A 72089-nucleotide genomic window follows, 5' to 3' on the forward strand; every position below is an offset into this window, starting at 1 on the left:
ATAAAATTACACGATTCCTACAATTGTGCCCGATTGTGTATAGAAACATTGCCATCTTCTCCTCTACTTCTAAATACTTGCTATCCTCTAAAAGTTATCATCCTCATGATTTTGTTCTTTTCCAAGACTTATTCGGGAATCAGATCCATTAGTTGTAGAAGTTCCAGCTGAACAAGGAGGTTCCATTCTTCCAGGCGTATCCCTATTAACTCCGGTAGAGAACTTCCCATCAAATAAATTCTGCAACTTCTCTGCATCTTCCAGTCCCTTATTCTTGAATTGACTGGCGTTTTTGATTGTCTGCATCAATTAGAAAGTAAAATCACTATTGGTTCATTATTGGTGATCAAACAAGCTTGGCATGAACCTTATTGAGCTTCAAAGAATGATATTATCAAGGCACATTGTGCCTGAACCTTATTGAGATTAAATAAAATTTTCTGAATACAGAAGATATCTAGAGGGACTTACAAAACTGAAACAGTCTCTTACCTTGTCTAATTCAGACCATTGTTCTTCGCTCCAATCAAAAGTGTTCGTCTCCGCGTTGTACCCATGCCCAGTTCTTGCTAAGAGACGAGACCAAGTGACATATTGGGTGCGCAAGTAATCCCAGTGGTTTCTCAATTTCTTTTGGGTGATAGTGCAGTCATACTTCTCAGAAAAGAATTTGCACAAATTTCCCCACGAAGTTTGCTTCAAAGAAGTTCCAGAAAACCCATGCTCAGTAGCTTGTGCCAAACATTGGTCAATAAATAACCCTCTAAATTCTGGAACGCTCCTAAAAGTTATCTTATTTGCTTTTTCATCTTCTTTTTTCTCCATAGAGAACTAGCATAAATTAAAACAATACAAGACGTGGGTAATTTGAAATAGAAGAGAGTGTGCTAGCTACTGAGAAAGTAAACGGGAGAAAGGCCGAGCAGAAAATACCTGCTTTAGGATCCAGTGATGGCAACAAATGTCTGCGTACTGAGCTAATATAAGGTTGTATGTGAACTATCCCTGCAATGCAGCCAAACAACATTTATTTCATAAATGTATAAAGACTTTGATTCTTAGCTCTCAATCTATCACTAGATTGTAATAAAAGTGAAACAACATATATTCCTAAAACTTTTAATAAGACATATAACCATTATGCATATTCAGTATTTACCAAACAAGGAATTTATATAAGCGATTATTGGGTTTGTTGTTAGCCATGAATGAAGACTCAAACATTTTACAATGCGAACAAACCATAGTTAACTATTTTGTAAGCGTTCTTTCGAACAAAAAAAAAACTATTCTGTAAGCGCAGTCATGAATGAAGACTCAAATATGTATAACCCTAATTCTTACAGTGGAGCATGTTCGGACTTTAAGTTCAAAGCACAGCATGCACTAAATCAACAAAATGGAAAGTAAATCAACTTACAAATGCATTGCGTACATGGCTCTTGGCGTCAAAGTTTGGGTTCATATCATTCTTATGCATGCAAGACCAATACCATACATTCTGGGCAACAATTTTTGTATGGATGCCTTGCGATATTTCTATTGAGGAACTTATGCTATGTCAAAGAGTTACTTGTAACTATAAGAAAAAAAAGGAAAATCGAAATGAAGAACATAAATGACGGAAAACATGCTTTGCAAAGATAGAGAGAAAAGCAGCAGAGATTAAAAAAAGTCCTCATCGAGATTGAAGAGAACGAACAAAAGTGAAGAAGAAAGAGAGACATAAATTTCCATTCAGGCAACAACAGTTAAAAAGACTACAGGAAGAGGTCTATTGCAGTTCTAATAAAGATAGGAGGATCACTCCAGAAACGGTCTTCTCTGGAAGAAACACTCCTTTTTTCCATTAGATCAACCACAGAGTTTCCATCTCTATAAATATTTGATGCAATTCACTGCACACAGCCTCCAGGGAACGAGGTTATGTGCGAATTAGTCATGTATGATAAGAAGTGAGTCACATTTACCCCAAAATTCAGCCATATCTGAAGTAGTGATGTTAAGGATACCAGTTTACCCTTTAAATGATTGGAGCGTTTCTCGCTTTACTAGGAACACCAAGATATGGTAGACCTAGAAGTTCCCTGAATTCATTTTTGATAGAGCTTTCCAGGTTCAGCAGTGAGCTTAACCAAGGAAGTACGTACAAGCCAGTCGTAAAGAAATGAAGGTATGTTCAAAACGAATTTTATTCCGCAAATCCCAAATGGTCCAGCAACAATTGACAACTGAATCAGCAGTAACTGTTGAACTTGCAAACAGTCTCTTACCTTGACGGAAAACTGCCAAATGTCGTCTGCAGAATATGATTTTGAGCTGTTCCTAGAATGTTCTAAAGGGTTGAGCTTAGTACTCAATCCTGGTATGCTTCCTGCAAAAAACTCAGGTTGTGAAGGAGATGCCAGAGTGATTGAGTAGCTACTGAGCATCAAAATAACTGAAGACATGGGGGTCTGTCTTCGATATTATCTTGCACCAAACAATCCAATATGTATAACCCTAATTCTTGAAATAACCCGTTGTTTCAAGGGTTTGTGCATAATGGTTATATGTCTTAGCTCTGTTCTACACATAACTGGGTGAAACAACATAAAAACCATCAACAAACATAAAAATGAAACCCCAACTATAAATCTACCAAAATATACAAAAAAAAATACTTGTTTAACTGATTTTAACAAAATACAGAAAACCCTAACTATCAATCTACCAAAATACACACACAAAAAAAACTAATCGATTTAATCAAAAATACACACAACTGTAACTATCAATCTGCCAAAACACACAAAAAAAAGACATCATTAATCGATTTAAACAAAATACACAAAACCCTAACTTTCAATCTACCAAACCCTAACAATAATAGCATCATCAATCGATTTAAACAAAGAAAAACCAAACCCTAATCATCATCCACAACTTGTAATCAGATCTGTCTGAAGAAAGAGAGAGAGGACGAGTGGATGTGAGATATTCTTCAGATCTGTCTGAAGTATAAAACCCATGTTCCAAAACACATAAAACCCATACGAAAATAAAAATGGATGAAGAATTATACCTGAATATGAAAAAGAATTATACCGGAAACGAAGGTGATTTAAAGATGAAAGAGATGAAACGAGGGTGATTTGAAAGATGAATTTGGATGAAGCAGATTTGAAAGAGATGAAACGAGGGTGATGATGGATAGAAATCAGTGGATTTGATGAAAAAGATGCAGGAGAAATCAACTAGGGTTTGGTTCTGCATCACCCATCTCTTCTCTCGACAAAGAAAATGAGAAGAAAATGATAAAATGAAATTTTTTTGTTATAAGATGTCGAGGGCATTTTTGCCAATTCCAGCGAGTCAGAGGTACTAGTGAGTGACTCAGGGACATGGAAGTGCCTGACTCTATAAGGCCGAGTCAGGGGTTAGCCTTGACTCAGATGTCGAGTCAGAGGTTGTAAAAAGTGCAAAACAAACAATCTGACAGCTGACTCGGCGCGAGTCAGGGTTGACTCAGACCCAGATGCCGAGTCAGCTGCAAACAAACAAGGTCTAAGTAGATCGAGTAAGAAATAATTGCAGAGTCTGTAATCACCTGCATTGTAGAAAGAAATGTGGTTATAGTAGGTACTAGTTGAGCTACAAAAATGAAACTCTGGTCTAGAAGATTATGCTTCAAAGTTTTAAGTGAATTATTCTGTCAGTGAAATTATAAATTAGAATATAAAAAGATCAGAGATTATTTACAGTAAGTAAAGACCATCTTGAAGGAGGAGACTGATAGAAACAAAATCCTGCTTATATCCGTCATCTCCTTCTAAATTCACATTTTTCCTGACAGATAGGGTTCTAGAGAATTTTTACGAAAAAAGAAAAAAAAATGGTTCTAGAGAATATGTAAGCTGATCATAACCTTCATAACAAACATACCGCAGCAGAATTACTGAGAACAGGAAGAATTCTTTTAGCCGGCCCCTCTTTCCGGGTTCGAGATCTTATGGCAAGCAATGGTAATAACACGGGGAAATTAGGGGAGACCCAAAAAAAATAATATTCTCATTCTCAGGCCCATAATTAATTTTGTATACCGTGACACCCATAATTATTTCTCTGACACCCAAAATTATCCAAAATTATTAAGAATTAATACATAACTCGTTATGCATACTATTTTTTCAGGCATAACTCGTTATGCAGCCTAATTTTTCAGGGGTATAATTGGCAACGCAACTTGGATATAACATATCTAAAAATCCGCGCCTTGGAATTTTACAAATTTTATATTGTTGGAAATCTTTTTAAGAGAGCTACACAACGAGTACAAACAACAATATCAAATTTTTGATTTTCACTAAAAAATCGGAGGTGATCATCATTTTAGGCTAAATTTTCGAAAACTTGATACATAACCATTATGCAGTCACCAAAAAAGATGCATAACACCTTCTGCAGACGCATAACGAATTATGCAACCATTTTCTCCACTGCATAATTTGCATAACAAAGTTATGCATCTATAACAAGTTATGTAGTCATTGTATTAGTGCGTAACTACATAAAAAATTGATGCATAATGCATTATGCATCTATTTTCTCGATGCATAAAAGATTGTGCAACAATTTTCTCGATGCATAATGCATTATGCAGACATACTTTCGGATGCATAACAGGTTATGCATCCATTTTCGCGACTGCATAACATGTTATGCAGATATTATTATAGGTGCATGACAAGTTATGCGGTCTTTGTTTTTGTTATGCAGATATTATTATAGGTGTATAACAAGTTATGCTCTGTTTATTTTTATTGGTTTCAATAGTCACAAAAAAGTTACTACATAACGTGTTATGCAACCATTTTCTAAATTGCATAACAAGTTATGCAACAAATTTTGTATATGCATAACAGGTTATGCAACCATTTTCAAATCTGCATAACGAGTAATGCATCAATCAAGTCTTAGCTTCCTTGCCTTCATAGATCGAACCCTTTCGTGCAGACACTAAACCGATGGCAGCGACAACAGCTCGAACACAACACCCATCCTCCATTCGATCAAACATCCAACAGACCATTCATCTCCTTTGCGAACAGCTCAATTGGACCACTTGACATTTCTCTTCTTCAGTGATGTGCATTTCTTTCCTGCCCGGTAGTAATGATGAGTGCCAAATATTGTATATATTTATCCCTTTTTGTTGGCATTTAACTCATCTTTTGTGCATTAATTCTACATTTTATCCCATATTCTGTATTTTCATTGTTTTCAAGAATAAATATTTTTCTTAATTAATTTTGCATTTTTAGGTACTAAATAAAGCCTGGTTATCTCACGGAGCGAAAAGAGCAAAGGAACGGCAAAGACTCCCGCTAGGAGGAAGCGAAGAATGATGTTTGCAAGAGCCGGATCAACGAGAAGTGGGCTTGAAGAGGAAAAATTGTTCTTAAGGAAGATATGGTCTTGGCATACCCAAGGCCCAAAACCCTCACCTAAATCCATTTCCTATATCCATACCCGTTTCCCTTTCTAGCCGTCAGATTGGATCATCTCAGAATCCTACGGTCGCAGCATCGCCGTACATCAAAGTCTGAAACTCATGTCTAACACTACATCACCTAACTCCATCTGGAGCCGTCAGATTCGTTGTATCACTTAATCCAACGGTCACTCAGAGCCTTCTTCTATCTTGCCGTTAGATTCAATCTGAAGTTGATGATCCAACGCCTTCCACTCGTTGTTCATCAAACTCCGCTGCACCTGACCAACACCTAAACATCAAATATCTTCACCTTCAGCCAAACACTTCCTTTCCCCAAAACTATCGTTCTCCCCGACCATTGCAGAGCCCTGCAATTTCTCCTTCTCGAGCTCCTGTACCTCTTCACCATCTCGAGCCTCTCCAACCACACAACCATTCCCCCATAAACATCACTCTAGACTCTATCTCTCTCACCTCTATCTCATTCATCACCTATGAGATACATCTAAGAGAACTAGGGTTTGAGTACAAATGGCAGACGGCTTTCAGAGACGCAAGAAATTGATGGGTTCGTAGCATAGTCAAGTTGAGAGCATGGGTTGGCGTCAATTTGCAGAGGGGACAACAAATTCATAGGGTATGGTGAGTTTTTCCCAAATTCCTATAAACCCTAATTTTGTTAAATTTGGGGGTTTGGTGTAAAAACCCTAATTGGGTGTTCTGATTATAAATAGGAAGTGAGGGTGTAATGTTTTGGGTATGCTGGAATAGCCAGTGTCCAGAACTTTGATGTTCTGTATATGTTCTACTCTTGGTATTCACTGTGTAATGTTCATGTGTTTAATTCCTTTCCCTGTTTTATTGTCCTGTTGATGTTGTTGTTAATGTGATGTTTTGGGAGAACTGGATTAGCCAGTCTCTCCAATTTATGTGTTGTTCCTGTTAATCATGTGTTGTTCCATCTGTTCTCTCATGTTCTCATTAGCTGAGGCTCAGATGAAGCTTTAGTGGACTGTTAGGTAGTGGAATGTTAGGTTAGAAGCCTTAGTACACTGAATTGATTGAGCAATGGGAGAAATCAGTGCTCACTAGTGCTTGTGATTGATTGTACTGTCAAAAGACAGTCAATACTAGGAGCACATCAGTTGAGCAAGCTGATTATCTTGCTATTCCCTTTTTGTATGCTTAGGATCTTAAGTTGGCCTTAACTGTCACTTAGTTCCATTAGGGATTCAACCTAGAACTACACTATCTGGCTAGGTCACAAGGTGGATTCATAACCTAGTTGTGTTGTTTCTCTGTTTTGTATATGTAGTTTTGCTCCCATGCCATTGCCCTTGGCTTAGGCCTTGGTTCTTTCTCTTTGCTTCATTTCCATTGCCATCCTCACTGCCATTTTCACCATTTCCTTTGCTTTTCTTCACTATCACTCTCCACTGCCACTGTCACCTGTTTTGTGTTTTGTATTTGTATCTGTTTTCTTGTGTTTATTGTTTTATCATCCATTGTCTCATTATTTCACTACCATCTTCATTGCTTTGTAAATATCACAGCTTCACTGCCACTATTTGCTCTTTCTTCTCATTTGTTTCTCCTGTTCTTGTTACTGCATTCATTACCTTGTTTTACAAAAGCCCATTGTAATCTGTTTAAAGCTCAAAAACCTAGTTCACTGCCAGACTCAAAAACCCAAGCCCAGTTCACAATTGAACTGTTGAGCCCAAGTTCACAGTTCATTCCAAAATCATTCAAAGGCCCAAGGCCTAAAGCACTTCATCATTACAAACAAACCCATTACGCCCAAGTTACTCAAAGGGTATTCATAACCCATTGGTACCACAACCCTTTGATACCTAAAGCCCAATAGCAATTTTAGAGCCCAAAATAGCTAGAAACTCCAAAACACTCCCAGTCTCTGTGGATCGACCCGTACTTGCACGAGCTACAACTGACGACCGTGCACTTGCGGTATTACTGTAGGCCCGTTTTTATTGCGCTTAATTTTCACACACCTCCGGGCCCACCAAGTTTTTGGCGCCGCTGCCGGGGACTCGGGTTTGTTTCTCTAGTAGTTTTATTAGCTATTTTGCATTTCACTTCATCGCACTTGCATCTGCATCTGCTTCACTTCTTTTGGTGTTGGGCCTGCTGTTCTGAACCTGTTTTCCTCTGCTGGGACGCCACCAAGGAAAAGAACCAAAGCCCAACTGGGGTTTTGCAACAATATCAGAGCAGCTGGGCTGTGCTTAAAAGGTAACCCATTTAAGAGAACCCGAATTGTGGGCTTCCAATTCTTAATTGTGGGCTTGTAATATTAAAGCCAATTTTTGGGCTTTTTATTTTTTTCTGTTGGGTTTGTAATTAATTTTTGTGGGCTTGTTTGTTTAATTTGTGGGCTTGTATTTAATTTTTGTGAGCTTGTTTAATTTGGACTTGTATTTTGTATTCTGGGTTTTTAAACCCAGCTGAGCTTGTAACCGATCACGCTAGGTTAACTCGTTAGTGGGCCGAGTACCCAAATTCTAGGCCGAGATTTTGGACTCAGTTTCACCAAACGTTTTCAAACCAGCTGAGCCAAAGCAAACACAAAATCAACAGTGGGCTTGCTCCCATTCAAAAAACCAAATTTTATTTTCTTTTAAAATAAATAAATAAATAAATATTTTCTCTCCCATTCAAAAGCCAAAATTTTTACTTGCTTCCAAATTTTAAAACCAAATTTTATTTTGCCACATTAACAACCAAATTTTTTTTTCTTTTATCCCACCAAAACCAAATTTTTCCCAAAAATCCAAACCCATTAAAAACCAAATTTCTTTTCAAACCCGACAAAACCAAATGTTACCTATAAAAACCAAAATTTTCCCAAAAATCCAAACCCTTTAAAAACCAAATTCTGAGCTTTGTACATTCTTTACTTAGCTTTTGAGCCAATCATGAATAGATCTTTTTCTACAGTTGGGGAGTACAACAAATCCCTTAGAGAACTTTCATATGGACAAACTTCACGTTATGAACCTTCCACGGACCATGATGTCAATAGTCATAGGAATTATTATGGACATTTTCAAAGTCCCGAGCCGCAATACATGAACCCTAATGACTATTCATACATGCATCATTCATCGCAACGTGAAAATGAACATTCTGCTAGAGCCTCACTCACACAATCATCACTTATGGATCAATTAGAAGCTCGAATCACAGCTTTAGAAATGCAATCACATGAGGAATCTGTCACATCGAATTTTCTTAGGCAACCTGAAATCTATGCATGTCCCGCATGTGGTAGTTTAGACCACCCTGTTGAGAATTGTCATATTTTGCATAATTTTAGGCAATCTAGAGAAAGTCCAAGGTATGAAATGCCCATAAATTGTGAGAATGGTAGTCATTGGGACCATAATCAATCCTTTGAGGGTTGCGATCAATATTTTGTAAACCCTAATGACCATGCACACATGTACCATTCACCACAATTTGAACATGAAGAATTTGGTACTCCCATGAATTTAGACTCCACCACGAAGCTTTAAGACTCAGTAAGCAAGACTATGATAGATCTACATCACGAATTCATGCATATTTAGATCAGATTTTGCTTCACCTACAAAAGGAGGAAATTCATGAGGAAATGTATGTTGTCCCTAATGAAGTGTCTAGTCCCATTCATGTAAATAATGTTGAATATGAACCTAATTTAGAGGAACATGAATCGACTAATGACACCACCACTGTTAATGAGGACCAATATGCATGCTACCATGATGATGATTATGATGATTATGATGATATGTTAGAAGAACATGAAAATATTGTGGAACCTGTTGGTTCAAAAACATATGGCTTCTCGCCCTCGACCTTCATGAATGTTGTTCTTTCTAATACTCATTGTAATTCATATGATTTTGATATTGACATGGGATTCGTACAATTATTCTGTGAAGATGAGCATGACATAGGAATAGTTGAATCTTCTGTAGACACTAATATGCATGAAAATATATTTGATGTGTCTGATTCTCTACCTAGGTCACATTGTGATATTTCTCCTGATTTGCCGATGCATGAGAATGAATCTGTTGATGATGTTGATGACTCTGATTGTGATCTTGCCAATTTGTTTGATGATTGTGAGCATGTTGTGACACTTGTAGAAGACTTAGGAGATGTTGATGTGATTAATAATGATGTGCATCTTCCTACATGAGTCACAATCTGATGGCCTTCCATCCAACCTAGATTTGGTTTGTACCGATATTGTCAAACCAATTTTTCTGAGAATGCCCAACCTAGGTTTGGAACTGTGTGCTTCCATCAAGTCCTCTTGGACTATTTTGCTTCTAAGTATAATACATTGAGGAACCACAGTTGGAATTAGCATGTTTGCCCGTCCCTAGCACAGTTCATTTCGAGCTAGACCTTGTGCATGATGAACCCCCAAAACTGCGAGATTTTGTTTCCAAAATTTTATCTGTTGAAAAATCCAGGTTTGGGGGTAGCTCATTTTGTTTCACAGTTTCACTTGTTTTCCTATTATATTGTGTGAAGCTGTTGAAACCTCTACACTTTGTCTTTTGGGTTGATCCTCAACTCTTTAGATTGTTAGTGTATGGTGAATTTTTGTATATAATCCAGTAGATAAAATTTCTTAAAAACCTTTTGTTCCTTTTGTATATATTTTGCTAATCCAATATGATCTCGGCTGACATATGTTGGATTCTTGCCCTGAATAACGGAGTTCTAATATTACTTTCGCCGAAATCGGGTATTCTCTTTCCTTTTTCTCTACTCAACATGATCCTCTTCATATGTTGTATTATAATTTTGTTCATATTTTGAAACATTGAGGACAATGTTTAGTTTAGGTTTGGGGGTGAAAAGTAGATACTTTGATAATATGCCATAATTGAAAACAAGAACTCCTTCTTTTTGAAAAAAATGAAAAAAAACGAAAAATCAAAATAAAAAATAAAAAATTGAAAAAAACATAAAAATGGAGCTCATTTACCTTGAAATGTTGACTCTTGTGCAAATATGTAATTATAAGGATTCTTAGTCTAGATATTTAGGCACCCCTGATTCTAGCACAATTCACATAGTGATAAGAAACTTGCACGCGCACGATCTACCAATACATGTATAGCCTCATCCTTGAGGTGTTCTATCGGAAGTTTTAGTTGCCAATCACTTTAGAATACTGAACGAAACTTGACTAGCTTGTTATTTGGTTGGTTGGGATAGAAGGTGGAGGTTACATTAAGAAAGACAACCATCGAATTTAACTGGGTGCATCAAAAAGGGCTACCTCTTGCAAAGTGTCATGTAATCTTTTGTTTCCTTTTGTATATGTATCAAAAGTGTTTCCTTATTCAAAAAAAAAAAAAAAAAAAAAAAAAAAAAAAAAAAAAAAAAAAAAAAAAAAAAAAAAAAAAAAAAAAAAAAAAAAAAAAAAAAAAAAAAAAAAAAAAAAAAAAAAAAAAAAAAAAAAAAAAAAAAAATCAAGTATTTATCAATTCCATCATCTCTTGTTCCAAAAATAAAAAGAGAGTAGTCAATGTAAATAAGAGTCATGTAAATAGTCATTTTGTTGTTTCATTGTAATAAGCAAGGAGGGTGTATGCCATTGATGTACAACGCGAGTAATTGTGAAATTCCTCCAACTCATTCACAATTCTCGTAAAGTCCGGACAGCTAGCTAGATTTCGACCTTGGTTCTTAGCCTGAGAAACTATCTCTTGGTGATTAGTAGTCATAACATCCGATCTTTCTTTACACATGTGTAGATACACTTTACACTCTTATCACATGTCTTTTTTTTGTTATCAGTGCTAGGATTGTGCCTTGATAGCTAGATTGACATCTCCATTTTGCTGTGAGCTTAACTGACTTGCACATGTCACATTTGATGGAATCTGAGCTTATATATTGACCTAGAACTTTGTAGGTACGTTCTAAGCAAACCTTCACGAGACTTAACTCGTCCACTAGGGACACTTAGTGGTTTAAAAGGCTTAGTGCATACGCTAAATGCATTCGAGAGACCAGCGACAGTGGTATAGGTAGGATTTCCTTAGTTTTGTTTTACTTGAGGACAAGTAAAATTAAGGTTTGGGGGTATTTGATGAGTGCCAAATATTGTATATATTTATCCCTTTTTGTTGGCATTTAACTCATCTTTTGTGCATTAATTCTACATTTTATCCCATATTCTGTATTATCATTGTTTTCAAGAATAAATATTTTTCTTAATTAATTTTGCATTTTTAGGTACTAAATAAAGCCTGGTTATCTCACGGAGCGAAAAGAGCAAAGGAACGGCAAAGACTCCCGCTAGGAGGAAGCGAAGAATGATGTTTGCAAGAGCCGGATCAACGAGAAGTGGGCTTGAAGAGGAAAAATTGTTCTTAAAGAAGATATGGGCTTGGCATACCCAAGGCCCAAAACCCTCACCCAAATCCATTTCCTATATCCATACCCGTTTCCCTTTCTAGCCGTCAGATTGGATCATCTCAGAATCCTACGGTCGCAGCATCGCCGTACATCAAAGTCTGAAACTCCTGTCTAACACTACAGCACCTAACTCCATCTGGAGCCGTCAGATTCGTTGTATCAGTTTATTCCAACGGTCGCTCAGAGCCTTCTTCTATCTTGCCGTTAGATTCAATCTGAAGTTGATGATCCAACGCCTTCCACTCGTTGTTCATCAAACTCCGCTGCACCTGACCAACACCTAAACATCAAATATCTTCACCTTCAGCCAAACACTTCCTTTCCCCAAAACTATCGTTCTCCCCGACCATTGCAGAGCCCTGCAATTTCTCCTTCTCGAGCTCCTGTACCTCTTCACCATCTCGAGCCTCTCCAACCACACAACCATTCCCCCATAAACATCACTCTAGACTCTATCTCTCTCACCTCTATCTCATTCATCACCTATGAGATACATCTAAGAGAACTAGGGTTTGAGTACAAATGGCAGACGGCTTTCAGAGACGCAAGAAATTGATGGGTTCGTAGCATAGTCAAGTTGAGAGCATGGGTTGGCGTCAATTTGCATAGGGGACAACAAATTCATAGGATATGGTGAGTTTTTCCCAAATTCCTATAAACCCTAATTTTGTTAAATTTGGGGGTTTGGTGTAAAAACCCTAATTGGGTGTTCTGATTATAAATAGGAAGTGAGGGTGTAATGTTTTGGGTATGCTGGAATAGCCAGTGTCCAGAACTTTGATGTTCTGTATATGTTCTACTCTTGGTATTCACTGTGTAATGTTCATGTGTTTAATTCCTTTCCCTGTTTTATTGTCCTGTTGATGTTGTTGTTAATGTGATTTTTTGGGAGAACTGGATTAGCCAGTCTCTCCAATTTTTGTGTTGTTCCTGTTAATCATGTGTTGTTCCATCTGTTCTCTCATGTTCTCATTAGCTGAGGCTCAGATGAAGCTTTAGTGGACTGTTAGGTAGTGGAATGTTAGGTTAGAAGCCTTAGTGCACTGAATTGATTGAGCAATGGGAGAAATCAGTGCTCACTAGTGCTTGTGATTGATTGTACTGTCAAAAGACAGTCAATACTAGGAGCACATCAGTTGAGCAAGCTGATTATCTTGCTATTCCCTTTTTATATGCTTAGGATCTTAAGTTGGCCTTAACTGTCACTTAGTTCCATTAGAGATTCAACCTAGAACTACACTATCTGGCTAGGTCACAAGGTGGATTCATAACCTAGTTGTGTTGTTTCTCTGTTTTGTATATGTAGTTTTGCTCCCCTGCCATTGCCCTTGGCTTAGGCCTTGGTTCTTTCTCTTTGCTTCATTTCCATTGCCATCCTCACTGCCATTTTCACCATTTCCTTTGCTTTTCTTCACTATCACTCTCCACTGCCACTGTCACCTGTTTTGTGTTTTGTATTTGTATCTGTTTTCTTGTGTTTATTGTTTTATCATCCATTGTCTCATTATTTCACTACCATCTTCATTGCTTTGTAAATATCACAGCTTCACTGCCACTATTTGCTCTTTCTTCTCATTTGTTTCTCCTGTTCTTGTTACTGCATTCATTACCTTGTTTTACAAAAGCCCATTGTAATCTGTTTAAAGCTCAAAAACCTAGTTCACTGCCAGACTCAAAAACCCAAGCCCAGTTCACAATTGAACTGTTGAGCCCAAGTTCACAGTTCATTCCAAAATCATTCAAAGGCCCAAGGCCTAAAGCACTTCATCATTACAAACAAACCCATTACGCCCAAGTTACTCAAAGGGTATTCATAACCCATTGGTACCACAACCCTTTGATACCTAAAGCCCAATAGCAATTTTAGAGCCCAAAATAGCTAGAAACTCCAAAACACTCCCAGTCTCTGTGGATCGACCCGTACTTGCACGAGCTACAACTGACGACCGTGCACTTGCGGTAATACTGTAGGCCCGTTTTTATTGCGCTTAATTTTCACACACCTCCGGGCCCACCAAGTTTTTGGCGCCGTTTCTCCCTGCCAGTAACAACTTACCCTCTCCTTGTTGTTTCTCATCTTCTCCACAGTAAACTCACGGCTAAAACTCCACAGATCCATTATATTCCACCATCTGCTTCTCTCATTAAGCATACGTGGAACCATCTAGTACTTGAGAAGGTTGTGTGCAGCCCGTGGCGTAGGTTGTGTTCTTCGAGTGTACTTGAGAAGGAAACCTTCGGCTGAGACACCTGATACTCGTAAAATCCATGGAAGAAGATTAATAGATACACAATCTGAATTGAAATTGTCATCCGAAAATAGTAAATGCATAAAGATTTACTAGAAGCCTAGAAAATCTCCAATTAATTATAATGTCTTAATCTTGCTTGAAATTGTCCGGTTCACTACCAGATTCTCTTTCTGTTCATCACAGCAGTTTCTTGCTTGAAACCCCCATCAACCACTATATTCTTCAATAGCAACAACCCATGGCAGTAACAGCTCCATTAACCTTCTCAGACCCTATAATCAACCAAACCCATTTGTTATTTCATCACATAACTTCAATTTCTCCTTCTTTGTTCTCTGTTGCAGCTCAACTTCATGTCTTCATTGTAAACTCTAACACAACCACCGTAAATCCATTTTTCCATCTACGAATTCAAACCCCCCTTCCTATAATTCAATTTTTATACCTTCAGTAAACCCTAGCCTTCTATATAATGACCTAATTAAACCCATCAGAACACACTCCTCAATCGTCAACAACATCAGAGATTCAACTTTCAAATCCCACATCGATTTTCAACAGTAAAACCACTTCAAATAATATTTTTACTGGGAAGAAGAAGGTCCAGAAACAGCATCAACAGATCTAGAAGCAGATATCAATGAAGCAGATAATAATCTTTTTCCTCTTCTTCTCAATACATCGGCAGCCATGGAAAAAAAAGAAATCTCGAGAAAACATGATTTTTATATATTTTGGGTTTGAGAATAATTTTCTTTCAGAATTTGGGTGCGCGCCTGTAGTTTTGGGAGCGTGGGTTTCACAGTAGAAACATCAGGGAAAATGGGTCTCCCTGTAGTTTTCACTAATAACATTAGCCATGCATAAACTAAAAGAAAAAAGGGCAGGCTTTTCAGGCCCACAGTCATTCTGTTGAATCAATTGCTGGATCACATAATTGAGGACTAATCATTTTCTTAGGAATACCGTGAATAGGTTGGATTCCACCATAAGACTTGCTCTAAACATCATATGGCCTCACAAAAATATGTCTAACAAAGCCTAAATAAATACTTATAAGTAATAAATCCATATGAAACTTTTCTAACACAAAACAAAAACAAAGAATCCATATGAAGAATATTGATGAATACAGAAGAGAAGAAAAAGACGAAGAAGAAGGATTGACGAACAAATGGACAAGAGAAAAAGAATAGTTGTTGAATGAGTTAAAATAGTTTAGGGTTTTTTCTTTTGGTATTTTTTAAGGTTAAAAACAGTCGAACAGAATCTAGGGCCTATTTACTGGGCTTCAAAGCCTTTTTTTATTTTTGGACGCATCAGTGCGTTTTTGGGCTGACGCGCAAAAATGCGCACCTCAAGGCACGAGGTGAAGCACTTTTTGTTCTTTTTAAAACATTAACGTAGGGAAAATTAGGGGAGACCCAAAAAAAATAATATTCTCATTCTCAGGCCCACAATTAATTTTGTATACCGTGACACCCATAATTATATGAAATTATTATATGAATCAATACATAACTGGTTATGCATACTATCTTTTCAGGCATAACTCGTTATGCATACTATCTTTTTCAGGGGTATAATTGGCAGCGCAACTTGGACATAACATATCTAAAAATCCGCGCTTTAGAATTTTACAAATTTTATATCGTTGGAAATCTTTTTAAAAGAGCTACGCAACGAGTACAAACAAGAATATCAAATTTTTGTTTTTAACGAAAAAATCGGAGGTGATCCTCATTTTAGGGAATTTTTTTGAAAACTTGATACTTAACCATTATGCAGTCACCAAAAACGATGCATAACACATTCTGCAGACGCATAACGAATTATGCAACCATTTTTTCGACTGCATAACAAGTTATGTATCTGCATAACAAAGTTATGCATCTATAACAAGTTATGTAACCATTGTTTTGGTTGATTTTAGCCGTACATATAAAAAATTGATGCATAATGCAGTATGCATCCATAATTACGGATGCATATCAGGTTATGCATCTATTTTCTCGATGCATAATGCATTATGTAGCCATATTTTCGGACGCATAACAGGTTATGCAGGTTTTCTGGACTGCATAACAAGTTATGCAACAAATTTTGTAGATGCATATTAGGTTATGCATCCATTTTCACGAATGCATAACATGTTATGCAGACAGTTTCTCGACTGAATGACATGTTATGCAGTTATAACCACATCATCATCTTCTTTCATGTTTCATAACTCCCACGCAAACCATTATCTTTCAGCTATTCGGGGGCTCTTGGTCAAAATCATGTATTTACACCATCATCTTCTTTCATGTATTTACACCATCATCTGCAATTAAACCTTCTTCATAACTCATCCAGTATTGCTTACTCCAACTCAATTCACGGCTGAGAGTTTCATAAAAATGTGAAATTCATTTCAAAATCTTCATTGAAAACAAATTTTGATCATAAATCTATGATGACCAAACCGTGTTCTACAAACCCATTTAGGGATTTTTGCTGCTACCATTAATAACAGTAGTGAATTTAAATTGTAATGAAGAGAATCGGTAGTAAGAGTGTTCGTCGTTAATTCGAAGAAGAAGACGATTTGGTGCTGCTGTTGAGATCAATCGAATTTAGGCATGAATTTGTTCTCGAAATCAGTCGAATCTCTCCCTTTTTCTGAGATCTAGGTATAGTGGAGAAGAAGAAGAAAAAAAAAAGACGAAGAAGAAGAAGAAAAAAAAAAGACAAACAGAATTTTATATATTTTGGATTTGAGAATAATTTTCTTCCAGAATTTGGGTGCGCGCCTGTAGTTTTGGGAGCGTGGGTTTCACAGTAGAAACATCAGGGAGAATGGGTCTCCCTGTAGTTTTCACAAACAGAAAACATTAACCATCCCACACAATCTTAAAAGAAAGGAGAACCAACCATCAGAACTCTTTTCCTTTTCATCTGTTTAAGTTTTCCTCATAGAGAACTCCTTCGACGAGTCTGAAGTTGTAGCTCAGCACAAATCATCAGTGCTAAACAATCAATGCACCCATGTTGTGCTTTAGAGACTAGAACATGGAAGAAAAGAGTTTTACAGTATCAGATTTTCATAATCCAGGACAGTTACTGCTATAATAACTTGGGATAATTTAGGATAAATTGAGTACTACCTTCATCGCCATCCAAAGACGGCCAGTTATTGCTATAAAGACGGCCAAGTCAGAACCACTTCCAATATTTTCCTAATCTCAAGCATAACAGGATGCAGAGACGGAGTACTGCCCCTTAACTATAAAAGAAGCAACCTAATTAGTAAATTATTCTCGAGCATAATTATGTATATCAAAAGAGAACAGTGCCTTTACCATAAGGGAAGTACAAATTGAAACAGAGATTCTTTTATCTTGAAACAGAGATTCTTTTATCTTGACTATATCCCGAGAACAGGTGGCAGTATCCAACTGGGATCACATCATTGGATAGAGAACCTAAGAAATTACAGGGAAAGATTTGTCAGGACAAAATATAATACATGCAGTTTTGCAAGCAATTGTTTGTTACATTGATGCAGTCATTATATGAATACCAATGCAGTAGGATTTCAATAACTGCTAAAAATGGAAATCAACATACTATTGCAATCTTTTCATTGCTTGCCAAGCCACGGGGATATACCTTAGGATGAAGGCGACCGCATAATTCGGCTGCAAGCTTTCTGACATCTTCAAGTCATATTTATTAAATGCTCTAGTGAAAAGAAAAAGGAAAAAAACAAACAGAAAATAACAAAATGAATATGTTACTAGAGAACAGTCTGAGGCCATTTCCAATGCAAATCACTAACAATTCATACACATACATACCTGTTAACAAGAATAACAGTAATACTTGAGCGGTTCTCAAAGCTGGAGTCTGTTGTACCTGAAGTTGTTCTCGCAGAAGTTAAAGTTGGTATAGATGTTTCTGTAACCATATACTGAATGAGGTTTTGGGTGTTGACAGTGGTGTCGATGACGAATGGCATGCGCAAAAAGTTAACAGTTCTACAGTGGTGGAGTGACCAGAAATCAAACACACCATTTATTTGCAACCAGTGGAACTTTTGCAATTACTTTTTCTGTTATTTCTTAAATCATGTTGAACCCTCAGCAAGGTTCAAACTGCTGCATTTGATTTTAGTGATAAACAAAACTCGTTGTCGAATAGATCAACCATGTATGGCTTAAACAAAAGAGAAATTAAAAAACAGACCATCCACAATGCCTTTTTTTTTGAGAAGATGACCGTACATAATGGAGAAGTTAAGATCATCAAATACTCTTGATGGAAGAAGCCTGATTATGAGTAGTGGACAGAGACGATCAAACACAGGAACCCCTCAATATACAAGAATCACCACCCTTATCTATTCCACTTGCTCCTGTAGCCACCAACTTTATACACATCCTGCATGCATGATAGGTTCGCTAGTTCAAGATCAATGGTAAAACATTACAAACATTAGAAATAAATTACAGAAGCACTTTGCCGGATAGTTTATATGTATTTCATCTGGTTCCCAGGTTTGGATAAACTCTTGTGTCCAAGTGGTCTCAACTAGGAAAAGGTCACAAAATGACTTCGGGCTGCCCACAACTCAAGACCTTCACCAAAGACATTGTTGAGAAGAATACTGATCCTCTAAGCCAAGTTACTTATTTGTGCTTGTTGGTAAGACCAATATATGTAATAGGAGAACCATTTGGAACAATTCCTTTTGACTAATTCAATACCAACTGAAATCTATAGTCTACGCTGAAGTAAATGAAAAGGTGAGAGATAACACTCATACAGCATCGTAGTGTCCACAAGAATAAAAAAAAAAATCATACATATCTAGCGAAGCATCATTTACTTGCCCGTGACAAGAGATGCTGTGATAATTGTAAACCCTGTCCTGACATTGCAATCTCCTATCACAGATACAGATATGGGCCCTAGCTGACCTCTATAGAGGGAATCATAGGAACAATCAAAATAAGAAATTATGTCATTCCGAAGAAGTCTTCTACAAAGGGAAAGCTTCTTACGAATGAAAGTGAAGGTTAGCGGAGAGAAAAGATCCTGATCGATCAGTGATTATCCATGGGATGGCGGACTAACCTAAATAGGCTTGGGAATATAAATTGAAGGACATCCGCGGAGTGTTTCTGGCATCATAGGTTTTTTTTTCCCCCTTTGCCATATCCTTAATAGCGGGTTGGTTACACCTGCAACCAAAATGGAAGCCAAGCGTTTCGTGGTTCAAAATTACCGAATCTCGGGAGTCGTACCCATTCAATGAAAGTGCTTGCCTCTAGGAGCACCATGCCGAATCTCTCTACCATTTTCTTCTCTTCCACTTTGGCCAATATGAGTTCACCAGGTACTAGCAGCTTTATCGGGGGATTTCCCATCTTAGTAAGAACGAGGTGAGAAGGTCGATTTCGGAACAGGAGAATGAGGAATAACTCTTCTATTGATCGGCAATCGCCAGCTAGCCTAAGGCTGAGAATACTCAATTTCGTCTCATTTTTTGTTCGACTTCCCCCTGACCTACCGGATAGATCTTCCCGCCCCTACTCCTCGATTCCGGGGTGGGTCAATCGGAATACCTTAGCCGGTTGGAAAGCAAAGTGCTCCTTCCTCGGTCGCTGGATTCGCGCGTTAAAGCCCATTCATTCCTTACGGATGGAGTAGACCGATGGCTCGCTTTTGTAGTGGGTTCGTTCGGATTGTTACAACCTATAGCAGATGGTTCGAAATTGATTCTAAAGGAACCTATTTCACCAAGTAGTGCTAATTTCTCCCTTTTTAGAATGGCTCCAGACCAGATTCTACCTACTTTTCCTAAGCGTAGATCCAGCTGAAGATAATATGGGGTCAGACAAATACTCTAGGTGGATATTAGACACTACTTTGCAAAATCTTGAGAATATTTGAAGAAACCACTTCAATCTCAGCTCTAAAAGGCAAGTATAAAATCGAGAGACAAAGAGTACAAAAATGGTGTATAGCATAAGCTGATATAAGTATATCTTTCATCCCCGTTAATTTTCATGCAAATTCAAGAATGTGCACAATTATAAAATTCATGGTTTTTAGATTCATAGAGTTAGGAAGTTTTTGACCTGGATGCCTCATATATACTGATTCAACATTTCCATGTAGCTGTTAGACAGTCTGCAGTCCTCCAACCTTGGAAGCACGCAATAGTTGTTTCCACAAGAAGAAAGTAAAGCCATTCCAGTTTTAACTGTATCTCCACCTGTTTTCAGATGTAGTCGAAAACAAATTGTGATGAATATGTGAATAGAATTATGAACACAATCTAACAGATCTGTTAATGGTCAAAATAGAGGACTGAGGGTTAGACGTGCCTGCTCCGGAACAAGAGTGTAAAACTTGCTCCAATCCTTTTGCATGTAAAGGCCGGCTTTTTCTGCTCCGCTGCAGGTAAGTTTGCAACATAAAAAGTCAATAAGTTCATAAAGTGTAGATCAAACATCAACTATCAGCCGACAGACAATCAGATGATATGAAACACCCAGCTCATAGAAACTTGACGCAGCTTAGAACTTTAGTTCGACTCCAAATGGCGATGTTACTCTGCACTAGTTTCCTAAGGTTCAACAAAGTGCCAACAATAACATTTTGGGTGTTGAATACCGTTGACCACTATCAGGGCGAACACAAATTGTAGACATATAATGCTAAAGTTACACGATTTACATATGGTTACACAAGAAGATATCATTGATAGACTACAACAGCAATTATTCATCTCTTACAGAAAATTCGATTTGTCTTTGACATGCCCTATAAGTCTTTGCTGCAGTCTTATATATTATTCTTCTAGCCATAAGGTATCCTGAGTGTTCCTTCAAGAAAGCACTACATAAGATGACACCTTGTACTGGATACCATCGTGCATTTTGCATTCAAAAGTCTTTTCACACTTCACTAATATTTCTTAAGCTTTATACAGATAATTGAACGTATCAGACCAATCATCCAGCAAAGAACCATGGTAATATTCAACACTTTTGCATGCCAATTTAAGAGAACAAGAGAGGTTAAAGAATTGATAGACGGATATGTGCAGATAACATACAGCCAAGAGTTTCAGCACAAGAGTAACGAGTTCATCCAAATGAATCTAAAGTACCAATTCCATCTCCACGTTTTCAGTGCCTTGTTGAAGCCTATAAATTGAATTCACTGGCTTCTTATTACTAGCAGTAGCTGTTGATATAGCAAGTACTTTTTCTTTATCTGCAGACAAGAATGCAATCAGCAACAGCTACTGAAAGACGAGTAGGCAATTCAAATCCGTCCTGCAATTTGCTACAAGAACAGTTGCTCAGAGATGAGCCTACAAAATAAAACAAAGGTAAAAATAACTTAATCATGGAAATATTAGCTTGTGAAGCTAATCAACATGCCCACCGCCAGGTACGAAACAAGGACATGACTTACTACTGCTTCGTACTTTGAGTTTACCACAAGTCAAAAGAATGCCCTATAAGAGGAATTAATTTAGTCTGTACGTTGTGTATGGAAGATCAAAATACAGCTTAGAAAGTCTTTTGGGCAACTACAAGAATTTACAACTTTTGTAACTGTAGTCAGCACAATTTACAACTTATTGGAGGTGTAGAATTCATACCTTCCACTGCAAACAACAGATGAACCATGTGAAATTGAAGAGGAAAAAATCTTCAATAATTTCTGTCGCTTCACCCCCTGCGGTTCAGAAAATATCAGTCAAAAGATATCCTTTAATTTAAGGACCAAATGAGAAAACTCCAATAGTTAACACATTATACCAAAGCTTTTCCCTAAGGTAATGACATATAAGTTGCTCTTAAGTCCAAGTTATACATAAAGTTGGAACAAAATGGTAATAAAGTTTAGCGGGTTTACTGAAACATATAATAACAACCTCAACAATAAGCAATTCCACAATTAAGAACAGCATCCTTAGATTACCGATGCTCAAAGGAACTGAGAAATGAAGTAATTTCATTACCAATATCTGAAGATTGCTTCTTAGTTATCCCATGTTCTACAGGTGCACGTATCAATGTGCACCATCCAAGAGCGATACAGCGATCATTTTTTCTCTTGATAATGGTAACCAGATCAACTGCAAGAGCTTCAAAAACAAGTTCATCTTGGAATAACCAATTAAGAAGTATCAAAAACCTGGTTTGATCGTCTTGAATCCTTCCACATCGATAGCTGCAAATAAAAAGGTAAAAATACATTTAATTAACAAAAATAAAAGCTAAAACTTACGAACAAAATCAAATTCTAGAAAATGTTTCTTGAGAAATCTCACATTTTCAATCATCGGAACACGAATTTGATCCAATGACTCTTGTTTCCCTACTGCATCCCTAACATAATTTTTAAGAACGCATAGTGGTTCTTCAAAACTCCCTAAATCATTTCGAAAGCAAAAAAAACCTAATTCATACACATAATTTTAAAAAGTATTACCAGATGTTCTCAGAGAAGCAAAGGCAAGATAAGAAATGAAGTCTTCAAGTATTTTTTTTGCCGATAGTCGAAGAAATCACGGTTTAATTAGTCGAATCTGATATCCATAAGTGTGGTTCCTCATTCCAGTAACCAAATTTAAGCTTCTCTTCGTTTTTAGGGTTTCAGATTCTTCATTGTTAATCTATTTTGAGCTAATTTGTAGATTTGCTCTCGCGGGAAAAACCAGAATCCACCGAGAAAGCTTGTGTTTTAAAACAAAAAAATTGAACGAGAGAAAGTGGGTTTGGGGTTCAAGAAAAAGGCGAACTCGAACCATTTAAGAGAAACGATTCGAACCATTCTAAAGAAAAAGGCGCCCGTAACCAAAGAAGTCGGGGCATGATAAATGAATTAGCATATTTTGATTTGATTGGAACAGAAGTACTTTTCATCATTTATAAAACATGAAACAAAAAAAAATCCAAATAGGTGGCTTGTAAGACTTGTCTAAGATTGTTATCTGTCTATAGCTATCTTGTAGCACAGTAATAGTTTCCTTTCGTTTTCGATGAAGATTTTCCAGACAATAATGGTTATCAAGTCAAAGAAAAAACATATTTTTCAGACAATATGATATTTAGATAAGATCATTGAATAATGATAAATTGATAATTGACTGCTAGTTGGAAATCTTGGGTCATTGTTGCTTGACGTACAATGAAGCCACATCGATGAAGTTTGAAGATTCAAAATACTTTAAGCTATATAAGCTTTATGAAGCATGTTTTTGATTACTGCTCTTATCCTAAGTGAAAAACATGAATAAGTTAATTGGAACTGTTCTTACGCTTCTTCTGCTTAGATATGGTGCGATTAATGAAGCCGCCGCATCCACAACCAAGGTACATAACTTTGTAAAATTCATGGATTTTCCTATAGGTAATGAAATTCTGTGTTTTGAAGAATCTTTTTTTTTTTTTTTTTTTTTTTTGCAGCACTATATAGTGTATATGGGAGATCATTCGTATCCGGATTTGAGTTCCGTTGTCACATCAAACGATGGTTTGCTTGCATCAGTTACTGGAAGGTAAATACTCCTTTATCAGCTCGTACACCATGGTCTTCCCATGGAAAGTTCTTTAATCTAATTTTTGTTGTCAAATTCCGCTTCTAGTATTCGTCAAGCTGAGGAAGCAGCAATTCACCATTATCGCAAGAGTTTTCGAGGGTTCTCGGCGATTCTCACACCAGAACAAGCACAACAGCTTCGCGGTAAGCTCTATTCGTACTCCATATTATGTACCTAAAACACAGTCAGTTTTTGAAAGTAGGATTAGCAAACTCCATACTACTCATTCCTGGGAATTTCTCGGAGTCGATGCTATTCCACAGTATAACCAATTCCCGGAAATTGAATCCAAATCTGACGTGATCGTTGGCGTCCTAGATTCTGGTAATTGAATTGTATGTACTTCAATTAGTATACGATAATTTTACAACTAGTCCTTGTAGTTTTTCGAGTCAAGAATGAGAATTCAGAGTTTTATACCTGGATTTGTAGGTATTTGGCCGGAGTCAGAGAGCTTTAACGATAAAGGATTAGGGCCTGTTCCCAAGAGATTCAAGGGATAATGTGTTGCCGGTGATCAGTTTACAGTCAAGAACTGCAATAGGTAATTGTTAAGTTTGGTAATTCCCCCTTGTGTTTCATTCATTCATCACGTTTCAATTTATACAAGACTCAACTTGGGTTACAAGACACAAACCCTAAACCTGCCGACTTGAGACCGATTACTTGGGTCTCAAGTTTGCTACGTACGGAAACAGACCCTTTACATGGACTGTCCAAGTCGGTCCAGAAATCCAGACCGAATACGTAGGTCTCAAGACACAGTCTTGAGTCCAACACTACGTATCCCGTAATACCCCCCTCAAGACGGAGCATGTAGGTCACAAATGCCCATCTTGGACAAAAGACCTTGAAATTGAGCTTTCCCTAAGGATTTGGTGAAGATATCTGCCTATTGCACCGCCGTAGGAGTGTAAGAAGGGGATATAATCTTCTGTACTATAGCATCTCGAACAACATGACAGTCCACCTCTATGTGTTTGGTTCGTTCATGAAAGACTGGATTCTGAGCAATGTATAATGCTGATTGACTAGCACACAGGAGCTGCATTCCATGTGGATGACGAACCCCCAAATCACCAAGTAATTGTTTCAACCACTTCAACTCACATGTTGCTGCTGCCATGGATCGGTATTCTGCTTCAGCTGAACTCCGAGAAACAGTTGGTTGCTTCTTTGTTTTCCAAGACACCGGTGAATGCCCAAGACGAACAAACCATCCTGTCAATGAACGTCTAGTCAAAGGGCAACTTGCCCAATCTGAGTCACACCACCCTTGCAAACTTAGGGTACTATCAGATAGCAACAGAATGCCTTGCCCAGGATTCTTTTTCAAGTATCTAACCACTCGAAGTGCAGCCTCCCAATGTTCGATTCTCGGTTGTTGCATAAACTGAGACAGTGTATGTAAGATCAGGTCTAGTCACTGCCAAATAAATCAGTCTACCAATTAGTCTTCTATATTTTTCAACATCAACGAACAAATCTCCCTGCGCCAAAGCCAGACGATGATTAGTCTCCATTGGAAACTCAGCAGGTCTAGCTCCTAATAAACCTGTTTCCATGATAATATCCAATGCATATTTCCTCTGGCATATATAAATACCCTGTTTGCTGCGAGCTATCTCCAAGCCGAGAAAATATTTCAATTTTCCCAAATCTTTCATCTTGAAACATTGTCCCAAGTATGATTTAAATGTATGAATCTCCACTAGATTATTCCCTCGCGATAATCAAATCATCTACATACCAAGACATTAAGCTGTATGTCTCCCTTGGTCATAGTAAAAAGAGAGTAGTCGAGTATGCTTGCTTAAAACCATATTCTTCAGGCTGTTGATAGTTTGGCAAACCAACAACGAGGAGCCTGTCTTAAACCATATAATGATTTCTTCATTTTACACACCATATTTGTCTGACCTTTGGCAAATCCAGGTGGTATCTTCATATACACCTCTTCCTCCAAGTCTCCATGAAGAAATGCATTATGTACATCCATCTGATGTACTTCCCAACGTTTAACTGCTGCGACAGCTAAAAAAGTACGTATCGTTGTCATTTTTGCAACTGGTGCAAATGTCTCTTTAATCCAATCCTTCAACCTGATGATTCCCAAAGATCACCAAGCGTGCTTTTAATCGCACCAACTTCCCATTTTCATCATACTTCTCCGTGTAAATCCACTTACTCCTAGGCTCTCTTGCCCGGCGGTAATTCTTGCAATTCCCAGGTACCTTGTTCTTCCAAAGCTCGGATTTCTGCTTCCATGGCTTTCCTCCACCCTGGATGCTTCAGCTTCTTTAAAGTTGCGTGGTGCAGACCCAGCTGATATAGCTGCAAGATATTTCTTATGCACAGCAGAAAATTTATCACAACTAACATAATATGTCAAAGGATAAGGCGTACCTGAGGATGATGATTGTGTAGAATGAGGATGAGGTAGACTGTTTTCTCGAATGGTGTGCGTCACAAATCCTTTAGTCTGCTAGAAGGGATCTTCTGCGCTTCCCTTTACCCATGTCACCCTCAACTACAACATCATTGCGAGAAGCAACATTTTCTTCATGCTGTTCATTCTCGGACTCAGCTGAAACACCAACACCTTCAGTCTCAGTAGAAGGACCAGCATCCTCGGTCTCAGCTGAACCATCAGCGCTGCCTGTCTCAGTTGAAACTCCAGCGCTGTCCGTCTCAGTGGAATCTCCACCTTGAGGAGCTAATACACTCCTTCTCTGCTTCATTTCACTCCACACTCATCCGGACTGTACTGAAGCCGCTCAGCCAATACACCTTGCGTATCAGTCACAGATGAAGCATTAAATTTCCGACTGCATCATCTCAGTCGCATCTTACGACACACCTCAGTCTAAACGGAAATTGATGTTCAAAAAACTTGACATCTCTTGACACCCTAAATTGTTTCGTGTCTAAATCATATACTTCCATGCCTTTTTACCAAACGGATACCCAAGGAATACACACCTTCTTCCTCTACTCGCAAACTTATCCCCTTTACTACTTTGATCATGCACATAGCACAGCATCCAAATACCTTCAACTGATGATATGGAGGCTGTTTTCCAAACAAAAGCTCATACGGAGTTTTATGATCTAAAATAGGTGTAGGCGTACGATTGATTAAATACGCAGCTGTCAATGCGCATTCCCCCCAAAACCTTATTGGCAAATTGGCTTGAAATCTCAAAGCCCTTGCCACATTCATTATATGTTGATGTTTTCTCTCAACTTTCCATTCTGTTGTGGTGTACCTACACAGGATGTCTCAAACACTATCCCATTAGTTCGAAGTATCCACGCAATGCATTGAACTCAGTTCCATTATCACTTCTAACAATTTTGATTTCTTTATTAAACTGACGCTTCACAGAGCAATGAAGTTAAGAAATGTCTGTTCAACTTCAGTTTTGTTCGAAGCAAATAAATCCACACACCTCTTGAAAAATCATCTACTATTGTCAAAAAATAATGTGCTCCACATGATGACTGAGTCTTATACGGACCCCATAAATCTATATGAACCAACTCAAAAATACAACTGGATTTACTGAAACTACTAGCAAAACTACTCCTATGATGTTTTGCTCGTGGACAGATATCACAAGCATCATTATTCTTCTTTATTAACCTACTATTCCTTGTAACTTCTGCAACACTTTCTCTGAAGGATGTCCCATACGCGATGCCATAGCTCATACGTATCTCCATTAACAGCCATAACTTCAACTTGAGGCACACCACAGAAAATATACAGTCCACCTTGTCTCTCAGCCACTCCAATCATCCTCCTCGTCAACCGGTCCTGTATAAGACATAAACTGTTAGTACATTGGATAATACATCTTTTCTCATCAATAAGTTGTGTAACCGAGATTAAGTTACAAGTTATCTGAGGCACATAAAGCACATTCTCTAGTCTCAATCCCCCAGGTAGAATAACAGTTCCTATCTTCTTAAACAATGCAGACTTCCCATATGGAAGTCCAATATTGCATGCCTTTATATCTTTTATCTCTATCATGTCATCCTTTTTATATGTGACATGGTTTGTTGCCCCCGTGTCTACAATCCACACAGTTTTATTCTTCTTACCTTGGAGCTGAGGCGTGGATTTCTTTGAGTTTAAAAACTCAAGCACCTGTTGAAGTTGTTGCTGTGACTCCAGTCAGACCTGACGCTTCTGATGAAGATGCTCCACCTGACTGCCTTGCATCTGATATGTTAAGGTTGTGTGCTCGAACCTGGTTGCTTGCACCTTGTCCTCGACCTCCTCTACCACCGGTAAAGTTAGTGCCACCACGCCCTCTGCCATTGGTTCTGCCTCCACGACCAGATCCTCTTCCACCTCTAGGTCTGTCTCCCCACCATTCTGGGTATCCAATACGTTGAAAACACCCATCCTCTGAGTGTCCATCTCTGTTACAGTACTTGCAATGCTTGTTAGGATCATATGTATTATTAAACTGACGTTGATCAGATTGCACTCTGAATGCCATCACATTGTCATGCACCTCCGTAGACATAGCTATTTCTCCTATACGCAGACGCTCCGAGTTGACCATTGTCTGGTATGCTACATATGTTGATGGAAACGGGTCTCTAGCCAACAGCTGTTCACGCACGGAACTATACACAGAGTCTAACCCAATCAAAAAATAGTGCAGAAAATCTTCTTCTCTCAACGTACTTACTTGTGATGCTATATTACAAGTGCAATTACCACACTTGCACTGAGGTACCTTCATGTATGTCACCATCTCATCCCATATCTTGTTGAGTCTCCCAAAGTACTCAGCTACACCTTCCGCTTTCTTTTGTTTGCACTCGCTTAACGAAGTTTTCAACTAACAGATCCTAGTTCCGCTCACAACACAGTATCTTCTCTTCAACTGTGTCCACAGTAAGTTTGCATCATCATAGTCTCCCAAGCTCGATCTAATTGATGAATCTAACGTGTTGCTAATCCATGAAACAAGCATCGACTGGCCAGCAATCCATTCTTCCAACTGGTCACTATCTTCAGGTTTCGTGATTGTTCCATCAACAAAACCAAACTTCCTTTTAGCTATCAATGATCTTCTTATGGCTCTAGCCCATTCATCATAGTTAGTCCCCTTTAGAACAATTGGCGTGATGATGATACCTGGACCATCACTTGATCCTAGATGGTAGACTGGATTCTTTTTCTGCATATCATACTCTATATTTTTCCCTTTGGATGACTCTGTTTCACCCTCCATTTTTTTTTTAATTTTTTTTTTAGGGTTCTTAACCGGCTCTTGATGCCGTGTTAAGTTTGGTAATTCCCACTTGTGTTTCATTCATTCATCACGTTTCAATTTATACAAGACTCAACTTGGGTTACAAGACACAAACCCTAAACCTGCCGACTTGAGACCGATTACTTGGGTCTCAAGTTTGCTACGTACGGAAACAGACCCTTTACATGGACTGTCCAAGTCGGTCCAGAAATCCAGACCGAATACGTAGGTCTCAAGACACAGTCTTGAGTCCAACACTATGTATCCCGTAATAGTAATTCATAGTTTTCAATCAAAAACTTCGAAATGAATCGAAAAATTCTACATTTTAACTCGTTGTTTGGAACCGAATTTTTGTAGGAAAATAATTGGCGCTCGGTTCTACTCAAAAGGATTTGAAGCAGAGTATGGACGACTTGAGTCCTTTAACAGAACCATTTTCCGGTCCGCTCGTGACAGTGATGGCCATGGAACTCACACCGCATCCACGGTAGCAGGGTCAGTGGTTAATAATGTGAGCTTATCTGGTATGGCTAGTGGAACTGCCAGGGGCGGCATGCCGAATGCAAGACTTGCTATATACAAACCATGTTGGTTTGTAGTTTGCAGTGATGCTGATCTCCTTCTGGCTTTTGATGATGCTATTCACGATGGAGTCGATATAATCTCCGTCTCTTTGGGCGCTGCGCCAACAAGTTTCTTTACTGACGTTTACTAAATTGGTTCTTTCCATGCATTTAAGAAAGGCATTCTTGTTTCTGCTGCTGGTGGAAATGGAGGACTTCCTGGCACCGCAATTCATCCAGCTCCTTGGATCCTAGCAGTTGCTGCTAGCACTATTGATCGAGAGTTCTATTCCAATGTCCATCTTGGCAATTCGAAGATTTTGAAGGCAAGTATTTGGATAGTATGCTATGCCACATAGTACATCTATTTAGCATGCTGAACTAACCTCAAAGAACGTAACATTTCAGGGTTATGCAATAAACCCACTGGAGATGGATAACTATTACGGGATTATATCTGCGACTGATGCTGCTGCTTCCGGTGTTCCATTGAGGAACGCAAGGTATGCTTCTTTGCATGGGCATGGTATTTGTGAGTCATGATATGTTTAATTTTGCCTTCTAACATTTTCTGTTTACTTTAAAGCTTTTGCTACAAGAACACGCTTGACCATGACTTGATTAAGGGAAAGATAGTGGTGTGTTTGGGCGTGGCAGTCACAAGCGATATCAGAAGTGACAAAGCCATTGTTGTAAGAGATGGCGGCGGTGTTGGGATGATTCTTATTGACCCAACAATTGGGAATGATTTCGGCTTTCAGTACGTCATTCCAACTACTCTTCTTGATCCAAAAGAAGCTGAGCTTCTTCAGGAATATATGACCACAGAGAAGTAAGTTCTTTAAGCGCGCTTTTCAAGCCATTTCTATAATTTAAAGGGTTCAAGATATTATATTCAACAACACTAATGTTGAGAGCAAATATTATGTTATCAGGGAACCAACCGCAAGAATTTACAAGCCATTTCTATAATTTATAAGGGTTCAAGATATTATGTTATCAGGGAACCAACCGCAAGAATTTACCCGACAAGAACGACGACTCTCAACACCCTTCGTGCACCCAAAATGGCCGTGTTTTCTTCTATCGGACCGAATATTATCACTCCTGACATTATCAAAGTAAGTTTTGTCCTTGACAATAAGAAGGAATCAAAATTTTGCCTAAGCACCGTACATAATGAAGTTAAAATGGAACAATTTTACATGTTGGCATCTGACAATGATGGGTTTCATTGCAGCCTGATATAACAGCACCTGGGGTGAACATATTGGCAGCATGGTCTCCGGTTGGTATTGAGTTCACTGGCGATCGGTCCGTTGACTTCAACGTTCTTTCAGGCACTTCCATGTCTTGCCCACATGCTTCTGCAGTTGCCGCTCTCATAAAGAGTCACCACCCTTCTTGGAGTCCATCAGCCATAAAATCAGCAATAACGACAACAGGTTAATGTGAAAAGATGTCATTCAGGGTTCATCTAATGCCTTGCAAGACTAGTAATGGAAGTTTTGTGTTTGGTTCCATGACTTGGAGCAATGGAATACACAAAGTTAGGAGTCCCATTGGAGTAAATGTGACTTCAATCTAGTTAGTAGCTAGAGTTTTAAATTCCAAATACTACATGTCTATTTAGTATTTATATTAAATAACAAATCTTGATATTTAACAAGACAAGGTACGAATCTCATAGGGTGTTTGTTTTCTGTTTACTCCGGCCTAAGACATCTGATTCGTGTGTGACTCACTTGACTCGCACCCGATTAGATACTTATTTTTTTTAATACGGAAGATTAATTTTTTTTTTGAAGTAAACAGATTAAAAATTATATTAATCTCACTGAAAGTAAGACGTTGCTGTTGATGGTGATTTTTAGTTTAGGATTAAAATCGTAAAACCGTACAACTGACATGACATCACTATGACCATTATCATATTTATTGAATCGATCAGCATGCCTACGTAAGAATTATCAGGGTACCTTTTTTTTTTATGTGTCATGTTCCACGGCAGAACCCTTAACATTGACCGACATCATCTATGCCAAACCCTAATTCTCATGCTCCCGCGCCAAGGCATGCCAACCATGCCAGCCGCACCACTGTGCTAATGGCAAACCATGCCAGCCACATCTCCGCGCCAAGGCATGCCAACCATGCCATCCGCACCACTGTGCCAATGGCAAACCATGCCAGCCACATCTCCGCGCCAAGTCATGACAACCATGCCAGCCGCACCACTGTCCCAATGGCAAACCATGCCAGCCACATCTCTGCGCGAAGGCATGCCAACCATGCCAGCCGCATCTCTGCGCCAAGGCATGCCAATCATGCCAGCCGCACCACTGTGCCAATGGCAAACTATGCCAGCCACATCTCCGCGCCAAGGCATGCCAACCATGTCGGCCGCACCACTATGCCAATGGAAAATCATGCCAGCCACATCTATCGCGCCAAGGCACGCCAACCATGCTAGGCGCACCATGCACCAATGGCATTCCAAACCCTTGGCCCCACCATGTCAAGCCAACCACACCTTGCCTTGTCCCCAACCATGCTAGCCGCACCATGCGCCAATGGCATGACAAACCCTTAGCCCCACCATGCCAAGCCAACCGCGCCTTGCCTTGGCCCCAACCATGCTAGCCGCACCATGCGCCAATGGCATGCCAAACCCTTGGCCCCACCATGCCAAGCCAACCACACCTTGCCTTGGCCCCACCATGCCAAGCCGTCCGTACCAAACCCTTGGCCCCACTATGCCAAGCCATCCGCGCCATCGGCCTTGGCCCCACCATGCCGGCCTTCCCTATGCCGCTACCAAAACGAAGGCGTGCGACGATCAACGACCACCCTTCCATCCTAGATGCAAATCCTAGCCGTCCAAGGTGCCCAAACAACGCATGGTAACCTTTGACCCAAAATACTAGTTTTGGCCACGCCAAACCGCGCCAAGCGCCACATGTGCCAATGGCATGCCAACCACCTTGCTGCGCCATACCATGCCGGCCTTCCCCATGCGGCTACCAAAACGAAGGCGTGCGACGATCAACGACCACCCTTCCATCCTGGATGCAAATCCTAGCCGTCAAAGGTCGCCAAACAACGCATGGTAACCTTTGGCCCAAAATCCTAGTTTTGGCCACGCCAAGGCATGCCATGCCACATGTGCCAATGGCATGCCAACCACCTTGCCGCGACATACCATGCCGACCTTCCCCATGCGGCTAACAAAACGAAGGCGTGCGACGATCAACGACCACCCTTCCATCCAAAATGCAAATCCTAGCCGTCCAAGGTCGCCAAACAACGCTTGGTAACCTTTGGCCCAAAATCCTAGTTTTGTCCACGCCAAACCGCGCCAAGGCATGACATGCCAACCACCTTGTCGCGCCATACCATGCTGGCCTTCCCTATGCGGGTACCAAAACGAAGGCCTGCAACAATCAACGACCGCTTTTTCATCTAAGATGCAAATCCTAGCCGTCCAAGGTTGCCAAACAACACATGGTAACCTTTGTCCCAAAAACCTAGTTTTGGCCACGCCAAACCGCGCCAAGGCATGCCATGCCACATGTGGCAATGGCATGCCAACCACCTTGTCGCGCCATACCATGCCGGCCTTCCCCATGCGGCTACCAAAACGAAGGCGTGCGATGATCAACGAACACCCTTCCATCTTGGATGCAAATCCTAGCCGTCCAAGGTCGCCAAACAATGCATGGTAACCTTTGGCCCAAAACCCTAGTTTTGGTCACGCCAAGGCATGGCATGCCAACCACCTTGCCGCGCCATACCATGCCGACCTTCCCTATGCGGCTACCAAAACGAAGTCCTGCAACAATCAACGACCACTTTTTCATCTAAGATGCAAATCTTAGCCGTCCAAGGTTACCAGCTAACACATGGAAACCTTTGGCCCTAGTTTGGTCGCGCCTAAACAAAGCCAAAACCCTAACTTTTGGACGCGCCTAAACTGGGCCATATTAAAGCCATACTGATCATACTTTCATGTCATTGGCTACCAAACGAAAGTTTGCAATAATCAACGGATACCTTCCTCTTAAGATGCAAAATCTCGATCGTTGAAGGTCACCACCGAGCCGGAAAGTCTCCCAATCTCAACTTGCCAGACAACAACAACGTGCTACATGTTTTCAGCGAAAACACTCGAGACATCAACACATGTCACAAACTGGGGGATGCTCATTGGGTATTGGTTTGGCGGTTTACAACGTGCGACGTACACTACGCTCGTTATAAGAAAGTGTCATAAGGATGAGGCGGTTAGTAAATACAGGGAGTAATGGTGAAACGCTTTATTTTATGGAACATCAATTCCAAGCGTTACCGGTTACCATCTCCTCCCATTTACTCACCCGTTTTTCATTTCTTAATGAGACCAGAGTACGTTTCACTTCGACTTGTAAAAATAGGCATTACCTATTTCCACTGAACAACAAGTTCAGGTCAGGAGCATACAACACTCAGAAAAATTTTGCTAGCTTTCCCATCTGTTAGCTTCCCACTTTCTGATACAAGTCACAAAACAACTACTCTTCCAGAATCAACTATTTTGGTCTCAACACTCTCTTCGCTTCCCTCCCCAAAACCAACCCTTCTCCTTCTCTTTGTGACCGAAGCAAGTCTGGAACGACCATTTCTTGGTTTAGGCCGGATTTGTACAGATTGATCTCTCGAATATAAAGTACTCCCTTGCAGTACATTGTTTAGGATTTAGACTCGTTTCTCACCCACACGCCCGAAATTACCGAAATCAGCAGAAACCGTTTTCACTCTCAAACAGTTGCATAATACAATTTGGTGGATCATTATGATACCACCATCTGTTAAAAAAGTTACAGATTGGGTATTGAACTAAGTCATGCGCAATAGAGTTGGCATCTCTAGGAATAGCTACAAATTTAACTTCACTAAACTCCTTGATGCGATCACGAATCGATAGAATCTTTGAGCGAATACTCCAAGGGATCTCGTTCGTATTTCCTGTCACAGCTTTCGGAATATCAGATGCATCTCTTTCCACAATAACTCGAGGTAGTAGAAGTCTTTTAGCCAGTTGCATCCCAAAGCCATACGCCTTCGCTTCTGCCACAGCTGCAGAAAAGTATCAAAGCATATTGCACCAGACCCCAGACGATTACCAGACGAATCCACCGCAACAGCTACCACGTCACCTTTTCCATTATTGTATGCTGCAACTACATTAACCTTCACAAACTTTGGAGGTGGAAGTTCCCAAACTGCCATATCATTTTGATTTACTGGTACCTACGAGCAGAAATTCAGAGCATGATGAAGATCAAAATGCTTAAAATCGTCCAGGGCTTTGTGAATACAAGAAACAACTTCAGACTGAGTATTGTTAAAGACCAAGTCGTTTCTTATCTTCCAAATATTCCAAAGTAAATAAGAACCTAAGTTCAACATGATTCCTTGATCTGGATAATCCAACCAATAGTTGATAATATCCATCAATGTGTCTCCCTGTATTTCAATCAATATCGGACTAGAATGAAACACTTCCACAACAAACCGACAATTGAAAAGAAGATGAAGAATTGACTCCTCAGCTGCACCGCATAAAGGACATATATTTTGAACATGGGTATTATATTTTCTTAGATTTCCAAAGACTGATATACCACCGTGAAGAACTTTCCAGATAAAATTCTGAATCTTTAGAAGAACTTTAATCTGCCTCCAAAACATCTTCCAAGAAAATTCCCTCATTGACGAAGTTGTTGGATATTGATCTGAGAGAAGTTTGTAACAAGACTTTGTAGTGAATTGCTCAGAAGGAGTTTTCAACCAAATTAACTTGTCTTGAATCTCCTCTTCTTGCGGAATATATATTTGATACATAATTTCAGCTTGGTCTTGCAGAAACAACTTCAATAATAACTCCATATTCCACGATTTCTGCCCCTGAGCGAAAAGTTCTGAGACCCACGTTACTTCAACTGACGAATTATTCAGTCTATGAGGTCTGAAACCTGGCAGATTTGGAATCCAAGGATCCTTCCAAACCCGAATCGTATTTCCTGACCCAATGAACCAACAACAGTTATTCAGGAAAATATTTAGGACGTGTATTATATCTTTCCAAGTATTAGAATCACCCTTCTTTATCTGATAGTCCCAAAAGACTCATTCTGCAGATATTTTACATTATACAACTGAACCCATATTGCTTGCTGATTCGTCAGGAATCTCCAGACCAGTTTAGCGACAAGAGAGAGATTAACCAATTCCATGTTTCTAATACCTAAACCTCCATCTTCTTTGGCTTTCATCGCTTTCTCCCATCGGAGAAAATGTTGTTTCTTTGTCCTCACTTCATGACCCCACCAGAAAGCTCTCTGAGTTTTAGTCATTTGGTTCATCACGCCTTTAGGGAGAATGCAGGTACTCATAGAATATACTGGAATTGTGGAAAGAACACTTTTTTATAGTAAATTTCTACCTACTTGGTTAACAAAGAATCCTCTCCATCCAGCAAGTTTTGAATCAAACTTGGAATTTAATGGCTCGAAAGTATCAATGCTTCTATCTGATTTTAAAGGATATGTCCCCAAGTACTTTTCTTCTTTGTGCATTTCTTTAACTCCTAACATCTGGATGGTTCTCCTCTATGAGTAGAAGTGCAGTCTTTATTGAAGTGAATTGAAGACTTTATAAAATTTATCACCTGTCCTGAGAAGGATGAATAAGTGTCCAGAATTACTTTCAAATGTTGTACATTTACCTCTGAATTCTTCCCGAAAAGGAACAAATCATCGGCGAACATTAAATGACTAATAATAGGAGCATGACAATTAACCCGATAACCACTGAAAAGACTTTCATCCTCAAACTTTTTCATCAACAGTGATAACCCTTGAGAACATATGATGAACAAAGACCGTGAAAGAGGACAACCTTGGCGTAATCCCCTTCCACTACAAAAATTCTCATATGGAGCACCATTTAGAAGAATCGAAAAAGTTGGAGTAATTACACAGTGCATTATCAAGTTATGAGAATGATCATAAATACCCATTTTGTGTAGCATAAAACTTAGAAAAGACCAAGAGGCCCTATCATATGCCTTGGACATATCCAATTTAAGAGCAAAAAAAACCTTGTTTAGATTTAGATTTATTCATAGAATGGAAAATATCTTTAGCAATCACCACGTTATCTGTAATCTGCCTATTTTTCACAAAAGCATTATGTGACCAAGATATGAATAAACCCAGAAATGGACTGATTCTATTAGCCAAAATTTTGGCTACAAACTTATACAACACATTACACAAAGAGATTGGTCGGTAATCTACTGCTGTAGATGGATTTTTAGTCTTTGGTACAAGACTGATATGGGTTTGATTTAGCCTACTTGGAATGATGGCAGACGCAAATATTTGTTGAATATACCGAGATGTATCTGCTCCTACAATTGTCCAACACTTTTTATAGAACACCACCGGAAATCCGTCTGGTCCAGGAGATCCAAACGAATTCATATTCTTTACAACATTCCAGATGACCTCATTAGAAGGAATCTCCGATATGGAAGTGTTTTCCAATGCATTCACATTAAACTCGGGATCACTGATATCTGATGGAGCTCTTAAGTAAACATCCTCCTGAAATAATTGTTTGAAGAAAGAAACTAGTTCATCAGCAACTTCATCTGGATTTGTTAACCAGGCATTAGATGAGTTTTTTAGCTGAGTTATGTTGTTCTTTTTTCTTCGCTGCTGCACTGACAGATGGAACTGTTTTGTATTTTTTTCTCCCGATTTTAACCATGTTTGCTTCATACGCTGCTCCCAATAAGTAGCATTCATAAGGATGTATTCATTTAGTTGATCTGCAATCCGTTTCTCCTTTTGAATAGTAGCTGGAGTTGGGACCAAACTCTGGAGTTGAAGTAAGGTTTTCTTCAAGTTGTTGATTTTATTGTTGATGCAACCTATTTTATTTCTGCTCCAACTCTTTAAAAAAGATCCTAAAGCACCCAGATTATGAAGCAAATCTTCAGAAAGATTAATATTCCAGGATTCTAAAACAACCTTTAGAAAGTCTGGGTGCGAGCACCAATAGGCCTCAAATCTATAAGAAGGTGGCTTCCGTTGGACATTCCTGCAGGTGTTGAGAAGAATCGGTGCATGATCGCTTGAGATCCTAAGCAAATGGAGAACTCCCGCCTTCTGGAATATTAAACACCAATCCGGAGTGGCCACCACTCTATCTAATCTATGCCTAATCAAACCTTGAAACTGTCTTCCATTACTCCAAGTATATGCCGGTCCTGAGTACCCTAAATCCATAAGGTGGTTGGAGTTGATGAATCCGTTAAATTGAGAGATGGTGTCGTTCAAGGATTGATCTCCCCCATGTTTTTCTCTTAAGGAAGATAAAGCATTAAAGTCCCCAATAAAACATTTGGGACCTTGAACAAGATGAGCATATATTGACAAGCTCTGCCAGAATTCAGCTCTATCTCTTCTATTTGGTGGACCATAAACGCAAAAGAGATTCCATTGAGGGTAAGAACCTGATGATTGAATTTAAAGGTGGATTAGATTTTTTGAGAAGGAAATTACTTCTGCTGAAATATCATGTTGCCATAAGAGTAGTAAACCACCACTACGGCCAACAACAAGGACTGTACAATGATTTGTATAGCCTAGTCTACGAACAACAGACATTGAGGATGATTCTGATAGTTTTGTTTCAGACAAGAAAACTATATTAGGTTTTGAACTCCTTAGGAAAGATTTTAGTGTTTGAATTTTTGGGTCATTCCCTAACCCCCCCAAAATTCCAAGAAAACACTAACATGGGCCGTGCGGCCTCTTAGGGCTAGCCGCCACCTCCCGTTGGTCATCAGAATCCTCCTCGACTCTTGAAGCCATCTCTGATTGTGCATCTCCAATATCGGAACATAATCCATCCAACATTCGTTTAGAGCCTCTTGAATATTTGGAGGTAGTTGGTTCCTGAACAATGGCAGAGCTAGAGCCTCTAGCCAACGATTTCCATTCACCCCCTCCTGGAAGTCTTGGTTGATCTTCTAGGATTCCATAGAATCCGTCCACAGTTATTATCCTGTGGTTTACTGTTTGCCCTGGATAGAAGTTGATGAAGATTCTCATTAATAGCTTTGTCTGTGACTTCTTCTAGAGATGCCCTTTGTCGTTTCGTGACAAATTGAAATGATTCAGAAACCTGAAGAGATTGAACTCTGTTGAATTGAAGTTGAGTAGCAGAATCTTGAGAATCAAAAGCTATTGACTTTCCTTTCATGAACACAGAATTTAGTTGTTGCAGAGACGGAGTTAAACACTGTATAGAACAATGTACTCCACCACGTTTGGTAGTTGCTGGAGAACTACTTTTCGAGAATTTAATGGGCTGAGTAAACCCAAACTCTTGTGGTTGAAAAACCGTAGAATTAGTTTTTCACATGTTAAACTTATCCAGAGATAACTGACTCTGCAAGTTAACTGACTGCAGATTGTACGAATTTGTTGATGACGTGGTCGTTTCTACACCATGGGGATCTGATGTGGATTGGTGACTCATCATTGTCCCCGTAAACTCCGTGCAGGTTGAATTTCTTGGATCCATGGAGTTGGAATTATCTTCTTCTATATTGTTGGATTCCTCAAAGTCCTCCATATCAGAGATGTAACCTTTTACATTCGCATTGATTGTACGTTTGTATTTCGGAGTGATTAGATCAGTGACTTTTTGATGTAACTCCGTGGGAAATTGGCTATGAATCATGTCTCTGTATTGTCGGACTTTAAGACAATTCTTCATTAAGTGACCAATAATTCCACAGAATAGACAAAACCTTGGCAGACGTTCGTAACGGATTTCTGTCGTGATTTCCTGAGTGGCAGAATTAGGGAATGATATTGAATCTCTTAAAGGTTTTTTAATGTAATAGTTCTCTGACTCCAGAAATTTGAAAAGTCCTTGGAGAAACTATCATGAGCACTAGACAATTTTGGTAATCATTAGACATATTTGGAAACTGAGAATCTATACGGATTGTCTTTGCTGGGTTGTCTTGGTTGAGAAGGTTTGCAAATTGATTAATAATATCCATCTCTGAACCTGACTAAATTTGTTTAGGATTTGTATGAGTAGCCATTAATGAAAATGACAAAGAAAAATAACTGAAATTGCCAAAGGCTAGGAATTTTGAAATAATTGGAAAACTTAAAATGTAGGGATAACTTCGTTCAACCACGAAGAAATCCGAAACTTTAAGATTTCAAGTATAAAGATTTGGATTGGGAACCAAGGAATAATTATATTAGATTTTGATCAGATAAAAGTTACACATTTCTATTACTGAGATTATTAGTCCCACATTATTTGGGCAATCTAAGATCGTGCGGTTTATAATCCTATGGACCTCTCCACTTATTGCGAATTGGTTTTGAGTTGGATGCCCGTATTCTAATATTGATCCAAGAAGGAGTATTTTATCTTGATGGAGATTAGTAGAATACTTAGCTAGTGAGTCTGCCGTATAACCGAGTCAGATACTAGACTGTTCGTTTTTTCCTGATGTCTGACTCGCACCGCCTGTCTGATTTGGAAGTTTTTGAGTCAGGTTGTATCCAATTTACTACACCTGTGACATCTGAGTCAGAATCAGATGAGTCAGCAGTAATACCTCACTATTATTAGAATGTTTCTTACAGAACCATTATTCTGTACCAATTTGTTTGGCTTGACATGGTCCACCTGAGAAGACAAAGGACTCCGCCACTTTAGTTCGAGAAGAAGATGAATCGACGACCATATCATATGAGCACTTGCAATGAAATAATTACATACAGCTTTAAGCTTTTCATGCCGGCTTATTTAGCCGGACATTACAAACAAGGAAGAAGAAAATCCTTATCTATAATCATCATCGCTCATATACAATGTCATTAGTGCTATTCTCTACTTTATTTATTGTATTCGTCGTATCACTTCCATCAACTTGTTTCTTAAAACTTCTAAGATTGAAACGACATGCTTCAACTGCATCACTGATCGACAAGAATATGGAATCCTTGCCTATCGTCTCAATAAGATTCGATAACATTAGCTTCTCCATCACTTCTATCTTAGGATTTGCTAATACCACGTTAATTCCTTTTCTTTCTATACTTTTCAGAACTTCAGTCAGCATTCCGATGCCAGTAATATCAATAGTAGTAACTCCTACAAATAAAAATATTATCATTCAGCGGCGGACCAAATGCAAGAGTAAACAGCCCAAATTCACTGACCAGACTAGATTAAACGCTTGTGGTCAAAAATTTAAATTTATTTACCTCCCATATCTAAAATGATATTCTCGATGTCAGCAGAGTTGGAGTCACGTATGCTCTGTTCATGGTCCATCCACCTCGAAATCCTAGTAGAAATTTGGAGATAAAGCTATTTAGAATTTGTGGTCTACATATATGTGAGGTAAGCAACTATGTTATTTACATCAACGCTTACCTTTCTCGAACGTAGGTACAATTAGCAAAGTAAATGGGGGATCCCAGCTGTAGAATTAGTACACCGGGAACCTTTTCTGCAGAAGGATATTGTTCAATGTCGCGGTACATTTCTGAGTTTGACATTTTCCAAGATTAGATATCGGAGGCCTAACAACGCATATAAGTGCTCTGATGATGGATAATCCTATCTGCAAAAGCAAACAAGTAAAAAAGAAGAAAAAATTCAGTTAGATAAAAGACATCCTTATATATTGCATTTCTTACGTAAGTTTTGAAGTTTTCCAAAGAGAAAATTACGGATATCATGAGGCCGACATCCATACTGAGAAAAATTACTCCCAAGTTTACGGATATCATATTTATCAACTTTGTAAATGTGATATGCCTCTTCATATTCGATTAGTCCAAGCATAGCAGCCATGATGATTGCAGAAAGGGTGACAAGAGGAGTGTAACTGAAGGCAGGAGCGATAAATAATAACGTTAACATCATGCAAACTGCCATCACAGCGTTGGACATTGCTGTCTTACATCCTGCACTATAATTCACACCAGTCTTCGAAAATGGCCCTGAAAAACAAAGAAACAATCAGTACCATATGAACCAAATTTCTATTGTTGTTTGCAACATTCAGCACAACGTGAACTTCACTAAGCATACCGGTGGTCAAGTAGCAGGAGGTAAATGAGCCGACAAGGTTCATCATGCCAAATGCTACCATCTCTTTATTCCCATCTATTTGATTATTTTTCATCATGGCGAAACTTCTCGCTATTGCAATACCTTCCTGTATATGCATGTATAGACAGTTATGAAAAATGCTATCCACAAAATTCTGGAGAGTATGGAATTGACGTGCATAGAACTTACGGCTAAAGCAAGAAATCCTGTCATGATACCGGCTTTTATGGTGTAGGGTAGATATTCAGGATCGAAGTTCAAGAACTGAATTGAAGAAGGGTTTATACCTTTTTTCAAAGGACCCACCTGCAACATATAATGCGACACTTAATTTAGCTTAACTTAACAGGAAATTGGGAATTTTTTAACAGAAAAAAAAAGGGCTAGGAAGTAGATTACAATTTGAATTCCATGCTTATCTGCATGACCAAAATATGCAACCAAGCATCCAATAACCACAGTCAGCATGGGCGCTAAAGCTGATACCCAGTATAAACTTGGCTTCTTCTTTTTCTGCACACACCACAAATCAATATTTTTCTCAGTTTCTTTCTTATTTGAAGAAAAAAGCTATCAGAAAACAAAATTCGACCCAAAACCTAGGATAATCTTAACACAGAGGCATATGATGATTACCACTTCCTTTGTAGCGAGGAGGAAAACAAGGAAACAAACTCCAGCCAGAGCACTTTGCCATCTCCACTGCCGAAATGAAAGGAATATGGAACAATCAGTAGAAGATATTATCATCCTTAGGCTTGAATTCATTCCAACATGGAAATGAATAACTTACATGATGTGTTTGGCTAAAAACTGAGCTCAACACAGAGATAATATCAGTTTTACTAGTAAAATGAACAAGCCCAAACATTCCCTTCAGTTGTTGAAGACAAATAATGGTTGCTGCTCCACTCATAAATCCAATGATTGTTGAATGCGATAAGAAATCCACCAGTATTCCTAATCTGCAGAGATTAATCATGTGTCATATTGCCTTTAGTTAATAGTTACAATGGAGGCAGCATTGCAAGTTTTCAATTGGCCAAGTCTAGATATCTCAGTAAAACTTACCTAAAAAATCCCAATGCGAATTGGAAAACTCCAGTGAAGAATGTAGCAGTGAAAACCAAATGAACATATAAAGTTGGATTATCTTTGGCTGAAACTGCTTGGTCTATAATTGAAGCAAGTAATACTGATGCTGATGCTATTGTTCCTACAGCAATATCTTTTGAACTTCCAAATATGGCATAGATTAATGGCGGGATAAAACTTGAATCTGCACGAGAAAAAAAGAGTTTTGTTAGAACCATTGCAGCTCCACCGGATTCTTTCACAATCTGACAAAGTCAAACTCCAGTGACTTTGGCATAAAGTGTAAGCTCATGGAAAAAGACCTCTTCTAAGATCTCTGTATCCTTATCTATTTGGTCGCCAACAAAGTTGAACTAATTAAGGAATCAAATGCTCATATATTTTTCTGAATTAAAAATCTTCATCTTCATCATTTATTTAGAATGAGAACAATTAATTAAATATCCTTCAATGGGGGCAAATAACAGTGTGCATAATGGATAAGCATGCATGTAAATAACTTACTAATAATATTATTATGAAAATAAAGCAATGCAGATTGCAGAGAAGTTGTACGTACAGAGGCCAAGAATTGGAGGTAGATTAGCAAGCTTAGCATAACTGATTCCTTTAGGAACAGCAAGACAAGCAATGGTGATTCCTGCTAGTATATCATACCGAAACAATTTGAAATTATATTTCGGTAACCATTCGAACACGGGTAAGAAGTATTGTATTGTTTTTGTCGCCTTATGAAACGTTGAAGGTTCGTTCTTGAATTGTCTAAATGGATCATCGGGAAAGAATGTTTCTTTAAGATCTGATTTAACAGTTGTTGAAAAACTTCTTGGGTTTGAGAAGTTCACCTTGTGAACAAGATTAGTCATGGCTGCTTAAACTTTGGATAGAGGACAGAAAGGTTTTTTTGCTTCCAAATTTATTGAGAAAGCAGTAATGTGGATCTTGCATTTATAATGCTAATAAATGTATAATGTACAGAGGAAAATCGTGATAATCTGAGCTTAATTATCCGTTAGTATAAGATAAGTTTTGGATAAATTAGGATAATTAATTACTTGAAATTAGGATGATTTCTGAAGCATGTTAAGAAAATTACATGTCTACACGTGTATTTGGTATCAATCCGTTAGGTAAGACCTTATTTGGCGGTAAAATTAAATCTGAAATCTGAATAATTCTTTTATGCACCACAAAGAGGACAACAACAACAACCGTTTTTATCTAAAACAATCCCACTAATATGAAAATCTCCCTATAATTTGATCCATTAGATGTATACAGACCAAGATAAAAAAAAAGGTAAGTATGATATTTACATAATTAAAAAAAATATATTTACATAATTTAAAACTTGGAGAAGCAAGTTATGAAAAAAAAGCATACAACCTAATAGTCCGGTTGGATACATATTCACATCGTAGTTGTTCGAATTTTAAAAATTAAAAAACAAAAAATCAGTTTGTACGAAATTTCAAAACGATTTTTAAAAGCTAAAATATCATCTTTTTGTGAAGCAAAATATTTTTGTTTCTGAATTTTGTATATGATATCCAAGCACACTAGATAATTTTGTCAAATGAATGGGAAAATGGCTAAATGAATAAGGAGAATTGGATAAATGCTTCCATAAAGAGAAAGTATTGTATTACAGGTTATTTCGATCCATTTTGGTAGTTGTTGATTCTGCCTACAAAATAAAAACTGGTCAATATCTAGAATACAAAATAAAGGTTGACTAAGTTAGGTTAGGTGAAGAACGATCGAGATTTTCCTAGGAGGGGAGATAAATCCACAGTCATGATTTGTTCAACTTAAATATTATAAGTGCTCTATAAATCAGTATTTCACTAATTGCTCATAATAAATGATATATTAATTATTTTTTTCATTATAAAGTGTTTTTATTAATTAGTGTTTCCCTGATTTTTCATAATAAATAATTAGTTAATTTTTTCAATATAAATGCTTCCTTAATTAACCAAATCCTTAATATAATATGTATTTCCATTGATAAATACTAGAATTAATATCACTCGATATTAGTGGCGGTAGTGAGTGGTGGAAGCGGTGGCGGGTCTTAGAAAGTGGTGGAGGTGGAAACATTGGTGGTGCTATGGGGCGGAGCCCCTATTGTAATTATTTTGGGTCTTTTAATCATACAATAGGCTACTAAATTCATTTTACCCATATCCAACTCGCTAAGAATTGTTTCTCCCCTCCTCAAAAATCCGGTTCTGCCCATGTGGTGGTGGTGGTGGAAGAAGTAACGGCGGTGAGTGCTGGTAATTATTGGTGGACAATATTTTTTTGTGTCATGAATAAAATTATATTGTGAAAGACGTGACTGGTTGTTTTTGGCAACTTAGTACCATCATGTATAAAAGCTCTTGCACCTTTAGTCACCGGTGTGTCACATGGCTTACAATCAATCATATTTGCCTTAACCAGCAACTCTAAAGTATATTTCTTTTGTGTCAAAAGAATAGAATTAAATGTCCTGACAACTTCAATATCCAAAAAATATCCTAAATCACCCACTTGTTTCATTGCAAATTCTTTCTTAAGAGAAGTAATCAAACTATCAATTAACTGAGATGAGCTTCCAGTCAACAAGATATCATAAACATACAACAACAGAACTAGCATTCCATGTTGAAAGAAGAAAATAAACATAAAATTATCTGAAATTGCTTTCTTAGAACTATAAGCAAGAAGAGAAGAGCTAAATCTACGAAACCAATCTCTAGATGCTTGTTTCAATCCATACAAACTTTTCTTTAGATGACAAACATAGTTTGAAGGAAAATCTGGATTTATGAAACCCTGTGACTGTGACATGTAAACATCTTCATCTAAAAACCCATGTAAGAAAGCATTACTTACATCTAATTGTTTTATTTGTCAATTATAAGCTATAGCCATGTACAAGACAACCCTCACAGTAGTGGACTTTACTGCAGGACTAAATGTCTCATTATAATCAACACCATCTTGTTGATTATAACCCTTTTCCACTAATCTGGATTTAAACCTATCAACAGTTCCATTTGACTTTCTTTTTATCTTATAAACCCATTTGGAACCCAAAATGTGCATATGTGATTCTGGTGCTACATACTCCCACGTATCATTATTCCTTAAAGAAACATACTCATCATTCATAGAATCTTGCCACTTAGGATCAGTCATGGCTTGCTTAAAAGTCTTAGACTTAGTTACTATAGTTAGCAAAGATGAAAAAGTAGTGGAAATTGGATATTTTATGGAAACATGTGATACATGATCTGGGAATTGCTTGGGCTTGGAAATAACTTTATAACCTCTAGTAACCATAGTAGTCGATGTAGTTATAGATCGGAAACAGAGGGAATTTGAAGTGGTAAACAATTGATAAGAACAGAAGAATCAGAACTTGAAGAATTAGTGTAACAAAACTATAAATTCATCAAAAATGACATTTCTAGAAATGTATGACTTTTTAGTAAGAGGATTATAGCATTTATATCCCTTATGCAATGTATTATATCCAAGAAAAATACATTTGACAGATTTAGGTGAAAGTTTATCAGTTTTGGCATGAGCTAAATGAGGATAGCAAACTGAACCAAAAACTTTTAAAAAAGAATAATCTGGAGCACAACCAAAAAGAACTTCAAAAGGAGATTTAAAGTTTAAAATCTTAGTAGGTGTTCTATTAATGAGATAAGAGGTTGTTAAAAAGGCATCATACCAGAAATCTTTAAGACAAAAAGCATTGAATAACAAAGTATTCCCCATCTCAGTAATGTGTCTATGCTTCCTTTCAGCTAGACCATTTTGTTCTGGGTTTTAGGACAAGAAATTTGAATGATAATGCCACTCTTTTCAAGAAGAACTTTTAATGGACCGTTAACCAACTCAGCATCACCATCTACTTGAAAGGGTTTTATTTTTGTATAAAACTAATTTTCAGTATGAGTTTTAAAATGAGTAAAGCACTGAGTAGGATCTGGCTTTAGTTCCATTGGATAAATACAATTAAATCTACTATAGTCATCAATGAAAACAATATAATATCGATAAACATTTAAACAAGGAAGTGTTGGTCCCCACACATCACAATGAATAAGAGATAAAGTTTGGCGTTCGTGAGAATCATACAATTGAAATGGCAATCTTTTACTCTTGGCAAGTTGACAGGGATGACGTAAATAGGATGATTGAGAAGTAGTTAAAACAATTTGTTTTGTGGAAGACAATATTTGAACAATTTGAATAGATGGATGTCCTAGTCGACAATGCCACACATGAGAAGGAGCAGAAATAGTAGCAGATAAAGAATGAGTAGAAAAAGGAGATAAGAGTGAATTACGAATAGGATATAAATTGTTAACCACAGTTCCATGAGCAAGCAAGGAATGAGTCATAAGGTCCCTAATTTCATAACCAATAGGACTTAACTTGAAGTAGCAGTGATTATCCCTTGTAAACTTAGCTATTGACAGTAAATTGTGTTTTATATCAGGAACCAATAACACAATGTTGAGTCTAAAACTAGCTTTAGGTGTACTAATAGTAGAAGTTCCACTAGAAAAAGACTTACCATTTCCAACTTGCACCTTCTCCTTTCCTTTATATCCGGAATTATGTTGAATTAGAGTCTCATCACTTGTCATATGTACTGTTGCACCAGAATCAACAAGCTATTGAGGAGCTTCAGAAGTAGATGCTCCAGAAAAACCCATATATTCACTCATTGAATTAAAAGCTAATTGTTGTTGAATTACATTTGTTGATTGAGAGGATTATCTACATACCCCTCCTTTTTTTACTTTGTAAAAATACTCCTAAGGGGTATATTTTAAATGGAAAATGAAAATGAACTAGTACTTTTTTGGATAATGAAAATGAACTAGTATGTTTTCGATGCGTGAAAACGTCAACCCAACCTCCTACGGAGTTTGAATTGACTTAATTTTAGATGTACCAAAAACTAAACCCTAAAAACTTAAATATATCCCTTAGGGGTGTTTTTGAAGACCCCTGAAAACAAGGGGTATTTATTCAATTTCCACTATTAGATAAACATAATGTGTGTGTCAAGTCAATGACAATTGATCAAGTGGTATCCAATAAACAAGGATGGATACATCTACTTTAATTGATTTACATACAATCTGTGATATTTCAATTACAAAGATAAACAATATAATACATAAAAGAAATAACACACACACCAGAAATTTTTTTAACGAGGAAACCGCAAATGCAAAAAAAACTCGGGACCTAGTCCAGATTGAATACCAAACTTTATTAAGCCACTACAGACACTGTATACTACCAATTAACTTCGGACTGGAATGTAGTTGAGGTCGAATCAAACCCTCACGGAAATTCAGTTACAGTCGCGCTCCTTACGCCTCTTGAATCCGAGCAAGACTCCGCGCAATTGATTCCCTTAGCTGACGTCATTTACATCCTAAGAGTTGTGTTAGAGTATTGCTCGATGGAACTCGCAAGCGTTGCTATCTCAAGCTTGTTTGTCAAGTTTAGGTGATCAAAACTATAAGTCTTGATTTCTAGTCTACTTATAGATCTGTCTCGGATTAGGATAGAATGTGTAGTTGAGCTTTAGACTTCACGACGTTCATCGATTAAAGACAAAGATCTACTGAGCAGAGCTTGGAGGAACTTCATCAACAAAAGGTATGTGGAGACTAAAACTTATCTATCATTCAGAAGTCTATTATATTCTATCTCCTAATGATACTAAGTCGTATAAATATATAGACTTTTATATTATACATATTTGATATTTCGAGCTGAGTTTAACTCGGTTATCTATTTCTCGAAATATGTGTTGAAATATTTTTACTTTAGATACGTTCATCATATTCTTGACGATTTTATTTGGAAACAATTTATTTGTTGGAAACTAAATAATAAGTCAAAAGATGATCATGTGAAAATCTCCTTGAAACATCTTACATGATTTGTGTAAGACAATCATTTGATGTCGACTCGGAAAGTTTTGTTTGATCATTCAATCACTTCAAAATTACTTATAAGCTAATTTGTGTGAGAAAGCTATTGTCGTCTTCTAAGGATGTTTCAATGATTGAAATGGGAGTTTAGAACAAATTAACCTTTGTGTGGATACAAATAGTATGCATACCAGTATGCAAACTGTTGTAGTATGATTTAGGTCCAGAAACCTTGTTTTCCTACCAGTATGCGAACAGTTTTAACTGTTAAATTTCGGGAACCAAGTTTGCATACCAGTATGAGAACGGTTCTATCTGATTTAAGGTCCGAGACAATAGTATGCATACCGGTATGTGAACTGCTGGACAAAGACCAAAGTCCGTAATTATAGTTTGCGTACCCGTTTGCAAACTTAGTGGTTAAAGTTATAAAATCGTTTAAGTATGTGTTCATACTCATGAACAAATACATTTATGAATTATGAAATACAATCTTTGCAAACCGTGGCTTAATGTTCATGAATTGATTCTCATGAATCAATGATTCAATTGGTTCATATATATTTCTGTGAAACAGTGAACAATTGAACAACTCTATTTGAAACAAAATTAGATTCATTTGATTAACCTTCATGTTTGATTGATCATCATAGTTGATCCAAAAGTGTTGGATGAATGTGGTTAAGACAAAAGTGTTCATATGGCTAACTTCGGTTAACTATTATTGAGCCAACTCAATATACACATTTAGGTATGTTTACCCATATCTAAATGAAAAGCATATTTGATTTGTGTATAACAAGCTAAGACCATCTAATGGTGGAGATATATTTCATTGGTTTTAAGCATACTTAGCTTGAATCTTAAATCAGGTTTTCATCTAACGGTCAATATTGAATGCTTTGTTACTAAGCTATCTTAGCTATGATTGAAAGAAAACCATGATTTGAAATACTATATAAGGGAAAACTATAGCAACTGGAAAACCTAATCCAGACACTTTCCCGTGTCCTAGTTACGACTAGAGTCGATTCTCCTTTAACCTAGGTTTTTCCAAAATCATTATAGGTTAACGACTTAACGACTTCATTTGGGATTCGTGAAGCCAGACCAAACTATTTTCTCTGTAGTTGCGTGATCTGATCTTACTTTTTCTATCGTATTGAGTATTATATTCTCTAAGATTAACTCGATATTTATCTCCGATAGGTAAGATATAAAAAGTAATCACAAAGCTCTTCGTCTCATTCTTTGTGATTCCACAATAACTTCTTCTACTACCATATAGTTAAGTTATTGTGAGGTGATTGATATTTCTAGGCCCTTCTTCGGGAATATAAGACCGGATTATCAATTGGTTCCTGTTCACCTTGATTTATCTGCTCGATTGCAGATTGTATTGAGAAATTTAGATATAAATCTTTGATATATTTCTTGATTGAGCTCGGTTTATAATCTGGTGCTTCGGTATTATATTGGAGTTATTCCATACAAATTTTCGAATTAATTATTGGGTATGGTTGTTATACCCCCGCTTTTTCAAGTTGTTTCAACTCAATTAAAGACTTTAAACCAATATGCCTCCCACAGATAAGCCTATATGGTGATTTCCTTTTTGATCATAGATCAAGGTGAGACTGGAAATCGATAGCAAGAGAGAAAGTCTATCTAACCTCAAAATCCCAACTTATGCTTCCCGAAGAGCAGCCTAGATTATTATTCACCCCACAAGTATGAAACCTTTGGCATCACAAAGTCTGAGAAGAAGAGAACTTTGCGATTTCTATATATCTTTTTCAAGTGAGCAGCTCAACAATCGAACAAGATCAGGATACACGAACTATCAAGATAAAAGATAGTTGGACCTGGATTCACGAATCCCTAGGGGAAGTATTTTTAGTCGCTACACCCTAGAAAGGTTTTAGGAAGAGGAAGACTCTAGTTTACAACTAGGACACACAACAATATGGTCAGGGATTTAAAGATCCCTGTTGCTTGAGGTTCCCCTTATATAGACTTTCAAAGTATAGGTTGCTTTACGTTTAAGCTAAGATAGCTTTGGAACTAAGAAAACAATATCCACTGTTAGATGAATCTTTGAAACGAGATTAACATAACAAGATGTAAGCTCTGGTTAGGATGAACTGTAACCGAACCGTGTACAAATACATTGTTCATGAACCGTTAGCCGAAACTAGATGATTGAACTATAAACTTAATCATTTTCATAAACACTTAAGACTTTTAAGCTTGAATCACAACCATAGGTTATAATGTGATCAATCATGTGTATATAGTGTTTTTAGAGGTTTAATCAAATGCTCATTATGTCACAGAAATAATCTTATGTGCATCTGAAAATATTCGACAGGGAAAGTACGTGTACTCTACCTTGTTCATGACTACTTTTGTTACGGCACATGTACCTGGTATGGGACTCTTAAGACAAAAATAAGTTCCATATCTTATAGATTTTCTTTTTCGGTTTGCATACCGGGGATGGATATCAAACTGGTTTAAAAACCACAGTTCTTTTCCGGTATGCATACTAGGTATGCGTACCAATCCAGGTTCTCGAATTCACATACTTTTTGTGGTATGGATACCGAGTATGCGTACCACTAAGACATTGTCGACAATAGGTACGCCGGTACGTGTAATGGGTACATGTACTATGACTGTGTACCTACAACAGTTTTCCCAGTTTGTCAAACTGGTATGCATACAGTCATTTATCCAGATTTACAGTAGTTCAATATTTCTTTCTAAATTAATTCGAAACATTCCCAAATAACATCAATGACACATATAATTGTTCCAGGTTATTTTCGGTTGATAATCTTGAATCACGATTTATATTAAGATCAATTAATTATTTTTAACCGAAATTCATCAAGAATGAACAAATGTTCATTAAGCTTAGTCATATATATTTCGAGAACTAATTATCAAGATAAACTTGACTCGAAAATCTTGATATGCTTGCAATAGTATAATTATCTATGTGACAATATCTCATAGATAAAAGGATGAATATAACTTGAGAAATAAGTGGTTCAGTCTTTACTTACCTTTTATTGAAGAAGTTCTCTAGAAGCTTCGGTTGATCTTTGACTTTAAACGGTAGAACGCAGTGATGTGCGATTCTCAACTACACTTCTATCCTAATCCGAGACTTAACTAATTGTAGAATAGAAATCAAGATATAGTTTTGATCAACTAAATTTGACAAAAAGCTTGAAATAGCAACACTTGTGAGTTCGACCGAGCAATGTTCTAGCATGTACGTGAAATTTTTCCACGATTCCCTTGTACTCTATTGGGTCATGAATTTCACTTCCTTAGATGGTAGTGAAAATGCAAGGTATACCAAATACACCCGACTTTTTTGTTCGACAATATGTATAGACAAAACTTAATACAATTGCAAGTATACCATCTAAATGATCCTTGATAATATGTATATAGAGTTAACATCTCAACCTATACTTAATCAGTATGTATATAGACACACGGTCCCTGAACCTGATTGTTAATCCAATTATAAAGATAACCAATATAAAGGGAAAAAGGAAAATACAAGACACCATAAATTTTGTTAATGAGGAAACCGCAATAACAGAAAAACTCAGGACCTCGTACAGATTGAACACCATACTGTATTAAGACGTTACAGATACTAGCATATTATCATACTTAGGACTGGAATGTAGTTGAGACCGAATACACCCTCCAAGCGATTCAGTTACAATCGCAATCCTTACGTCTCTTGAACCTCGCAAGGTTCTACGTGCGCACTTGATTCCATTAGATGACTTCATTTACAGCCAAAGTGAAGACTTTTAATACCAATCTGCCTCTAACAGATAAGCCTGTTTTATTTTATGTTTAAATCAAAAATAAAGGTATGGAAATATGTTGACAATAAACAAGCTAGTAAACCTCATAAATATGTAACTTACGACTACTAATGAGCATCCAAGATTCTGAACCACCTCTCAAGAACAATCGTCGAAAGATCAACTAAGATCAGTGTTTAGATATCTATCTTGAGGAGTCATAAAGTATGAGACGAAAAGAACTTTGTGATTACTATCTATATTTCCTAAGATAGATTACAAAAACCTCACATAACATAATAGCAAGACCAGTATTCATGAAATATCAAGGTAAAGATAGTCGTACATGTCTTTACAAATACCTAAGAAAAGTCTTTTTAGTCATAGACCTAAAAAGTCAATAGAGAGGACCCTAGAATCAACTAGGACACAAAGTATCAGGGATTGATTTTCCCAGTTGACAGAGATGCTCTATTTATAGTTTTCAAAGACCAGGGTTAGATTAGAATTCGATCTAATATAACTTGAGAATCAAGCAAACTAATTAGGTCTTCAAACTATAATAAAGGACTATACACCTAGGTTCGGTTACTGAACTATGTATAATGACCGTTTGGTTTGGCATGTTAGCCAAAGAACTAAAGGTTATTTGATGTTCATTTAAACACCTAAGAAGTTAATCAAAGTTCACATACATAAATGTTTAAGTGATCAATGAAAAGTTAGAAGTGTTTAAGAGAGTTCTAGCAATGCTAAACATATTAAAATAATAAGTCTTTGAGCATCTGTTAAATATTATCAGGAAAGTTGGTACGACGGTTCGCTTTTAACTGTAACGATTGTTCACGAGTCAGGGTGCTACGGTTTGTGAACCTGGTTCGCCAACCTTACTAAACTACCGAACTCAGTTGATGTCGGTTCGTAAACCGGGTTCGCCAACTGCTAGCCAATTAATCTAACTTATAAAATCAGTGCACCATGGTTAGTAAACAAGGTTAGTGAACTGCTCCCAATTGAAATTGTGGTTTGCGAACTGGTTAGCCAACCTTCTTGTATTTTTATATCTTAGATATCTATGGTTGGAAACTGAGTATAAATTCCAGTAAGTTCATAATTCTCTCTTATGATGTTTGAAACATTCCAAAATGATATAATCATTTATATGGGAAATTTTCAATTGATCCAAAAGTTAATTCATAGAACTAATATTATTAAGGACCTTCTAAAATCTAATCGCTAAATCATATTTCGATATTTTTCACAAGACGAGCTTGACTCGAAACATCTTCTTTGTGATCTATTATAAGTCATACGACATAGTCTCAGTTAGTAGAATGATGGTATAGTGAGTAAAATAAAATGATTTAATCTTCACATACCTCATATAGAAGTTATCCAAATGTCTTCGTCGATCTTCAGTCTTCAAAGGTGATCTCTGATACTCAACTACAATTCTAACCTATCCGAAACTTGACTTAGTAGACTAGAAATCAATATATAGTTTTGATCATGTAACATTGAAAACAAGCTTGAGATAGCAAAACTTATGGGTTTGACCGAGCAATGCTCTAACATATAGGTATATTTGGCCCACACACTTACAAATATGAAATTGACTCGAACCATTGCTTGTATTCAGCAGTTTCTCCAGTACCTTCTGCTAACCCTTCCACATGCATGTAATTTCCGGAAGTGTTTTCTATCTCGGACCAGTCCTTAGATTCTACTTCATGTTTGTATCGAACCAGGCACTTATACATGTTTTTTTTTTTTTTTTTTTGATTTTCTTCATACCAACTTCAAACTTAATATACACTTTATGCTGGTGGTAACTAAGTTGGTACATTACTTTGGTTGGGTTGTAGAGTGTGTACCCACCGCAATAAAATAAGGGTCCACGGTACGAAGAAATTGGTTCTTTTTCGTAAGCATCTCTCAGATCGACATAGGGGTCAGATTTCACATTCTTGGTGTCATCCCACTTCAAGCTATCCAACGATAACTTTATGCGCACCAACTTTTGATCTTGATGATGCGAGGACACATCCCCTGGTTTGTACCACATTACAATCGGGACTCCCACATCCCATTATGTTTCATTTGTTACAAACCTCTGTCTTAATCCCATAAAATTTTCGTATATCCAAACCTACGTCCACATATGTACACATACGATATTAAGCTTACCATCAAATATAAGTTACCAAAACTACTAAGAAAGAGTGGCCTAGTCGGTCTTGTCTCTAAGGTAAAACAAAATAAAACCACAGTATAATTATAAAAAAGGGATCAAAATTTCTTACTTTGAGAAGAGTTATATGACCGCCCATTTGCCGATACTTCTTCCGAGAGGCTTTTCTCAAATTCTTCTTCCGAGAGGCTCTTCTCAAATTCTTGACTAAAAAGACAATGCAAGTAGTTTCCCATGAATATCGAGGAACATCATTGACATTTTTAAATAACTAAAGGTATATGACGTCCACTAAATTCCATTTATGTCCGAGAATATCGTCGTACCAAGCACAAACATTAAGAGCACCATAGCAGCCTACTTGATTTCACCAGGGGATAGAGGAATTGCTCTTTTCGCGCTCCCCTTAGAAAGGTCCCTCAATTCTGTTATCCTGAAAAATTTCAATATATTATCTTTATTCTTAGCTTTTCCATCCAGGTTATATTTTAGCAATCTAGCAGCAACCTTGAACTGAACCTCCATTTCAGCTCATCACATCCAATCAAATTCAAACCCAATTTTCTTAAAGGTTTCCAATCAATTTTGACGTTGTACATGGCATCTACAGAACCTCCAACCATGGGTAAACCTGAAATATGGACATCGTCGTATGAAATTATTGCCATTTCTACAATGGGTAGATGAAATGTATCAGTATCAAAATAAAGCCTCTCCAAAAATGCAGAGATGACAACTTTATCAACCTCTTGATGAGCAGCTCTAACTGCACTATATAATCCCGAGTTGCGCACAATTTCTTGAACCTCCACACATTCCTCGTCTAGCGGCCAAGTTGACATTATTTCATGTAAATTGTGGAGCTTCGAAATTCTAGCGCCATGTTTAAGATTCTGCACAGTAAAAATACATTGGTGAATACGTGTAATATTCCTACATAATTTCACCAAAAACTACAACGTCGTTATATTATCCTATGACGCCAGATTTCGGCGACGATGTGGTTTTCGTATCCAAAAAATACTTCACCATTATCCCTGGGCAACCCGTGACCGACTTCTTGAATTGGCAATAACAAGTTTACAATGTTTTTTTTAGTATTTTTTACTGATTTCACTTATTTTAGTATGTTTTCCTCGGTCAGTTCCTTTTGAACTTGGTAATCAAAATTATCAGACTGTTGTTCCTCGCTAAATACTTCAGTTTCACCAAATTTATGTCGTGAAGGTTCAACATTTGGAGCATCGGAATGTTCTACAATTAATTCATGCTAACATTTTTTTCCTCATTTGATACAATTTCTCCCTCATTTAAAACTATTTCTCCTTCATTTGAAACAATTTCGTCTCCGAAATTGCTAGTTTTACCACCAGATTCTTCGATTCTATTTCCTTGCTCCTTCATTCTGAAATTGGAATCAAAAGATTGGATATTTTAAAAAAAAATACTATCAGTAGGTTAGGAAATGTCAAAAATAAACATAAACTGACGTAAAAACACTACAATCCAAATGGAGGGACTAGTAGTAAATTGGTTCCACTGGCAAAGTAGGGGTAGTCAACCGATTTGGTCTCTTCTGAGAAAGGTACTTTTAAGTTGAAATCCCAGAAATACATAAGAGAAATCTCGTATAACATAGATAAATTAGTTTATCCTAGAAGAAATTATGCCACGACCAGCGCCCTAAATCAATCAACCCACTTTTGTTTAAACATTTTGAATGAATCGATGACCTGGGAGGTGGAATGTACAAGTTCTAAATATTCGTCCTGTCTCTTTTAACTCTGTTAGCTAGTCAAACTTATGGGTCAGAGATGATTGAAAACCTAATTGGGCCAACATAGCATTGGAAACAATTTCAGAAACCAGATGTTTTTCATGTTCAACAATGTTCTTTATTAAATAGACAAACTACCTGCAATTGTTCATAGCCGCCATTAACCAAATTTTGGAGAAATTTTACAAAATTACTGAACACAACATAAATTAAAGAGATGAAATAAAATCACTCGGGGCTTCGAATTGGTGCCATTTATTCCTTTTCCTTTTATTTACTCGCCAAATTGGGTGTTTCTCCCAATCTTTTTCGGACCGGCTGCAAAACTAATATGGAGTAGTACTTTCATTATCAATCTGAATTGTTTTTCCATGGCTTTAATAACAAAATGATGATAATTCGGGTTAATTTTGATCAATACAATTCTTTAAATCGAAAATAAGTTAAGAAGAATTGGATTTTTGTCTACAATGAAAAGGTTCGAGTCGTGGAGATCCGTGTGCAATAAAATCGAAGTGAATATATATTATTTCAGATGAAAAGCCGTAACCTCGATTGTATCTTTCACTTTAACACCCCTTAACATAATTTTCGGATGGACAAATATTGATTTTTCCCCAATTCATTGTTGAGATTGAGAGTCGCGTATCCATGACCAATATCTATCCCCTCCTTGATGAAGCCATTTATCCAAGCCCAATTTGCGAAAGTACTAGGTTTCTCGACTTCATAATCAGTTCCCGTGTCTCACTTTGGTCCCTGAATATATTGGCACCGTGTTGTTATCGCATGAGCATCTAGCCCCCTTCAGCGGAAGGTCCAACAGCTGATATGTGATGGTAAAAAATCCTCATTTTTTCCCCCTACCACACATGTAGTTAAAATTTCCAAACCTACTCACATCGCTGGATAAGAGCAAGTCTTATGGTGGAAGAGTTCCATCTTCCACGCCACCTCAGCATTTGGAATTGTGGATGGAAGCGCAAGTGTAGTGGTGGAACAATAAAAACGCTAATCTTAATAGCGTTGAGCGTTAATCAGAATAGCGCTAAAAAAACGCTATTCAAAATATCATAAAATGCTATTCATAATAGCACAAAACGCTACTAAGATTAGCGCTTTTTTTTCTTAACGATTAGATTTCCAATGGCTCGTTTTAAATCTACGGATACAAAAAACGCTATTCTGAATAGCGTTGAGCGCTATTCTGATTAGTGTTTTTCGTTTTCTAGTGCACTATTCTGAATAGCGTTTTACACTAATCTGATTAGCACTACCATGGATTCCACGGACCATTACACGAAACCATGGAACAGTGCTTGGATTTTTTTCATGGAAGACACCAATTTGGAAGCCACTATACTTGACATTACATGATTTTTCCAGACTTGAATAGGATGGATTCCACCATAATACCTGCTCTAAGAAAGTTGCGTATGCGAATACATACTCTACCTTTATGACCTATTGACGCCAATTGACGCCAATTATGACCTATTCTTGAGTGCGACTTGTAACCGTGTAGCATGCTCATAGTCATACTTACCAACACGATAACCTACCTTGCCCTAGCTCACTTGGCTCAAACTTTTACCTATAAAAACCAACTAAGAATCACACCCACTACCACCCCTTACTTCTTCTCCCTCATATCTTCCTTATTTTAATTTTCCTTGACGACAATTCTACCAATTTCCCTGTGTTGGTTTCAAAACTCTTTCCTCTGAATTCTCATTCACCATTCTTCACTTCACCAAGCTCATCAATATATTTAACCAAATTTAATATCATTTCATAATGGCTTATTCTCTCAAAATATTATGTCATATGAACATGCGCTATGATAACAGTCGTAGTCATGCTTTGAAAATGGGATTCTCATTAAAATTAGCTTCAATATGGGCCGAGAAGGTCCGAGAATTGGCGGGAATGGTGACTAAAGGTGGCCGAGATGATCTAAGAAAAATTATAATCCATGGTTTGAAAGTGGGATGGATTTTAATATTAGTTTCACTGCTGCACTTGCTGGACCCGCTCTTTGATCGGATCGGAGAGAATGCAGTTTGGGCAGGGATGACAACTGTTGTGGTTGTCGAATTTGCTACAGGTGCGAATTTAGCTACTCAGATCTGGTATCCTCCTTATAGTTCTTGAGTTTTGTGAACATGGGAATTTGAACATGAGCCGGGGTCACCATTGCCAGAGCCGGAGTCACCATTAGCAGAGCCGGGGTCACTATTATTGATGGCACGGCGTAGGTGAGCTGTCTCAAGGACCTGAGTGCCTCGAAGGAAATAACTAGAGGGTGCCCAAGTAACCCAGCTGTAATAGTACATGTGTACGGCTAATAACAGAAGACTTATTAGAACAGGTATTAGAGTACACGTGTACGGTATTTGTATGTCATGCTTTGCTTATAAAAGGAAGAATTTCTCCTGGAAAGAGAGGGAGTTCTCCAGATAATTGTATTGTATATTAGGATTAGTCTCCACATTACCCTAAGATAATTTAAGGGTGTTTACATTTGACGACTTCACTGGAGACTAATCTCCAATCCAATATCGGACCCATCACTACCACGGAAAATATCTAGCCACTCCTGCCTTACCTCGGAAAATCTTATATACCAACATCGGCTACTACCGTATGTAGGAAAATATGTCGACCCTCATATTTCACCTTTTTTTTCCCTACCTAAATACCCGAGACCTCCACTTAAAACAGCAAAAACTGTATCCACCTCGTCTCCACCTTACCACGAAAACATGACAAGCAGACATGAGTTAATCAATTCTGACATTAGTGTATGAATATCCAATCACCAAAATCCACACCCTCTATCAAAACAATCACCCCACCATCAGCCGAAGATCCGCTTTCTGCAAAAAATTGAAGTTGTAAAGGAAAGATGAAGCCTGCAGCGAGAAGGGTGATAGTAACTGTTGGAATATTTTCAACACCGCTAACCAAAGGGGGGTCCTGGGGGGCATCGCCCCCCAGGCTGTGGTCGACCTGACAGGAAAGAAATGGGACTAAGATCTGTGAAGGAAGTTTGATCTCCCATAGCAGAAACCCAACCTATGTTTTGAAAAGGATAAACAAGGTTCAATGTGGTACCAACAAGTTATGGATGTGGATTATGGAGCACTAATATAAAAACTTCCCATTTCTTATTAGTGCTGGTTTCTGCAAGAAAATAGGATGGATGTAAATCCTTAATGAGTCTATGATTAGTAAAAGGTGTATCGCAGAAACACCTTCGAGACTTACCTATATGAGTATGGAAATAAGGCCGTTTCCTAAGAGAAGAAGACCGTTCTCTAAAGAAGACTCATGAACAAGGATATAAGCACATGGCCATTAACGTGCTTGGCTACAGAACACATGATTTTATGAAATCAATATGTGTGGAGACTCCGGTTTTATCATAAGGGGTACTTGGTTCAAGACTGGTTTCACCATAGAACCTCGATAAGGCTTTGAGTTTCTTACACTAAGTGAAGGTTCAAATCCAAAAAATACCTATCATTTATGTGTTGATTTCAACGATGATGCTTAGTCTCAATTGTGCTTGAACTACGTTGGCTTGATCCCACTCGGGTAGGTAGGCAGTCACTTCGGTGATGCAGTCACTCTGATTTAAAAGTTTTAACTTTGTTTTATGGTTTTTGAAAATAGGGGGAGAATGTTGGAATATTTTCAACACCGCTAACCAAAGGGGGGTCCTGGGGGGCAACGTCCCCGGAAGAATTTTTTGAACTGAAGGTTTTATTTGGCCGATAAAAGCCTGTTCGAAAATTTCGAATCCAAAAGACACCATTGATGTCTGTTGATGAAGGAACCTGACGTTTCGTGAATAGAAACCTGTTGGCGAATAAAAAAAAACCTATTCCCAACAGGTGCGAAACCCTTTATAAATAGCTTCTCCCAGTTTCGTTTAACATATAAGAAAAATCAATCTGTTTTCTCTTTTTCAAAAAAGCATCATCAGAAATCAGAAATCTCTTTGTGTGTTCTTGATTGAATCAAGGGGTACAAACCTTGAATTCAGTTTTCGTTGCAGGGCTTTCATTGTATCCTGAAGGCAATATTTCGCATACCTGTTGTAATCGCCAATTGTTATTGGGAGGGTAGAAATATTTGTCTAAAAGAAATTTATACAAGCCTTGAAAGTTTTGGAATGCAACACTTTCTTCTCTGTGTCATTCATCCTTTGTGAAACCCATTTTTTTCCAACAGTAACCTCGGCTGATAACAACCCCAGGTAACAAAATATCAGAAAAAACCCTCAAAACGCCTTCAACCAAGTAGCACCATCGTCTTCATTTCATCCACTCTACACGGGACTTCAATAACAACGAGCACCGCATCCAGTTATTCACCCGAAGTCCCCATTCTTCTCTAATTTCTCACCAACTTCCCATCCTTCAAAGCTCCACCACTACCAAAACTTAGGCATTGTGAGTTTGCTAGATGCACTACAAATGTTTGACAGAAAGCTTGAACAAATAGAAAGATAAGTTTTACTCCCTAAATCTCTCAATCAAAATTGCAACTATCAATGTTTCGAAATCAGATTTCAAAACAATATATGTTTAGATTATTTGAACTGTAACAATTGATTTAAATCTTATCTTATATCTATTGTTCATTCTAGTTTTGAAATCATTTTATTTATTGTAATCATTGAATCATCCTACTAATGTTAAAATCTTTTGACCTTGACCGAGTAGAGCAGAACCGGAGCAATGAGAAGGCTATCGATTACACAACAACTGTTTGCAAGAACAACCTTTCCAATGTTCAACCACCGGAACCTCCAGATCACTAAGAAATGTAGATGTTCACTCCACCGGAACCTTTCCGAGGAAGTGTTCACTCCAGCCGTAAAGAAAGTCACCTCCTCAGGACCAGCACTCACACAACCTTATATTTCACCATCGAGGCATAAATAGATGACAATATCAGTACCAATTCGTCACTCAGTTTAGCAATTTCCAACCAGATATCCTTGTACCGTGTGACTTCCATGCACAACCTCGGGAGACGACATATATATTGAAGTGTTTATATGATTTTACGGGATAGTGGAGCTCCCGTTTAGAGAAGACAAAAAAGTGGAGACCAACATGAACAACTCTAAGACACGAAGACCTCAAGAAAAAGTGTACACAGCCGACAACACTCATTTTCGATGACACTCAACATAGAGAAGAAATGAAGATTACCGAGGAAGGGAACACCAACAATTACTCATAACAGCAATCACTAGCCCTTTACGAATCATTTCCGAGGATGCTACTTCAGTTGTCATCCGAGGACACTACTATTTCGACCATCAACAGCCGAAGTCATCAATATTACAGCCGAAGATGCATCATAAAATGAGATAAGTCTTTTTACTAACCGATTGACTTTAACAAACGAATTTTGAGAAAAAATGTTTTTTTGTTTTAAAAAAAAGAGGAGGGGGATTAGTATGTGCAATATTGATAGTTATTGTAACTTCGATGTCATCTGACTAATTTTAATCTTTCATTTTCGGGTAGCTAGCATTTGGTCATGTTCCAGTGGTGAATATCCGGAGTACTGAAGGAACCGATAGTGCTTTCACAATAAATTTTTGACATAATCCCAGAAAGAATAAATTTCCAATCACTAAACTCCCCATAGACCGTTGGAAATGCAAGATAAGTACCGCCTATCTTAAATGCTCTTTTCGTTACAATTTTCATAACTCTTCCAAAACCAACTGTGATTGCAATGAATAAATCTTCCCAATGTGGTTGCTTTGCTTCAAACGAGACGGTACCCCGCATGGAATGCTTTCCACTTAAGAGGCGCATAAAGCTCTCAGTTCAATAGAGAACATCTAAGAATACTTTCCACTGTCGGGGTACCTATCAAATTAACAAAACAAGTCATACGACGGAATATTAAAATCGAGCAAACAAAATATGATTCGGCATAAACATACATAAAACAAAACCAATCTCGAAAGCTAGAGATCTAATTTATATAATCATATTTGTAGCGAATGCATCACTAAATGAAAACCCGAAGTGACTTCAAACCAAGCAACCAAGTCAAGAGTTCATATAGGGGACTTCGGCTGATGTACATCCGAAGCTATCAACAATGAAGTCAAGAAGACAATGCTCCGAGAAAAGAAGATCCTAAATCATGATCAAAAGGGCTACGAGAAGATCATGGAAATCAAAGGCTCAAAGAGAAGTGAACTTCAACGAAGCAACCTTACATGGACTTGTCGCGTTGTACTCTTTTCCCTTCGTTGAGGTTTTGTCCCACTGAGTTTTCCTTGACAAGGTTTTAATGAGGCAACATAAGCAAGTCTGATTGTCCCCCAAGTCTTCTCAAAGGCTTGGCTCCAACCGATATGCATCCAAAACCGAAGTCACGACCAACAGGGGGCTTCAAGAAGACAAGAAGACGATATGGATCTACAACCCGAAGACGCATTCCAGATGATAGCTATGACTGATTCCCAAGTCTGCAAGCCTTGACAAAATAGTCACGGGGCTAATGTAAACATGGGAATTTGACCATGAGCCGGGATCACCATTACCAGAGCCGGGGTCACCATTAGCAGAGCCGGGGTCACTATTGCCGATGGCACGGTGTAGGTGAGATGTCTCAAGGACCGGGGTGCCTCGAAGGAAATAACTAGTGGGTGCCCAAGTAACCCAGCTGTAATAGTACATGTGTACGACTAATAATAGAAGACTTACTAGAAAAGGTATTAGAGTACACGTGTACGGTATTTATATGTCAGGCTTTGCCTATAAAAAGAGGAATTCCTCCTGGAAAGAGAGAGAGTTCTCCAGATAATTGTATTGTGTATTGGGATTAGTCTCCTCATTACCCTAAGATAATTTAAGGGTGTTTACAAGTTTCATGCATGTTAATGATGGTATTACTTGCTATTGGTTGGGTACAGGGTACTGATAAATTTACTTAATATTTTTTGTAGGTGCATCTATGAGCAAGGGATTAAACAGAATATACTCGGTACACTTTTATTGGCATCACAAAATATTCACTGCAAGTTTTGACAAGCATATTCTTGTTGCTGAACAAGATGATGAAGGTGAATTGTGGAGGATGTATTTTGATGGAGCAATGAACCTAGTTGGTAAAGGAGCAGAGGAAATTTTGATATCTCCTGATGAGGTACGCAATCAGATTTCTATTCGATTGAATTTCAACTGTACTAACAACATGGCTGAATATGAAGCATGCATTGCTGGACTGAGAGCTGCCTTAGAGTTATCAGTCAAGAAGTTTGAGATATATGGAGATTCGTTGCTGATTGTCAACCAAACACAGAAATTCTGGAAGATCAAGGAAGAAAAGCTAGTTCCAAATCATGAATGCCTCATGAAGCTGGTGAATAAGTTTGATTGCATTACTTTTCATCATCTTTATGAGACAAGAATCAGTTTGCAAATGCATTAGCTGTTTTAGCATCACTAATCTCGATCCCAGGAGATTCCACGGTCAAACCCATCGAGGTGGCACGAAGAGAGAAACCAAATTACTGTTATGCGGTTGATATTGAAGCAGAATTGCCAGACGGGGACCCATGGTATCTAGATATTAAAAAATACTTAGAGGACCGAACTATTCCATACAGATTTAGCAAAAAAGAGCGTCGTTACATACAACGCATGTATTTTCAATTTATCATCCTCGGAGAAGTGTTTTATAAAAAATCTTATGATGGGATTTTGTTGAGGTGTGTAGATGGAGATGAAGCTTGGCGCCTTCTTAATGAGGTACATGAAGGAATCTGCGGCCCACACATGAATGGTCACATGTTATCCAGGAAAATTCTTCGGATGGGGTATTATTGGACAACAATGGAATCAGATTGCTTCAAGTACGTGAAAAGATGCCATAAATGCCAACTTGTTACATTTGCCACCAATTGAGTTGCATCCTCTTACATCACCATGGCCTTTTTCTGTCTGGGGCATTGATGTAATTTGGAAATTGAATCCTTCCTCTTCAAATGGACATGAGTACATCATAGTGGCAATTGATTATTTTACAAAGTGGGTGGAGGAAATATCTGAAAAAGCGGGGGTCTAACAACACCACCCAATATTTCTCTTAGCAATCTGTATGGACAAACTCGAATATACTTTTAAGAGAATCAACAAGACTCAATCAATTAAAAGTATATCAACAAGTTTATATCTCTCTCTTGATTTGATTTACTCAAGCATGAACTGCGAGTTCTAATCAAATACAAGGAATAACTTGGATGGTACCAAAGACCAATATCCAAGGATCAATCAATGAAAATCAACAACCAAAGGTTGGATTATTCTAATTGATGATCTAAATGCGCAACCTGTATTATTTCAATTATAAAGATAAAACAATATAATGCAGAAATAGAAATAACACAGACACCAGAAATTTTGTTAACGAGGAAACCGCAAATGCAGAAAAACCCCGGGACCTAGTCCAGATTGAACACACACTGTATTAAGCCGCTACACATACTCGCCTACTCCAAGATAACTTCGGACTGGACTGTAGTTGAACCCCAATCAGTCTCCCACTAATCCAAGGTACAATTGTACTCCCTACGCCTCTGATCCCAACAGGATACTGCGCACTTGATTCCCTAAGTTGATCTCACTCACAAGTAAGAGTTGCTACGACCCAAAGTCGAAGACTTGACAATAAACAAATCTGTCTCACACATACAAGTCTATCAAAGGATCAATCTGTCTCCCGCAGATAAACCCTAAAAGGTTTTGTTCCGTATTTTGATAATAATCAAGGTGAACAGGAACCAATTGATAATCGGTCTTATATTCCCGAAGAACAGCCTAGAGTTATCAATCACCTCACAACAATATTAATCGTATGGTAACGAAACAAGATATTGCGGAATCACAAACAATGAGACGAAGATTTTGTAATTACTTTTTATATCTTGCCTATCGGAGATATCAATCTCAAGCCAATCAATCTGGTTGTACTCGTATGATAGAAGATGCAAGATCAGATCACACAACAACGATAAAAGTAGTATCGGTCTGGCTTCACAATCCCAATGAAGCCTTTAAGTCGTTAACCTGGTTTTAGAATAAGAAAACCAAAGGTTAAAGGAGAACCGACTCTAGCGCGCAAACTAGTATCACACGTAAGGTGTGGGGATTAGTTTTGCACAGATACTAGAGTTCCCCTTATATAGTCTTTCAAATCAGGGTTTGCAATTAAGTTATCTTGGTAACAAAGAAATCAATATCCACGTTAGATTAAAACCTGATTTAGATTCAAGCTAATATTTCTCAACCGTTAGATCGAAAACTTAGATTGTTACACACACTTGACAATGCACGCTTCTAGGTTTGTTAACGTACCCAAAAGTATGCACTTGTTGGTTCAACAATAGTTAACCAAAAGGTTAGCCATATGAGCATTCCATATCAACCACGTTCTTCTTCACCATAAATAGTTCAAATGATTTCAAATGAACTAGTTAGAGAGTTGTTCAATTGTAAGGAAATCTCATGTACTACACGAGACACAATTGAAGCAAAGATGATTTGATTCACTTGAATCAGTTCATGAACTTTCATAGCCACGGTTTGCAAACTGCATTCCTTAGTCTTTTTAAGTTTAAGTTCAGAAATCATCTTCATATATAGCCTTCTCAAGTTCGCAGACTAGGTTCGCGGACTTAAGTTACCGGGCAGAGTTTACAAACTCCAGCAGAAATTCTCGGGTATGAGAACTTAGCCGGTTCGCGGACTGAGTTCGCGGACTTAGTTTCACGCAAATAGTTTTTCAACTCCAACAGAAATTCTCGGGTTTGAGAACTTCGGCAGTTCGCGGACTTGGCTCACGCCATTCTTCCGGTTCTTTTGATCAACAAAGTTCGCAAACTTTGGTTCAAGGAATAGGACTTATACATAAATGTGTTTCCACAACAATGTCCACCATTGGTTATGTAATTTAAACTCTCATTTCAATCATTGAAACATTCTTAGAGGACGTTATATAGTTGTTACATGATAAGTGCTTAAAATACATCTTTCGAATATCAATTTCGTACGCTATTTTTAGATATTTCTCTTGTAAATTATGTATATTATGCTAGTTTTACATTTTATAGGTACTTTGGAGTCATGTGGTGCAAAAGAAGATAATCCAGAGCTTAATACATTGCTTGGAGACATTGGGCATCGGTGGATTTGATGTACAGCAGCATCACGACTTTATAGCCTCAAAACGGAGGTTACAGGAGCACCAGACAATACTCAAGACAGCCAGTGAATTCCAGCTGAAGGCTGATAAATACAGACAGATGTTTGTTAAGGGCCATCGTTTTCACTTTATAACCCAAAACCAGGTCAATAAATTCTCTTCAGAGATTGCAGCAAACCAAGCCAATTCAAAGCCCTCCAACCTAGTTCCTAGTTCGCTGCATCTATCCTTCACGCCGGCAAGCCATTGGGTTCGCACAAGAGTTTTCATGGGTCGAGACATATTTCAGAAACTGAGAACTACACTGAACTTGTGGTACAAATTGAGAGACAGTTTGACACGGCTTATGTCCAGAGAATACAAGTCTAAAAAGATGAGATGATGCCATTGATATTGCAGTGAACTAATAGAGGAGATTGATAAGGGTTAAAGGCAAATTTTCGAAGACAAGAGCAACTCAGAACTGAATTTATTTGGACAGATTTTACTCACCGGAATGAACAGGGATTAAACAAGTTTACTGCCATTGTTTTAGGTGTTGAATGGATGAAATTGATGTGTGATTCAGTGCTTTGAAAGAATTATAGATGAAGGTTGTGTATGAAATTGCAATTGCTTGCAGGGAAGGAGATGTGAAAATGTTTAGAAATCAAAAGTGCAGTTGTTCTTTACCGTCAAAGTAAGGCATATCAAGTGTTTGTAGAAATGCCTGAAAGATTATTTCTTCACAACTCAGGTCCAGCTGCTTGTTTACTGTTTCAGTCTCTCATGGACTTTATGTGATTGTCGGAGAAGAACTTGGTACTGACCGGGATTCATATTGCAAGCCGAGTGGCTCGAGTGTTTGGTTTGTGTTTGAGATTACAAGGGTTTAGAATATTGGGTTTGGCACGACTGAGAAAGTGGCCAGTTGCATCTGTGACTGAAAAGCTTCCTTGCCGTGGTTAATCCATGGTTCAATGGCTTTCTGCAATGGTTAGGACTTGTTATAGAAGAGCAGATGACCAAGGACAGGTTCAGCCAAGGAATAACATGGCAGGTTCAGGTATGATTTGAATAAGTTCTGAAGCTGATATAGAAAGAGGATAGTTTGCCATTGGGTCTATGGGAATTGAGTGGGACGTATTCCGAAGGTTAGAACAGAGATTTCAGGGGATGTTTAGGTCACGAATTTACAAGAATAAGAAGCTATAAAAGGAGGTGCAGAAGACAACAGGGAGGATATCCATCCACCTTCACAGCCATCTACAGACTATCACCACTACCACCACTACATCACCTGCAGTCCACTAATACCATACCAGCAAGTTCATCCAGTACCAGGCTTTGAGAAGCAATACAGCCACCATCGGAGCACTGCACAGGTCTGATTTCGCGACCAACACCAGCAGCAATAACAACTCCACAGTCATCACCAGGCCATACATCATTCGCTCCACCTGCTACTGCGTTGGTTCGCTAGATTGGTTTGCTTGTTTAGTATTATATTTTGTTGTGTATACCATGAACTCCAGTAGGTAATTTCATCTTGATTAGGGACACCTTCAACGTCCGGACATGAATTTATATTGATATTTAAAACAGCCTGTTTTCTAGCAATTATCGTGTTATTGCTCATTCTCTATCGTGCCAATATTGTTAATGTGAATTGTTTCTAAGTCGTTTAAGTTGCAAATTAAATTGGTTTATGGATGATTCGATTGCTAATTCGAGAAATCTTCGACCCGTAATTGTCTAGATATTCCGAGTACAAGTAGTAATATGTGGTTATTGACGATGGGATTTTGTTAAATATCCATGTGTAGAGACTGACACTAGTAGATGAATCGAGCTTTTGTGTTTGTCACTAGGAATAGCCTATTTCACGGAACTTAATGCATTTGATTGAGTCACACCTAGAGAGCGTACTTATAGGAAACTTGACAAGTAGAATCCGGTAGTCGAGCGCTTCCGTGTCCGGTGAATTAAGAAATTGGGGAGTATTTGAGCGCACTAAATATTCTAGGGTTATTAGTAATGGGTACTTTGTAGAAACATAGCTATATTGATAAGATTCACGTTTTGTGACCGAGAAAGAATCCTTGATCATTCTCATACTCATATTTGCATTAATATTCAGAAATTGAATTGACAACTTTAGACTCAACTCTCCCTTAAGAACGAACGTGCTTGTCATTGTATGCTTGTCATTGTACTACTAGTTAGTGTAAGAGAAGTAAGGAATTTGTTTTTGCGAGTTCGACACCTCGTCAAAATTGGCGCCGCTGCCGGGGAGCAGTCGATAGTTTGAGTTGTTATTTGATTTTCAGTTTTTGCATTTAGTTTTCATTATAACCTTTTATTAATTTGTTTCTTTTAGAATCTTATTTTCAGGTGCAAACAATCATTCTTTTGGTGTGTGTGCACAATCGAGAACAAGAGGTAAGTCTCTAAACGAGTTGTGTGCATAATATTTCAAGATGTATCCTTTTGGAAACAACATATACGGTTCACAAGACCAAGCATCTATGGTAATAATTCTGATTTTCAATCTCACTCTTACAATAGCTTCCAACCATATGTGGGATACAATCAAAACCAATCTTTTGGTTATGATGACTATTCTACAAGACCTTGTGATTATTCTCATACATCGCAACAACCTTTTGGTGGTTATGTAAGTGGACAATCACAAGGATGGGGGGATAGTTATACTTCTCATACGTTCCAATCTAGTTTCTTGCAGATGCCTAATGAATTCATGGATTTGCGACGTACATGGAACCAGATGGACTCAACTCCCAACGTGCCGAGTTTCACACCAAGTGAAACATATGATAGTGTATTTAGACCTGTTCCGGATCGTACTCATGATCTTTCACCTATTCAACGGGAAGAGACGTGGTATAGAGAACCTATTGTGAATAGTAACGGAAAACGTGTGAACATAAAAAAACTCTTTAAACAATATGTGCAGTTGGAAGAAGAGGGAGCAACGGAAGAGAATCTTCAAACAATTTCTAGGGCCATACATATGGAGGTTAACCGCCGTGTTGATAATGGAGAAGAGCCCCAAGAAGAAGATTCGGAAGATGATGAACCTTTGGAAAATATTGATAATGACGGTGCTACTAGCTCAACTCATGATCATAATGATCATTATCCTATTCAAAAGAAAGAAATTGAGTCTAGAAACACTACCATTATTGATGGTAAGACTTATGTTGTGTATGAGAGCGATGATGATTATGACTTTTTTGTGCATCATGCCCAAATTCGGAGATAGTGGATACTTTGAATGAGAAGTCAACTTGTGAAGAACGTAAGGATTACGATAATTTTCTTATGGAAGATTCTGATTTTTTTTCCGATGAGGAGGACTTGGTTATAGAAGAAACCAATGAATGTCTTAACAAGAGTTCGAGTGAGAATGATGATACTTGTGATCTGAGAATGGAAGTGACCAGCAGCACCGAGGATCCCCAAATACAAGAGATTTCGCAAGGTTTGTCTAACCCTTTATACGAGTCTCTATCTAGTGATGATCCTCCGAAAGTAGAAGTAGTTTCTCAAAGAGTTGGTAATCCATCTTTTAGGAAAATACCTCATTTGGGGATAGAATTATGTGCTTCTAAAATTTTATCCGAATTTCTTGCATCTAAGTATCCACCATATGTGTTTGAGTCTAACACCATGCATGTTTTCCAAGAGGAACCGATAGAAGTTCCCTCCACTTATGATTTATATGCACTTCCGAGTGTAGAAAGAACTAAGTGTGGGGGTGACTCTCGTGGGATGATAATTCCAATTCTAATTCTTACTTCCTAGTTTTTTTAAAGTATTCCTCTTATTCTTTTGTGCAATGATTTGAAACATTGAGGACAATGTTTGATTTAAGTGTGGGAGTAGGGTATAATAAGAAAAAAATTGACGTATACAAAACTTTAACTTTTAGAGATTTTTGAACAATTTAGAATGAACACTAGCCTTTCTAAGTAGATGCCATTTTTTCTTCACAATGAGGTATATTTTAGCTGAGTCGGGATTAGATGTCAACTACATAGCTAGTTTAGTGTTCATCCTCTATCGTTCAGAAGTAGCTATGAGTTGGAGTATCATTTGTAGTTAAGTAATTTGTATATAATTTGTAGAGTTTTATGCCTTTAATTAAAAAAATAATATAAAAATAGAAAAAATTGCTTTATACACTCCGAAACCTAGAAACATGTGCCTTTAGGATAACACTATCAATATAAGTGGATGGAACCATTTTGGCTGCAGGAGTTGAGGAACCCATTAACTAAAAGGACGGAGAGAGCTCATGTGTTAGAAATAACATGATAGTTGTTACCATATCTCAGAATGTCACCATATCACCTTCTGTTTTTATTTTTGCAAACTTTTTGTTTCTCTTGAGTGATTTGGTGGGTCACTAACATCGAATTGTTATTACTGTTAGGATGAAATAGAGGATTGAGTTACTAAAAAAAAAAAGACCAGACCAATTTGACCAACCGGAGTATATATAAAAAAAATAATAAAAAAAATGATGAAATAAAAAATGACACTTGGATAACAATATGTGTGTGTTCTCCCTGTCTCCGTCGCCTAAGCAAGCGTGGAACGCAGGATTCACAGGAATTACCATGTAATCTGCTGACAAGAAGCATGCGCTTGGATCCAAAAGATCTAATCATGTTGTCAATTCAAAAAGAAAAAAAAAAAGAAAAAAAGAAGAAGTTATTATTATTATTATTATTATTCAATTAATAAATCGACCGCTGGTTCCCTTGTATTTGCCATCCGAGTTGATCTAGAATTAAGATTGTCAACCGCTGGTTCCCGTGTATATGTCAGCTGAGTTGATATTAGAATTCAGACCAGTATCTCAATCCAGTAGGATGCATAGGTTCATTTTGGCGGTGACCTTCAAACAGATATGGGAAACACCGTTCACTTTAGTCAACATTCGCAAACATCTACCTCTATATCCATTTTCTTAATCTATTCATGTGTGATTGTGGTTAGTTAGATTCCGAGTATTATGGTTTGTTCAACTTTCTGAATAGAGCTTTGTTTACTTATATATGAATTGGATTTGCATTTGGGTACTTCCTCCTGTAGTCATTTTGGATTTACTCATAGATT

At 37.8% G+C, this 72089-nt stretch overlaps 2 long non-coding RNA genes and 2 pseudogenes across 6 annotated transcripts; 1 reads left to right on the forward strand and 3 right to left on the reverse strand.

Moving 5' to 3' along the window:
- Positions 1–16938: 16938 nt before the first annotated feature.
- LOC113303675 lies at positions 16939–20443 on the reverse strand. The gene is made up of 6 exons (XR_003337658.1): positions 20310–20443; positions 18024–18606; positions 17836–17907; positions 17526–17648; positions 17331–17449; positions 16939–17228 (listed from the first exon to the last, which is right to left on the reverse strand). It is a non-coding gene; the product is annotated as an uncharacterized LOC113303675 (long non-coding RNA).
- Positions 20444–20557: 114 nt separating this feature from the next.
- Positions 20558–23032, reverse strand: LOC113303676. 5 transcript variants are annotated; one of them, XR_003337660.1, is made up of 6 exons: positions 22684–23032; positions 22523–22580; positions 22211–22422; positions 21848–21924; positions 21293–21453; positions 20558–20628 (listed from the first exon to the last, which is right to left on the reverse strand). It is a non-coding gene; the product is annotated as an uncharacterized LOC113303676 (long non-coding RNA). The 5 variants fall into 5 exon arrangements; XR_003337661.1 differs by lacking the exon at positions 22523–22580; XR_003337659.1 differs by having other exon boundaries at positions 22523–23032.
- Positions 23033–23460: 428 nt separating this feature from the next.
- On the forward strand, positions 23461–31200 carry LOC113304902 (annotated as a pseudogene).
- A 9381-nt stretch (positions 31201–40581) lies between these two features.
- On the reverse strand, positions 40582–43810 carry LOC113306289 (annotated as a pseudogene).
- Positions 43811–72089: the final 28279 nt, after the last annotated feature.

The sequence above is a fragment of the Papaver somniferum genome, chromosome 8 (genome assembly GCF_003573695.1).
Source record: "Papaver somniferum cultivar HN1 chromosome 8, ASM357369v1, whole genome shotgun sequence".
Taxonomy (NCBI): Eukaryota; Viridiplantae; Streptophyta; class Magnoliopsida; order Ranunculales; family Papaveraceae; genus Papaver; species Papaver somniferum.